The sequence below is a fragment of the Entelurus aequoreus genome, linkage group LG17 (genome assembly GCF_033978785.1).
Source record: "Entelurus aequoreus isolate RoL-2023_Sb linkage group LG17, RoL_Eaeq_v1.1, whole genome shotgun sequence".
Classification (NCBI taxonomy): domain Eukaryota; kingdom Metazoa; phylum Chordata; class Actinopteri; order Syngnathiformes; family Syngnathidae; genus Entelurus; species Entelurus aequoreus.
This window is the reverse complement of record NC_084747.1, coordinates 8985944-9058032: the sequence shown is the minus strand read 5'-3', so window position 1 is coordinate 9058032 and position 72089 is coordinate 8985944. Positions and strand designations below refer to the sequence as shown.

Below are 72089 nucleotides of genomic sequence, written 5' to 3'. Positions count from 1 at the left end.
GTTCAGTTCTCAGAGACACATCAATGTCAGGCTGACAATCGCTCTTCCGCTTTCTCCAAACACGAGAACAAAGCAGCTCCTACTGACTTGTGATTGGTCAGACCGTGCCCATCTTAATCACATGGCTCATTGCAATATAATAAATTGCGATGTAACACAATTGAATATCTTATATGCTCAGACAGTAATGTGTTTATATAAGTTTAGATTGTGTTATGGTGTTTGTATTGGGGAAAGACGTTAATGTGTCTTGTTTTCATGTTTGCATTTAAGATAGTTGACATTTAGCATGGTAGCTGTTAACTGGCGATTAGTGATGTTAAGTGCCTAAGATGGTAGTTATTGATTAGCAGTGTGATGAGGGCTTTCTGCTGGTGAGTGATTAGCACTACAGTTAGAGCCACCTATCGCTAGGTAGAAATGAGCAGTTTCACCAACATTTTTATGTGAAACCATATTACTAACTGTTGTTGTTTTACAGGATTCATGGAAGGTTATTGTCATAGCAGCACACGATACACATGAGATGGCACACAATTTAGTAGCACGTGAACAATAGGATTGGTCCTGGTGGAGATCTACACTCTTAGTGCTTTTCTTCTATATTCAGAGTAATCATTTGACTTTCTAAAGGTTTTTAACCAAAACAACTAAGTAGCTTGAAAATATTTCTGTGTTTCTTGTAGTATTTAAAATGTAGGATTTTTTTTCTTCGATGTTTGCCCTTTTTCTGGTTTGAACAACAGCCATGGAAAAAGTCTGTGCACGTGCTTGTATATATATATTTTTTATTTTCAAACAGTAGTTGTCCATTATTTGATGTTAGATACTTTTGCCAACCATTGTTTTAAAATAAGATTAAATTGCCTTTATTTTGAAAAAAAGAAATGATGTGGAGTAGGAAACGGAAGTTGCGGACTTTTAGCGCATGCGCAAATGTACTTGAAGCCAAGCAAAAAGAGAAGACCGCATGCTATGGTTGTTCGGAGATTCTTCGAATTCACGATCTTAAAGTTATATGATTCACAGCAAATATAGCAACAAATATCTCAATTCGCATTTTCCAAAGCCACGAAACGTGCATTGAGTTTGGAGCGATATCTGAAGTGAAGATTGAAGACGTGATAGAAGATGGACGACTACTGCTATGCTAAGATGGCGACGTCCGCTAAAAGAGAACATGAAAGAGAATCAGCGCCACCAACTTCCAGCAAATCACCAACGGAGATAAAGACGAAAGATGAAGGTGAGTGACTTGAAGTTTTGTCATTTGAAAACTATTTCAAGCCCTTAAAATTGAAATTAGCCGGCTTTGTTGAAGAATGTAAAGAAAGAGCCGCCATGATTGTTAGCTTGAAGAAGGCAGTGGAGTTCACATCAGAGGAGATGAAAGAATGCAAAAGTCAAATGAAGAAAGTGGAAGAGCAAAACAAGCGCTTCCCATGTTTGGCAAACGCCACATTTCAAATATTTAGCTCGCATTACTAAGCTAAGTTATTGATGGAGTCCATCAAGTTATTGGATGGATGTTAGAGTGGACATAACAGCCACTATCTCGAAGTCATCCTCCATCTTGTAAACACTGTAGCAGCTAGTAAAAGTTTAAAGGCCTACTGAAATGAATTTTATTTAAACGGGGATAGCAGATCTATTCTATGTGTCATACTTGATCATTTCGCGATATTGCCATATTTTTGCTGAAAGGATTTAGTATAGAACAACGACGATAAAGATTGCAACTTTTGGTATCTGATAAAAAAAGGCTTGCCCCTACCGGAAGTAGCGTGACGTAGTCAGTTGAACATATACGCAAAGTTCCCTATTGTTTACAATGATGGCCGCATGAAGTGAGAGAGATTCGGACCGACAAAGCGACGATTTCCCCATTAATTTGAGCGAGGATGAAAGATTTGTGGATGAGTAAAGTGCAAGTGAAGGACTAGTGGGGAGTTGAAGCTATTCAGATAGGGAAGATGCTGTGAGAGCCGGGGGTGACCTGATATTCAGCTGGGAATGACTACAACAGTAAATAAACACAAGACATATATATACTCTATTAGCCACAACACAACCAGGCTTATATTTAATATGCCACAAATTAATCCCGCATAAAAACACCTAGGTGTTTGTTATGCTAGCTACTAGCTACTAGCTCGAGCTAGTTATAGCTCGAGCGGTATATGGATGGGATCCCGTCCATAAAACCCGCGAATACAATTCAAGCACCTGCACAACACACACACTCACTCAGCCCAAAGGACCGTTCACCTAACCCAAGGTTCATAAAGCTTATATATTTAACCAAAGTTACGTACGTGAAACGCACGTACGGGCAAGCGATCAAATGTTTGGTAGCGTACTCACGGTATCGCGTCTGCGTCTGTTAACGAAGTCAAAGTCCTCCTGGTAAGAGTCTCTGCTGTCCGAGTTCTTCGATCTTGACTGCATCTTTCGGGAATGTAAACAATGAAACACAGACTGTGTTGTGTTGCTGACTTCCCTCGCAAAATACTCCGCTTCGCACCGACTTTCTTCTTTGCTTGCTCAGCTTCTTTCTCCATAATGCAATGAACAAATTGCAACAGATTCACCAACACAGATGTCCAGAATACTGTGGAATAATGAGATGAAAACAGAGCTATTTCGTATTGGCTTCAATGGGGAAGCCATACCTCTGTGTTCTACTGGCTACGTCACGCGCATACGTCATCCTCCAAAGGCGTTTTGAACCGGAAGTGTGGCGGGAAATTTAAAATTGCACTTTATAAGTTAACCCGGCCGTATTGGCATGTGTTGCAATGTTAAGATTTCATCATTGATATATAAACTATCAGACTGCGTGGTCGCTAGTAGTGGCTTTCAGTAGGCCTTTAAAATGATGTTGTTGCGCCAGAATTTGATTTTGAGCATTTTTTAATTGTATTTCCTAGTTCTTAGTAGGGCTGGACAATTAATCCCATTTTAATCTCAACTTAATTTAAGACATGACACGATCATAAACATGTTATTGTAAAAGAAAAAAGATGAACAGCCCGCGGAACGTGAATGCAAATTATTGAGCCTGTAACGGTTAAAGGGATGAGTGAGTGTATGATTGAAAAAAAGACCACGTCTACTAGAATGTGCTACTTTTTATTTGACACAGTGCTAGTATGTCTAATCTGTAATCACTGAACTCAACAAAAAAGTAAGACCACATGATTTTCGCTTTAATGTAACCCCCAGAATTGGCCACTAAAACAGAATCTGCTAGTAAACGCAGAATTTCACGGAAATGGACATAAATGTGAGTGAAATGTTGTCATTGTGAGGAGAAGGAACATTTGTTTGGGACAATAATGTGTCCGGTACCCCTCGTTCATCCCCGAAACACTCAACCACCCTGTCCTGAACTAAACAATGTGGAGACGGCCACTTGCAACAGCGACTAAACTATGAAGCTAAAGCTAACAAGAACAATCCACACACCACAAAACACTTCTTGTGTTGTTGTGAACGGCATCACGATGTAAGATCAATGTACAAACAGGAAGGCAGTCGCAACTTGAGAGGCTTTCCTTATTTTACAGCCTCGAGTTTTCTCAAAACTCACACTTTCCGCTTTGATTGATTGATTGGTTGATTGATTTTAGAAAATGTTCTTCATGACACAAAAAGCAAACAATCTATTGTGTAAAATAAGTGTGAGGGGTAAGAAACGGCATACAGAAAAATGTAAACAGAAAACCTGAATTAGATTAGTTTTTCATATTGCTATAGTCGTTTTAATTTATTGTTACTATGATTTTTATTTTCATTATTATTTATTTGTTACTAATGTATATCTGGTTGTTCTTTTAGATTATATTTAAAATTGAGTTTTGGTGATAATGTTTTTATGTTTTCAAATTAATAAAAAAAATGGTGTTATTTATCATGATTCCAAAATCACTCAAAATAATTGTGATTATTATGTTTTGCCATAATTGTCCAGCCCTAGACGAGGTATTGGAAAGGACTTCATGATAAACTATGTATCACGGTACTTGAGTCACGATACAATAGTCTATTGTAATATTGTGACATGGAGTTTTACTGACATTTTTACAAAGTCACTGAACATTTTCAAAAACTACTTAAAATTAATGTTGTATAAATGTATACTTGATGACAGTTATTATTTAATGGACAAACTGTGTCAAAAACAAAGTAAATAAAATGATCATTGCAGTTGTACAGAAAGTGGATCAAATTTCTTGCATTTAATATCTAAAAAAGTCCTCTTCTTCTTAACTACTGACTTCTTTCAGATAGATATGATCTTTTTTAGTTTTAGTCATTCACAAACAAGGATGGGGGGAGGGTCACCACTTTGACAACAAATATGTGAACAAATTGTCCAACAGTTTAGGAACAACATTGCTCAACCAGCTATTGCAGAGAATTTAGGGATTTCACCATCTCAGGTCTATAATATCATCAAAAGGTTCAGAGAATCTGGAGAAATCACCGCACGTAACATTGAATGCCCGTGACCTTGGATCCTTCAGGCGGTACTGCATCAAAAACTGACATCAGTGTGTAAAGGATATCACCACATGGGCTCAGGAACACTTCAGAAAACCATTGCCAGTAACTGCAGTTGGTCGCTACTTCTGTAAGTGCAAGTTAAAACTCTACTATGCACAGCAAAAGCCATTTATCAACAACACCCAGAAACACAGCAAAAGCCATTTATCAACAACACCCAGAAACGCCGCCGCCTTCGCTGGGCCCGAGCTCATCTAAGATGGACTGATGCAAAGTGGAAAAGTGTTCTGTGGTCTGACGAGTCCACATTTCAAATTGGTTTTGGAAACTGTGGACGTCGAACAAAGAGGAAAAGAACCATTTGGATTGTTCTTGGCGCAAAGTGTAAAAGGCAGCATGTGTGATGGTATGGGGGTGTATTAGTGGCCAAGACATGGGTAACTTACACATCTGTGAAGGCACCATTAATGCTGAAAGGTACATACAGCTTTTGGAGCAACATATGTTGCCATCCAAGCAACGTTATCATGGACGCCCCTGCTTATTTCAGCAAGACAATACCAAGCACGGTGGCAGAGGGCTTAGTGCATCTGCCTCACAATACGAAGGTCCTGAGTAGTCCTGGGCTCAATCCTGGGCTCAGGATCTTTCTGTGTGGAGTTTGCATGTTCTCCCTGTGACTGCGTGGGTTCCCTCCGGGTACTCCGGCTTCCTCCCACCTCCAAAGACATGCACCTGGGGATAGGCCCCTCCCACCTCCAAAGACATGCACCTGGGGATAGGCCCCTCCCACCTCCAAAGACATGCACCTGGGGATAGGCCCCTCCCACCTCCAAAGACATGCACCTGGGGATAGGTCGATTGGCAACACTAAATTGGCCCTATTGTGTGAATGTGAGTCTGTCTATCTGTGTGGCCCTGCGATGAGGTGGCGACTTGTCCAAGGTGTACCCCGTCTTCCGCCCAATTGTAGCTGAGATAGGCTCCAGCGCCCCCAGCGACCCCGAAGGGAATAAGCGGTAGAAAATGGATGGATGGAATGGAATGCCAAGCCACGTGTTACAACAGCGTGGCTTCATAGTAAAAGAGTGCAGGTACTAGACTGGCCTGCCTGTAGTCCAGACCTGTCTCCCATTGAAAATGTGTGACGCATTATGAAGCCTAAAATAGCACAAGGGAGACCCCCGGACTGTTGAACAACTTAAGCTGTACATCAAGAAAGAATGGGAAAGAATTCCACCTGAGAAGCTTCAAAAATGTGTCTCCTCAGTTCCCAAACCTTTACTGAGTGTTGTTCAAAGGAAAGGCCATGTAACACAGTGGTGAACATTTTTGCAATGTTTTGCAGACGTCCAGCAGCTGATCGGTAATCCAGAAGAAGTTTCCCCTCAGTTAGGGGGGAGCTCCACGTTGAAGCAGGAGACTCCACAACCACCCTGCATTAAAAAGGAAGAGGAGGAACTCTGCATCACTCAGGAGGGAGAGTGTCTTCTAGGACGAGAGGAAGCTGATTACACCAAGTTTCCACTGAGTATTCTCTCTGTGAAGACTGAAGATGATGAAGAGAAACCACAAGTAGACAACCTCTTAGCTCCACTATCAGATAGTGAGGCTGAAGACGAGGTTGAAGAACCTTTGAGCAGCGATACAGACTGTGAAGGTGATATGAGGACTCACACTGACAACAAACACTCTGAATGCTCTACAAAGAAGAGAGGTAAAACATGTTTGAGCTGCTCAGTTTGTGGTCAAAGTTTTACTACAAAGACCAATTTGACTCGACACATGAGAACACACACCGGTGAAAAACCTTTTAATTGTTCAGTGTGTGGCAAAAGCTTTTCTCAAAATAGCATTTTGACTCGACACACGAGAACACACACAGGTGAAAAACCCTTTAATTGTTCAGTTTGTGGCAAAAGCTTTTCTCAAAATGGCTCTTTGACTCAACACATGAGAACACACACAGGTGAAAAAACCTTTAATTGTTCAGTTTGTGGCAAAAGCTTTTCTCGAAGTGGCTCTTTGACTCGACACATGACAACACACACAGGTGAAAAACCATTTAATTGTTCAGTTTGTGGCAAAAGCGTTTCTTCCAAGAGCAGGTTGACTAAACACATGACAACACACACTGGTGAAAAACCCTTTAAGTGTTCAGTTTGTGGCAAAAGCTTTTCTATTAAGAGCATTTTGACTCAACACATGAGAACACACACAGGTGAAAAACCCTTTAAGTGTTCAGTTTGTGGCAAAAGCGTTTCTTTTAAGAGCAGTTTGACTAAACACATGAGAACACACACTTGTGAAAAACCCTTTAATTGTTCAGTTTGTGGCAACAGCTTTTGTCATAACAGCTCTTTGTGGCGACACATGAGAACACACGCTGGAGGAAAACCATTTAGTTGTTCTGTGTGCTGTAAAAGGTTCCCACATAAAGCAGATGCAGTAAAACACATAAGAACACACAAGGGAAAATAACCTATTAGCTGTTTAGTTTGTGGTATGTTGCTCATATGTGGTGACATCCACCCTACCCAGGACCTCCTCACTGCTTCTTTCACAAATATCTGAGGTATTCATACAAACTTGGATTATTTGGAGCATAATCTTATCCACTCATGACCCCATGTCTTCTCTGTATCTGAAACATTGCTGAACAGTAAGATAGATGATGCTTCAAGTGCTTGGTTACTCCTTCTTCAGTCCTGGGGCCTCATGTGTCAAGTTTGTGCACGCTCAAAAACCTGCACTACACCCTTTTTCACTGCAAAGTTGAGATGTATCAAAACTGACGTTGACGCATAAGTGATGCTGGGTAACTGTTTGCATAACAAACTGCCAACTTTTACTCCTCAGACTGGTTGATGTACAAATCAGAGACTTATGAACAATTAACCCCCAACACCCACAACCCAACCCCCACCTCCCTCGACATTCGGGCATAACAGGTTCAATCCGGCCCGCGAGATGAGTTTGCAAAGTGTAAAATTCAGCTGTATTTTTAATGAAAGAAACTGCTGTTCTAAATGTGTCCACTGGATGTCACATTAGCAATTCTGTCAGGCAAGCAAATAGCATAGCAAGTATACCAAGCAAGAGGTAGACGGTAAAGCGGGGCTGTGACTCCTCCCCCTCCACCCAACGTAAAACAGGAGTAAAATAAGCAATCAGTAACCCCACTTAAAATGCAGCATGAGACACTGCACACTGATATAGTTCTGTGAAAATGATTGTCTTCTGTGCAAATGTAAAGAAAGTGAACAGTGTGTGATTTACTGCAATACTGTCAGTCTTTTCACTTTTTATTTGTGCTTTGTTGAAATTGTTCACACATTGCACAGCTTTTATTTTTCTATCAATACACATTATGTCTGTCAGACAGGAAGTAACTCAACACTCTTGAATAGTTTCTACCTCAGTGTGTATGGTTTGTTGAGTTAGCACAGGATTAATATGTGGAAATGACAAATGAGTTAGTTGATAGAAAGAATAGTTTTTATTCATGCTTTATTTTGTTTTTTGTTCAAATCTAGATGGGTTGTGACTTAAAGTTTAATAGAAACACTGAGATTAAGTTTGAGTTCATTGCGTTCTTTAAGGTGTTTTTGAAAATGCACCATTTTTTTCCCTCAGAATTTTTAACTAACTTGAAGTGTTTTGTCAAGAGGATTGTTTGTGATGTGTACATTTTCCGAATGTGATCGTTCTATTTTGGGTTGAAGTAAAATAAAGAAAACAATCTGTTGTATTTTGAAGTTATCATGCCATGATTTTACCCGTCCCGCCCACGTGGAAATAGATTTTCCTCCATGTGGCCCCTGAGCTAAAATGAGTTTGACACCCCTGCTGTAATGTGACTCATGTGAGCAGGTTACTGTATAAACACATTTTGTTATAAGTTATAAAAATGTGTTCAGTTCTCAGAGACACATCAATGTCAGGCTGACAATCGCTCTTCCGCTTTCTCCAAACACGAGAACAAAGCAGCTCCTACTGACTTGTGATTGGTCAGACCGTGCCCATCTTAATCACATGGCTCATTTCAATATAATAAATTGTGATGTAACACAATTGAATATCTTATATGCTCAGACAGTAATGTGTTCATATAAGTTTAGATTGTGTTATGATGTTTGTAATGGGGAAAGACGTTAATGTGTCTTGTTTTCATGTTTGCATTTAAGATAGTTGACATTTAGCATGATAGCTGTTAACTGGCGATTAGTGATGTTAAGTGCCTAAGATGGTAGTTATTGATTAGCAGTGTGATGAGGGCTTTCTGCTGGTGAGTGATTAGCACTACAGTTAGAGCCACCTATCGCTAGGTAGAAATGAGCAGTTTCACCAACATTTTTATGTGAAACCATATTACTAACTGTCTGGTGTTTTACAGGATTCATGGAAGTTTATTGTCATAGCAGCACACGATACACATGAGATGGCACACAATTTAGTAGCACTTGAACAATAGGATTGGTCCTGGTGGAGATCTACACTCTTAGTGCTTTTCTTCTTTATTCAGAGTAATTCTTTGACTTTCTAAAGGTTTTTAACTAAAACAACTAAGTAGCTTGAAAAATATTTCTGATTCTTGTAGTATTTAAAATGTAGGATTTTTTTTCCTCGATGTTTGCCCTTTTTCTGGTTTGAACAACAGCCATGGAAAAAGTCTGTGCACGTGCTTGTATATATATATTTTTTATTTTCAAACAGTAGTTGTCCATTATTTGATGTTAGATACTTTTGCCAACCATTGTTTTAAAATAAGATTAAATTGCCTTTATTTTGAAAAAAAGAAATGATGTGGAGTAGGAAACGGAAGTTACGGACTTTTAGCGCATGCGCAAATGTACTTGAAGCCAAGCAAAAAGAGAAGACCGCATGCTATGGTTGTTCGGAGATTCTTCGAATTCACGATCTTAAAGTCATGTGATTCACAGCAAATATAGCAACAAATATCTCAATTCGCATTTTCCAAAGCCACGAAACGTGCATTGAGTTTGGAGCGATATCTGAAGTGAAGATTGAAGACGTGATAGAAGATGGACGACTACTGCTATGCTAAGATGGCGACGTCCGCTAAAAGAGAACATGAAAGAGAATCAGCGCCACCAACTTCCAGCAAATCACCAACGGAGATAAAGACGAAAGATGAAGGTGAGTGACTTGAAGTTTTGTCCTTTGAAAACTATTTCAAGCCCTTAAAATCGAAATTAGCCGGCTTTGTTGAAGAATGTAAAGAAAGAGCCGCCATGATTGTTAGCTTGAAGAAGGCAGTGGAGTTCACATCAGAGGAGATGAAAGAATGCAAAAGTCAAATGAAGAAAGTGGAAGAGCAAAACAAGCGCTTCCCATGTTTGGCAAACGCCACATTTCAAATATTTAGCTCGCATTACTAAGCTAAGTTATTGATGGAGTCCATCAAGTTATTGGATGGATGTTAGAGTGGACATAACAGCCACTATCTCGAAGTCATCCTCCATCTTGTAAACACTGTAGCAGCTAGTGGAAGATTAAAGGCCTACTGAAATTAATTTTTTTTATTTAAACGGGGATAGCAGATCTATTCTATGTGTCATACTTGATCATTTCGCGACATTGCCGTATTTTTGCTGAAAGGATTTAGTATAGAACAACGACGATAAAGATCGCAACTTTTGGTATCTGATAAAAAAAAGGCTTCCCCCTACCGGAAGTAGCGTGACGTAGTCAGTTGAACATATACGCAAAGTTCCCTATTGTTTACAATGATGGCCGCCAGAAGTGAGAGAGATTCGGACCGACAAAGCGACGATTTCCCCATTAATTTGAGCGAGGATAAAAGATTTGTGGATGAGTAAAGTGCAAGTGAAGGACTAGTGGGGAGTTGAAGCTATTCAGATAGGGAAGATGCTGTGAGAGCCGGGGGTGACCTGATATTCAGCTGGGAATGACTACAACAGTAAATAAACACAAGACATATATATACTCTATTAGCCACAACACAACCAGGCTTATATTTAATATGCCACAAATTAATCCCGCATAACAAACACCTAGGTGTTTGTTATGCTAGCTCCCAGCTACTAGCTCGAGCTAGTTATAGCAAGCGATCAAATGTTTGGAAGCGTACTCACGGTATCGCGTCTGCGTCTGTTAACGAAGTCAAAGTCCTCCTGGTAAGAGTCTCTGCTGTCCGAGTTCTTCGATCTTGACTGCATCTTTCGGGAATGTAAACAATGAAACACCGACTGTGTTGTGTTGCTGACTTCCCTCGCAAAATACTCCGCTTCGCACCGACTTTCTTCTTTGCTTGCTCAGCTTCTTTCTCCATAATGCAATGAACAAATTGCAACAGATTCACCAACACAGATGTCCAGAATACTGTGGAATAATGAGATGAAAACAGAGCTATTTCGTATTGGCTTCAATGGGGAAGCCATACCTCTGTTAAACTGGCTACGTCACGCGCATACGTCATCCTCCAAAGGCGTTTTGAACCGGAAGTGTGGCGGGAAATTTAAAATTGCACTTTATAAGTTAACCCGGCCGTATTGGCATGTGTTGCAATTCAAGATTTCATCATTGATATATAAACTATCAGACTGCGTGGTCGCTAGTAGTGGCTTTCAGTAGGCCTTTAAAATGATGTTGTTGCGCCAGGATTTGATTTTGAGCATTTTTTAATTGTATTTCCTAGTTCTTAGTAGGGCTGGACAATTAATCCCATTTTAATCTCAACTTCATTTAAGACATGACACGATCATAAACATGTTATTGTAAAAAAAGATGAACAGCCCGCGGAACGTGCATGTAAATTCTTGAGCCTGTAACGGTTAAAGGGATGAGTGAGTGTATGATTGAAAGAAAGACCATGTCTACTAGAATGTGCTACTTTTTATTTGACACAGTGCTAGTATGTCTAATCTGTAATCACTGAACTCAACAAAAAAGTAAGACCACATGATTTTCACTTTAATGTAACCCCCAGAATTGGCCACTACAACAGAATCTGCTAGTAAACGCAGAATTTCACGGAAATGGACATAAATGTGAGTGAAATGTTGTCATTGTGAGGAGAAGGAACATTTGTTTGGGACAATAATGTGTCCGGTACCCCTCGTTCATCCCCGAAACACTCAACCACCCTGTTTCTCAGTTCGGACATGAAATATCTTGTCTTTGCAGTCTATTCAATTGAATATAAGTTGAAAAGGATTTGCGAATCATTGTATTCTCTTTTTATTTACCATTTACACAACGTGACAACTTAACTGCTTTTGGGTTTTGTACATGTGCACAGCAGGGGAGCTGGTTAACTTATGAGAGTAGTATGTGTGTTTGTGAGAATGTCAACGTGTTGTCTGAGTGACGTGAGCGGGCGAGTAAAGAGAGAGCAGCAGGACAGGTGTAACAACTACATTATACCTGTCACTATTTAAACTCCTTGTGCAGATCTGAATGCTTATTATTTAAATGTTGACCCAAGTCTGAAGCAAATGTGGTAATACTAATCACCACATTTGGCGAGGCGTGTTTTAAAGCAGCTGTTGTGAGAGTAGTGTATGTGTGTGTGCACCTTTAAGAGTGGCAGTATGTGGGGTGAGTAAGTGAGTGGGCGAGTAAGGAGAGGTAGTGGTAGCATGTGCAGGAGTGTTAATAGCATGGTGGATGTCCGCTTGTGCCCTGTGGAAATAATAAATAAAGTGAGCAAGTTGTAACTAATCGACGGCCTCGTCCTTCCGACCAAAGAGCGGAGCTTTATGGACCCAGTGTTACCCCCGACACAACATGGGCCCTGGAGGGAACGTCTCCCCTGCGCTCCTTGACCACGGTCTGGGAGCCCACAAACAGGAAAGGTGTAAAGCAACCCTTGCAGAGCGGCGGCTCCCTGTTTAAAGTGTCACCTTTATAGTTAGTTTAGAAGCCCAAATACCTCCATATTGCACTCCACGCACCCTCTTTATTAACCAGTAGAATTGTCCTTTGTTGCCTTTCTTCCTCTCCACCATGTTATTGCTTGTATGCACTTTGTGTGTGCGTTTTGACACACTCAACATCATGCGCCTCGGCTCTGTAGTCACCGCCTCACAGCAGCATTCAGGTGAAAGAACGGTACCGGTACTTTTCAAAGGTGCTATAGTACCGATTTCAATTGATTAGTACCACGATACTTTATTAGTAGCAGTATACTGTACAACCCTACTACACACACATTCAGTACATAGAAGAAAGTGTGTTTTTGTGTCTTGCAGACGTCCAGCAGCTGATCAGTAATCCAGAAGAAGTTTCCCCTCAGTTAGGGGGGAGCTCCACTTTGAAGCAGGAGACTCCACAACCACCCTGCATTAAAAAGGAAGAGGAGGAACTCTGCATCACTCAGGAGGGAGAGTGTCTTCTAGGACGAGAGGAAGCTGATTACACCAAGTTTCCACTGAGTATTCTCTCTGTGAAGACTGAAGATGATGAAGAGAAACCACAAGTAGACAACCTCTTAGCTCCACTATCAGATAGTGAGGCTGAAGACGAGGTTGAAGAACCTTTGAGCAGAGATAAAGACTGTGAAGGTGATATGAGGACTCACACTGACAACAAACACTCTGAATGTTCTACAAAGAAGAGAGGTAAAACATGTTTGAGCTGCTCAGTTTGTGCTGAAAGTTTTACTAAAAAGAGCCGTTTGACTCAACACATGAGAACACACACAGGTGAAAAACCCTTTAATTGTTCAGTTTGTGGCAAAAGCTTTTCTCAAAATAGCTCTTTGACTCAACACATGAGAACACACACAGGTGAAAAAAACTTCAATTGTTCAGTTTGTGGCAAAAGCTTTTCTCAAAGTGGCTCTTTGACTGGACACATGACAACACACACAGGTGAAAAACCATTTAATTGTTCAGTTTGTGGCAAAAGCGTTTCTTTTAAGAGCAGTTTGACTCAACACATGAGAACACACACTGGTGAAAAACCCTTTAATTGTTCAGTTTGTGGCAGAAGCTTTTCTCATAATAGCTCTTTGTGTCGACACATGAGAACACACGCTGGAGAAAAACCATTTAGTTGTTCAGTGTGCTGTAAAAGGTTCACACATAATGCAGACGCAGTAAAACACATAAGAACACACAAGGGAAAATAATCTATTAGCTGTTTAGTTTGTGGTATGTTGCTCATATGTGGTGACATCCACCCTACCCAGGACCTCCTCACTGCTTCTTTCACAAATATCTGAGGTATTCATACAAACTTGGATTATTTGGAGCATAATCTTATCCACTCATGACCCCATGTCTTCTCTGTATCTGAAACATTGCTGAACAGTAAGATAGATGATGCTTCAAGTGCTTGGTTACTCCTTCTTCAGTCCTGGGGCCTCATGTGTCAAGTTTGTGCACGCTCAAAAACCTGCACTACACCCTTTTTCACTGCAAAGTTGAGATGTATCCAAACTGACGTTGACGCATAAGTGATGCCGGGTAACTGTTTGCATAACAAACTGCCAACTTTTACTCCTCAGACTGGTTGATGTGCAAATCAGAGACTTATGAACAATTAACCCCCAACACCCACAACCCAACCCCCACCTCCCTCGACATTCGGGCATAACAGGTTCAATCCGGCCCGCGAGATGAGTTTGCAAAGTGTAAAATTCAGCTGTATTTTTAATGAAAGAAACTGCTGTTCTAAATGTGTCCACTGGATGTCACAATAGCAATTCTGTTAGGCAAGCAAATAGCATAGCAAGTATACCAAGCAAGAGGTAGACGGTAAAGCGGGGCTGTGACTCCTCCCCCTCCACCCAACGTAAAACAGGAGTAAAATAAGCAATCAGTAACCCCACTTAAAATGCAGCATGAGACACTGCACACTGATATAGTTCTGTGAAAATGATTGTCTTCTGTGCAAATGTAAAGAAAGTGAACAGTGTGTGATTTACTGCAATACTGTCAGTCTTTTCACTTTTTATTTGTGCTTTGTTGAAATTGTTCACACATTGCACAGCTTTTATTTTTCTATCAATACACATTATGTCTAGAAGACAGGAAGTAACTCAACACTCTTGAATAGTTTCTACCTCAGTTTGTATGGTTTGTTGAGTTAGCACAGGATTAATATGTGGAAATGACAAATGAGGTAGTTGATACATAGAATAGTTTTTATTCATGCTTTATTTTGTTTTTTGTTCAATCCTAGATGGGTTGTGACTTAAAGTTTAATAGAAACACTGAGATTAAGTTTAAGTTCATTGCGTTCTTTAAGGTGTTTTTGAAAATGCACTATTTTTTCCCCTTGAAGTGTTTTGTCAAGAGGATTGTTTGTGATGTGTACATTTTCCGAATGTGATCGTTCTATTTTGGGTTGAAGTAAAATAAAGAAAACAATCTGTCGTATTTTGAAGTTATCATGCCATGATTTTACCCGTCCCGCCCACGTGGAAATAGATTTTCCTCCATGTGGCCCCTGAGCTAAAATGAGTTTGACACCCCTGCTGTAATGTGACTCATGTGAGCAGGTTACTGTATAAACACATTTTGTTATAAGTTATAAAAATGTGTTCAGTTCTCAGAGACACATCAATGTCAGGCTGACAATCGCTCTTCCGCTTTCTCCAAACACGAGAACAAAGCAGCTCCTACTGACTTGTGATTGGTCAGACCGTGCCCATCTTAATCACATGGCTCATTTCAATATAATAAATTGCGATGTAACACAATTGAATATCTTATATGCTCAGACAGTAATGTGTTTATATAAGTTTAGATTGTGTTATGATGTTTGTAATGGGGAAAGACGTTAATGTGTCTTGTTTTCATGTTTGCATTTAAGATAGTTGACATTTAGCATGATAGCTGTTAACTGGCGATTAGTGATGTTAAGTGCCTAAGATGGTAGTTATTGATTAGCAGTGTGATGAGGGCTTTCTGCTGGTGAGTGATTAGCACTACAGTTAGAGCCACCTATCGCTAGGTAGAAATGAGCAGTTGCACCAACATTTTTATGTGAAACCATATTACTAAAAGCTAAGTAGCGCTCTATCTGTGTGCTTTTAATTGTTCTACGGCTTTCTTTATCACTTCTCAAACATTTTTAGTGGTACTATTTAACTTGCAAATCACCCGATCTCTGTCCCACCACCCTTTCCTCAGCTAGCTAGCTGCTAAGCTAGCGCGGAGAAAGGCAGCGCCGGTCAGTAAGAAGCTACTCCTACAGACCGCGACCACTTCCCTGAGGACAGCAGGAACTTCACTCGGTGACAGAAAACACTGTGAGTAATGGCTTCCTGCGCGTCTTGCACCATACTCACGGAGAGGTTGGCTCTGCTAGAGGGCCGTGTCCGCCAGTTAGAGCAGAGTAATGTCGTAACTTTAGATGTTGCGGACACATCTGCTAGCGTTAGCTGTAGCGAGCTAACTAGCCCAGCTTGTAGCAGTCCTAAGCGGCCTACAAGCTACGGTGTACCGGTTGAGACGCATAATAGATTTAGTTCTTTAGCTAGTCCTACACCCCAGTCTACCGGGCACCACACCTTAGTTATAGGGGACTCCATCACCCGAAACATAAAGCTTAGCAAACCAGCCACAATAAAGTGTATCCCCGGGGCCAGAGCACCTGACATTGAAGCTAATCTTAGGGAGCTAACTCGCAACAGGCCTAGTAAACACGTACGACAGGCTAATCGCACCACTAATTATGCGAATATAGTTGTACACGTTGGCTCCAATGACACTAGAATGAGACAGTCAGAGATTACAAAGAGAAACATAGCCAGGACTTGTGATCTCGCCAGAAAGATGTCCAGGCATCGAGTAATTGTCTCTGGCCCCCTGCCTGCGAGAGGCAATGATGAGAGATATAGCAGATTAGTCTCGCTTAACAAGTGGTTGGCTAGCTACTGTAGGCAGCAGGGACTAACGTTTATTGATAACTGGCCCTCTTTCTGGGGCAAACCAGGCTTGCTGATGAGAGACGGCCTTCACCCTAACCAGGAAGGCGCCATCATCCTGTCTAGAAACATAGACTACTATTTAAGTCTCACTTGACTGACTACACTAGAGCAAGCCCGGTCACAGGCAATTACAATGTCTGTTAGTCCGGGTGAGGAGTCAGTTAAGCTAGAACTAGCCAGCGCCAGGCTGGATAATCCATGTACGCATAGCAATTCTCTTAGAATAATACACAATTCACATAATGTTTTTTCTGTTGTGTCTGTGTCAGGGGTGGACATGCATTCTACTGAGGTGGCAAATTATGATATGTCCAGTCTATTGCAGCACCAAGCAAACAATCGGAAAATTCCCGTCATATCAATTCCTAGATATGGTCGAAACTATTTAAAGTGCACTACGCATAATAAACGCAACATTGTTAATATTGCCACTACGGATAATCTTAACAAAAACTCGTCAAAACAGCCCAATACCTATAATATGGGCTTTTTAAACATAAGATCATTGTCTCCCAAGGCGTTATTGGTTAATGAGGTCATTAGAGACAACAATCTTAACGTCATTGGTCTTAGCGAAACCTGGCTCAAACCGGACAAATTTTTTGCGCTCAATGAGGCATCTCCTCCTAACTATACGAATGCGCATGTTGCCCGCCCTCTTAAAAGGGGAGGGGGTGTCGCACTAATATACAATGAAAATTTCAACCTTACCCCTAACCTAAATAATAAATATAAATCGTTTGAGGTGCTTACTATGAGGTCTGTCACACCGCTACCTCTCGACCTGGCTGTTATCTACCGCCCCCCTGGGCCCTATTCGGACTTTATCAGTGAATTCTCAGAGTTCGTTGCTGATCTAGTGACGCACGCCGACAATATAATCATAATGGGGGACTTTAATATCCATATGAATACCCCATCGGACCCTCAGTGCGTGGCGCTCCAAACCATAATTGATAGCTGTGGTCTTACACAAATAATACATGAACCCACGCATCGCAACGGTAATACAATAGATCTAGTGCTTGTCAGGGGTGTCACCACCTCCAAAGTTATGATACTTCCATATACTAAAGTAATGTCCGATCATTACCTTATAAAATTTGAAGTTTTGACTCTTTGTCAACAAGCTAATAATAATAATAACTGCTATAGCGGCCGCAACATTAATGCTGCCACAACGATGACTCTTGCTGACCTACTGCCTTCGGTAATAGCACCATTCCCAAATTATGTCGGCTCTATTGATAAACTCACTAACAACTTTGACGATGCCTTGCGCGAAATTATTGATAGTATAGCACCGCTAAAGCAAAAAAGGGCCCCTAAAAGGCGCACCCCATGGTTTACAGAAGAAATTAGAGCTCATAAATTATCATGTAGAAAACTGGAACGCAAATGGCGCGCGACTAAACTTGAGGTTTTCCATCAAGCATGGAGTGATAGTTTAATAACTTATAAACGCATGCTTATCTTAGCTAAAGCTAAATACTACTCAAATCTCATCCGCCTCAACAAAAACGATCCTAAATTTCTGTTTAGTACAGTAGCATCGCTAACCCAACAAGGGACTCCTCCCAGTAGCTCCACCCACTCGGCAGATGATTTTATGAATTTCTTTAATAAGAAAATTGAACTCATTAGAAAGGAGATTAAAGACAACGCATCCCAGCTACAACTGGGCTCTATTAACACAAATACGACTGTATATACGACGGACACTGCCCTCCAAAATAGTCTCTCTATTTTTGATGAAATAACATTAGAGGAATTATTACAGCGTGTAAGTGGGATAAAACAAACAACATGTTTACTTGACCCACTTCCTCGGAAACTTATCAAGGAACTGTTTGTATTATTAGGTCCATCAGTGTTAAATATTATAAACTTATCACTTTCCTCCGGCACTGTTCCCCTAGCATTCAAAAAAGCGGTTATTCATCCTCTGCTCAAAAGACCTAACCTCGATCCTGACCTCATGGTAAACTACCGACCGGTCTCCCACCTTCCGTTTATTTCCAAAATTCTCGAAAAAACTGTTGCACAGCAGCTAAATGAACACTTAGTGACTAACAATCTCTGTGAACCTTTTCAATCCGGTTTCAGGGCAAATCACTCTACGGAGACAGCTCTCGCAAAAATGACTAATGATCTATTGCTAACAATGGATTCTGATGCGTCATCTATGTTGCTGCTTCTTGATCTTAGCGCCGCTTTCGATACCGTCGATCATAATATTTTATTAGAGCGTATCAAAACACGTATTGGGATGTCAGACTTAGCCTTGTCTTGGTTTAACTCTTATCTTACTGACAGGATGCAGTGTGTCTCCCATAACAATGTGACCTCGGACTATGTCAAGGTAACGTGCGGAGTTCCCCAGGGTTCGGTTCGTGGCCCTGCACTCTTTAGTATTTACATGCTGCCGCTGGGTGACATCATACGCAAGTACGGTGTTAGCTTTCACTGTTATGCTGATGACACTCAACTCTACATGCCCCTAAAGCTGACCAACACGCCGGACTGTAGTCAGCTGGAGGCGTGTCTTAATGAAATTAAACAATGGATGTCCGCTAACTTTTTGCAACTCAACGCTAAGAAAACGGAAATGCTGATTATCGGTCCTGCTCAACACCAACATCTATTTAATAATACCACCTTAACATTTGACAACCAAACAATTAAACAAGGAGACTCGGTAAAGAATCTGGGTATTATCTTCGACCCAACTCTCTCGTTTGAGTCACACATTAAGAGTGTTACTAAAACGGCCTTCTTTCATCTCCGTAATATCGCTAAAATTCGTTCCATCTTGTCCACTAGCGACGCTGAGATCATTATTCATGCGTTCGTTACATCTCGTCTCGATTACTGTAACGTTTTATTTTCGGGCCTCCCTATGTCTAGCATTAAAAGATTACAGTTGGTACAAAATGCGGCTGCAAGGCTTTTGACAAAAACAAGAAAGTTTGATCATATTACGCCTATACTGGCTCACTTGCACTGGCTTCCTGTGCACTTAAGATGCGACTTTAAGGTTTTACTACTTACGTATAAAATACTACACGGTTTAGCTCCAGCCTATCTCGCCGATTGTATTGTACCATATGTCCCGACAAGAAATCTGCGTTCAAAGAACTCCGGCTTATTAGTGATTCCCAGAGCCAAAAAAAAGTCTGCGGGCTATAGAGCGTTTTCTATTCGGGCTCCAGTACTCTGGAATGCCCTCCCGGTAACAGTTAGAGATGCTACCTCAGTAGAAGCATTTAAGTCCCATCTTAAAACTCATTTGTATAATCTAGCCTTTAAATAGACCCCCCCTTTTTTAGACCAGTTGATCTGCCGTTTCTTTTCTTCTCTCCTCTTCTCCCCTGTCCCTTGCGAGGGGGAGTTGCATAGGTCCGGTGGCCATGGATGAAGTGCTGGCTGTCCAGAGTCGGGACCCCGGGTGGACCACTAGCCTGTGCATCGGTTGGGGACATCTCTGCGCTGCTGACCCGTCTCCGCTCGGGATGGTTTCCTGTTGGCCCCGCTGTGGACTGGACTCCCGCTGATGTGTTGGATCCACTGTGGACTGGACTTTCACAATGTTATGTCAGACCCACTCGACATCCGTTGCTTTCGGTCTCCCCTAGAGGGGGGGGGGGGGTTACCCACATATGCGGTCCTCTCCAAGGTTTCTCATAGTCATTCACCGACGTCCCACTGGGGTGAGTTCTTCCTTGCCCGTATGTGGGCTCTGTACCGAGGATGTCGTTGTGGCTTGTACAGCCCTTTGAGACACTTGTGATTTAGGGCTATATAAATAAACATTGATTGATTGATTGATACTAACTGTCTGGTGTTTTACAGGATTCATGGAAGTTTATTGTCATAGCAACACATGAGATGGCACACAATTTAGTAGCAAGTGAACAATAGGATTGGTCCTGGTGGAGATCTACACTCTTAGTGCTTTTCTTCTTTATTCAGAGTAAATATTTGACTTTCTAAAGGTTTTTAACTAAAACAACTAAGTAGCTTGAAAAATATTTCTGTGTTTCTTGTAGTATTTAAAATGTAGGATTTTTTTTCCTCGATGTTTGCCCTTTTTCTGGTTTGAACAACAGCCATGGAAAAAGTCTGTGCACGTGCTTGTATATATATATTTTTTTAATTTTCAAACAGTAGTTGTCCATTATTTGATGTTAGATACTTTTACTAACCATTGTTTTAAAATAAGATTAAATTGCCTTTATTTTGAAAAAAAAAATGATGTGGAGTAGGAAACGGAAGTTGCGGACTTTTAGCGCATGCGCAAATGTACTTGAAGCCAAGCAAAAAGAAGACCGCATGCAATGGTTGTTCGGAGATTCTTCGAAATCACGATCTTAAAGTCATATGATTCACAGCAAATATAGCAACAAATATCTCAATTCGCATTTTCCAAAGCCACGAAACGTGCATTGAGTTTGGAGCGATATCTGAAGTGAAGATTGAAGACGTGATAGAAGATGGACGACTACTGCTATGCTAAGATGGCGACGTCCGCTAAAAGAGAACATGAAAGAGAATCAGCGCCACCAACTTCCAGCAAATCACCAACGGAGATAAAGACGAAAGATGAAGGTGAGTGACTTGAAGTTTTGTCATTTGAAAACTATTTCAAGCCCTTAAAATCGAAATTAGCCGGCTTTGTTGAAGAATGTAAAGAAAGAGCCGCCATGATTGTTAGCTTGAAGAAGGCAGTGGAGTTCACATCAGAGGAGATGAAAGAATGCAAAAGTCAAATGAAGAAAGTGGAAGAGCAAAACAAGCGCTTCCCATGTTTGGCAAACGCCACATTTCAAATATTTAGCTCGCATTACTAAGCTAAGTTATTGATGGAGTCCATCAAGTTATTGGATGGATGTTAGAGTGGACATAACAGCCACTATCTCGAAGTCATCCTCCATCTTGTAAACACTGTAGCAGCTAGTGAAAGTTTAAAGGCCTACTGAAATGAAATTGTTTTATTTAAACGGGGATAGCAGATCTATTCTATGTGTCATACTTGATCATTTCGCGATATTGCCGTATTTTTGCTGAAAGGATTTAGTATAGAACAACGACGATAAAGATCGCAACTTTTGGTATCTGATAAAAAAAAGGCTTCCCCCTACCGGAAGTAGCGTGACGTAGTCAGTTGAACATATACGCAAAGTTCCCTATTGTTTACAATGATGGCCGCCAGAAGTGAGAGAGATTCGGACCGACAAAGCGACGATTTCCCCATTAATTTGAGCGAGGATAAAAGATTTGTGGATGAGTAAAGTGCAAGTGAAGGACTAGTGGGGAGTTGAAGCTATTCAGATAGGGAAGATGCTGTGAGAGCCGGGGGTGACCTGATATTCAGCTGGGAATGATTACAACAGTAAATAAACACAAGACATATATATACTCTATTAGCCACAACACAACCAGGCTTATATTTAATATGCCACAAATTAATCCCGCATAAAAACACCTAGGTGTTTGTTATGCTAGCTCCTAGCTACTACATACTACTATATGGACGGGATCCCGTCCATAAAACCCGCGAATACAATTCAAACAGCTGCACAACACACACACTCACTCAGCCCAAAGGACCGTTCACCTAACCCAAGGTTCATAAAGCTTATATATTTAACCAAAGTTACGTACGTGTCACGCACGTACGGGCAAGCGATCAAATGTTTGGAAGCGTACTCACGGTATCGCGTCTGCGTCTGTTAACGAAGTCAAAGTCCTCCTGGTAAGAGTCTCTGCTGTCCGAGTTCTTCGATCTTGACTGCATCTTTCGGGAATGTAAACAATGAAACACCGACTGTGTTGTGTTGCTGACTTCCCTCGCAAAATACTCCGCTTCGCACCGACTTTCTTCTTTGCTTGCTCAGCTTCTTTCTCCATAATGCAATGAACAAATTGCAACAGATTCACCAACACAGATGTCCAGAATACTGTGGAATAATGAGATGAAAACAGAGCTATTTCGTATTGGCTTCAATGGGGAAGCCATACCTCTGTTAAACTGGCTACGTCATGCGCATACGTCATCCTCCAAAGGCGTTTTGAACCGGAAGTGTGGCGGGAAATTTAAAATTGCACTTTATAAGTTAACCCGGCCGTATTGGCATGTGTTGCAATGTTAAGATTTCATCATTGATATATAAACTATCAGACTGCGTGGTCGCTAGTAGTGGCTTTCAGTAGGCCTTTAAAATGATGTTGTTGCGCCAGGATTTGATTTTGAGCATTTTTTAATTGTATTTCCTAGTTCTTAGTAGGGCTGGACAATTAATCCCATTTTAATCTCAACTTCATTTAAGACATGACACGATCATAAACATGTTATTGTAAAAAAAGTTGAACAGCCCGCGGAACGTGCATGTAAATTCTTGAGCCTGTAACGGTTAAAGGGATGAGTGAGTGTATGATTGGAAAAAAAGACCATGTCTACTAGAATGTGCTACTTTTTATTTGACACAGTGCTAGTATGTCTAATCTGTAATCACTGAACTCAACAAAAAAGTAAGACCACATGATTTTCGCTTTAATGTAACCCCCAGAATTGGCCACTAAAACAGAATCTGCTAGTAAACGCAGAATTTCACGGAAATGGACATAAATGTGAGTGAAATGTTGTCATTGTGAGGAGAAGGAACATTTGTTTGGGACAATAATGTGTCCGGTACCCCTCGTTCATCCCCGAAACACTCAACCACCCTGTTGTCCTGAACTAAACAATGTGGAGACGGCCACTTGCAACAGCGACTAAACTATGAAGCTAAAGCTAGCAAGAACAATCCACACACCACAAAACACTTCTTGTGTTGTTGTGAACGGCATCACGATGTAAGATCAATGTACAAACAGGAAGGCAGTCGCAACTTGAGAGGCTTTCCTTATTTTACAGCCTCGAGTTTTCTCAAAACTCACACTTTCCGCTTTGATTGATTGATTGGTTGATTGATTTTAGAAAATGTTCTTCATGACACAAAAAGCAAACAATCTATTGTGTAACATAAGTGTGAGAGGTAAGAAACGGCATACAGAAAAATGTAAACAGAAAACCTGAATTAGATTAGTTTTTCATATTGCTATAGTCGTTTTAATTTATTGTTACTATGATTGTTATTTTACGCGTTATTTATTTGTTACTAATGTATATCTGGTTGTTCTTTTAGATTATATTTAAAATTGAGTTTTGGTGATAATGTTTTTATGTTTTCAAATTAATAAAAAAATGGTGTTATTTATCATGATTCCAAAATCACTCGAAATAATTGTGATTATTATGTTTTGCCATAATTGTCCAGCTCTAGACGAGGTATTGGAAAGGACTTCACAATAAACTATGTATCACGGTACTTGAGTCACGATACAATAGTCTATTGTAATATTGTGACATGGAGTTTTACTGACATTTTTACAAAGTCACTGAACATTTTCAAAAACTACTCAAAATTAATGTTGTATAAATGTATACTAGATGACAGTTATTATTTATTGGACAAACTGTGTCAAAAACAAAGTAAATAAAATGATCATTGCAGTTGTACGGAAAGTGGATCAAATTTCTTGCATTTAATATCTAAAAAAGTCCTCTTCTTCTTAACTACTGACTTCTTTCAGATAGATATGATCTTTTTTAGTTTTAGTCATTCACAAACAAGGATGGGTGGAGGGTCACCACTTTGACAACAAATATGTGAGCAAATTGTTGAACAGTTTAGGAACAACATTGCTCAACCAGCTATTTCAGAGAATTTAGGGATTTCACCATCTCAGGTCTATAATATCATCAAAAGGTTCAGAGAATCTGGAGAAATCACCGCACGTAACATTGAATGCCCGTGACCTTGGACCCTTCAGGCGGTACTGCATCAAAAAATGACATCAGTGTGTAAAGGATATCACCACATGGGCTCAGGAACACTTCAGAAAACCATTGCCAGTAACTGCAGTTGGTCGCTACATCTGTAAGTGCAAGTTAAAACTCTACTATGCACAGCAAAAGCCATTTATCAACAACACCCAGGAACACAGCAAAAGCCATTTATCAACAACACCCAGAAACGCCGCCGCCTTCGCTGGGCCCGAGCTCATCTAAGATGGACTGATGCAAAGTGGAAAAGTGTTCTGTGGTCTGACGAGTCCACATTTCAAATTGGTTTTGGAATCTGTGGACGTCGAACAAAGAGGAAAAGAACCATTTGGATTGTTCTTGGCGCAAAGTGTAAAAGGCAGCATGTGTGATGGTATGGGGGTGTATTAGTGGCCAAGACATGGGTAACTTACACATCTGTGAAGGCACCATTAATGCTGAAAGGTACATACAGCTTTTGGAGCAACATATGTTGCCATCCAAGCAACGTTATCATGGACGCCCCTGCTTATTTCAGCAAGACAATGCCAAGCACGGTGGCAGAGGGCTTAGTGCATCTGCCTCACAATACGAAGGTCCTGAGTGGTCCTGGGTTCAATCCTGGGCTCAGGATCTTTCTGTGTGGAGTTTGCATGTTCTCCCCGTGACTGCGTGGGTTCCCTCCGGGTACTCCGGCTTCCTCCCACCTCCAAAGATATGCACCTGGGGATAGGCCCCTCCCACCTCCAAAGACATGCACCTGGGGATAGGCCCCTCCCACCTCCAAAGACATGCACCTGGGGATAGGTCGATTGGCAACACTAAATTGGCCCTAGTGTGTGAATGTGAGTCTGTCTATCTGTGTGGCCCTGCGATGAGGTGGCGACTTGTCCAGGGTGTACCCCGTCTTCCGCCCAATTGTAGCTGAGATAGGCTCCAGCGCCCCCAAAGGGAATAAGCGGTAGAAAATGGATGGATGGAATGGAATGCCAAGCCACGTGTTACAACAGCGTGGCTTCATAGTAAAAGAGTGCGGGTACTAGACTGGCCTGCCTGTAGTCCAGACCTGTCTCCCATTGAAAATGTGTGGCGCATTATGAAGCCTAAAATAGCACAAGGGAGACCCCCGGACTGTTGAACAACTTAAGCTGTACATCAAGCAAGAATGGGAAAGAATTCCACCTGAGAAGCTTCAAAAATGTGTCTCCTCAGTTCCCAAACCTTTACTGAGTGTTGTTAAAAGGAAAGGCCATGTAACACAGTGGTGAACATTTTTGCAATGTTTTGCAGACGTCCAGCAGCTGATCGGTAATCCAGAAGAAGTTTCCCCTCAGTTAGGGGGGAGCTCCACTTTGAAGCAGGAGACTCCACAACCACCCTGCATTAAAAAGGAAGAGGAGGAACTCTGCATCACTCAGGAGGGAGAGTGTCTTCTAGGACGAGAGGAAGCTGATTACACCAAGTTTCCACTGAGTATTCTCTCTGTGAAGACTGAAGATGATGAAGAGAAACCACAAGTAGACAACCTCTTAGCTCTATCAGATAGTGAGGCTGAAGACGAGGTTGAAGAACCTTTGAGCAGAGATAAAGACTGTGAAGGTGATATGAGGACTCACACTGACAACAAACACTCTGAATGCTCTACAAAGAAGAGAGGTAAAACATGTTTGAGCTGCTCAGTTTGTGCTGAAAGTTTTACTAAAAAGAGCAGTTTGACTAAACACATGAGAACACACACAGGTGAAAAAACATTCATTTGTTCAGTTTGTGGCAAAAGCTTTTCTCGAAATAGCAATTTGACTCAACACATGAGAACACACACAGGTGAAAAAACATTTAAGTGTTCAGTTTGTGGCAAAAGCTTTTCTATTAAGAGCATTTTGACTCAACACATGACAACACACACAGGTGAAAAACCCTTTAATTGTTCAGTTTGTGGCAACAGTTTTTCTCAAAATAGCCATTTGACTCAACACATGAGAACACACACAGGTGAAAAAACATTTAAGTGTTCAGTTTGTGGCAAAAGCTTTTCTCTAAATGGCAATTTGACTAAACACATGAGAACACACACAGGTGAAAAACCATTTAGTTGTTCAGTTTGTGGCAAAAGCTATTCTCGAAATTATGGTTTGACTGAACACATGAGAACACACACAGGTGAAAAACCATTTAGTTGTTCAGTTTGTGGCAAAAGCTTTTTTAAAAATGGCTCTTTGACTAAACACATGAGAACACACACGGGAGAAAAAACATTTAATTGTTCAGTTTGTGGCAAAAGCTTTTCTCGAAATAGCAATTTGACTCTACACATGAGAACACACACAGGAGAAAAAACATTTAATTGTTCAGTTTGTGGCAAAAGCTATTCTCAAAATTATGGTTTGACTGGCCACATGAGAACACACACAGGTGAAAAACCATTTAGTTGTTCAGTTTGTGGCAACAGCTTTTCTCAAAATGGCTCTTTGACTAAACACATGAGAACACACACAGGAGAAAAAACATTCAACTGTTCAGTTTGTGGCAAAAGCTTTCCTCATAACAGCTCTTTGTGGCGACACATGAGAACACACGCTGGAGAAAAACCATTTAGTTGTTCAGTGTGCTGTAAAAGGTTCCCACATAAAGCAGACGCAGTAAAACACATAAGAACACACAAGGGGAAATAACCAATTAGCTGTTTAGTTTGTGGTATGTTGCTCATATGTGGTGACATCCACCCTACCCAGGACCTCCTCACTGCTTCTTTCACAAATATCTGAGGTATTCATACAAACTTGGATTATTTGGAGCATAATCTTATCTACTCATGACCCCATGTCTTCTCTGTATCTGAAACCTTGCTGAACAGTAAGATAGATGATGCTTCAAGTGCTTGGTTACTCCTTCTTCAGTCCTGGGGCCTCATGTGTCAAGTTTGTGCACGCTCAAAAACCTGCACTACACCCTTTTTCACTGCAAAGTTGAGATGTATCAAAACTGACGTTGACGCATAAGTGATGCCGGGTAACTGTTTGCATAACAAACTGCCAACTTTTACTCCTCAGACTGGTTGATGTGCAAATCAGAGACTTATGAACAATTACTTGAAGTGTTTTGTCAAGAGGATTATTTGTGATGTGTACATTTTCCGAATGTGATTGTTCTATTTTGGGTTGAAGTAAAATAAAGAAAACAATCTGTCGTATTTTGAAGTTATCATGCCATGACTTTACCCGTCCCGCCCACGTGGAAATAGATTTTCCTCCATGCGGCCCCTGAGCTAAAATGAGTTTGACACCCCTGCTGTAATGTGACTCATGTGAGCAGGTTACTGTATAAACACATTTTGTTATAAGTTATAAAAATGTGTTCAGTTCTCAGAGACACATCAAAACAAGGGAGGAAGCTGAAAGGAACAGACGTGTACATAAATGAACATTTAACAAAGAAAAACGCAGACATAGCCAGAAAAGCACGTAGCTTAAGAAGACAAGGAAAAATACAACAAACATGGACAGCAAACTGCAAAATATTTATCAAACTAAATGGAACACCAGAGGAAGCAAGAGTAATAGTCATAAGGAAAATAGCAGAGCTGGATAAATATCAATAACGATAAAAAAAATTAAACACAACCATGACACAAACAAACAATAATCAATCAAACAGAGAAATTATAACCTTTTCCAGCATTGAGTATAACAGGACAGAATTGGACAGTGCTATAGATCCAGACACACATTTTTTTTCTCACATGGACAACAATTGTTTATATTATACAGAAGTACAGTACAACACCAACATTAATTCCAATAACAAACTGTCAATTATTTATATGAACTGCAGAAGCTTGTATGCCAATTTTAACAATATGAAATCATTTTTGGAACAATTTAAAGAACCTTTCAAAATGATCGCTGTATCAGAGACATGGATGGATCCAAAAACAGGAATGGATTTAGGACTAGAAGGATATGAACTCCATTATATTAATAGAGTAAATAAGAATGGAGGCAGAGTTGCTGTATATGTGATGAAGGACTTCCATTACAAGGTGGTAAAAGACATGTCACTGGCTATTGACAATGTTTTAGAGTGTATAACCATTGAGATATGTCATGAAAGAAATAGAAATGTATTGATCAGTTGTATATATAGGGCACCCAACTCAAGTATTGAAGGATTTGAAGACTGGATTAAGGGAACTTTCAATGGAATCAGTCCAAAAGTACTTTTTTTATGTGGAGACTTCAACATTGATCTCTTGAACCCCAACAAGCAAAAGTCCATTAATGATTTCACAGATACAATGTATAGTATGACTTTGTATCCCCAAATCACAAGGCCAACCAGAATTGCAAGTCACAGTGCTACACTTATTGACAATATCTGCACTAATGTCTTTGATAATAATACAACAAGTGGACTGTTAACAACCGACATCAGCGACCATCTGCCAGTCTTTACTATTTATGATGGGAACTACAGGAAGAAGAACATTGACAAAAAGACATTTCAAAGACTATGCACAGAGGAAGGAAGGATTTCCTTCAAGAAGGATCTGAGGAAACAAATTTGGGACAATGTATATAATGAAGATGATGTAGATCAGGGGTGTCAAACGTACGGCCCGAGGGCCGCATCAGGCCCGCGAACAGGTTTTATCCGGCCCGCGGGATGAGTTTGCCAAGTATAAAAATTAACCGGAAATTTTTGAATGAAAGAAACAGCTGTTCTAAATGTGTCCACTGGATGTCGCAATAACAATTATTTGTATCTTTGTAGATGACGCTACATATGTACAAAATAAAGCACATGTTAGTGCACCAGTCGAGGTAAATGATCAAACTACATAAATAACATCCTGTAATTTGATTTTGATTAGGGATGTCCGATAATGGCTTTTTGCCGATATCCGATATGCCGATATTGTCCAACTCTTTAATTACCGATACCGATATCAACCGATATATACAGTCGTGGAATTAACACATTGTTATGCCTAATTTTGGACAACCAGGTATGGTGAAGATAAGGTACTTTTTTAAAAAATGAATCGAATAAAATAAGATAACTAAATTAAAAACATTTTGAATAAAAAAGAAAGTAAAACAATATAAAAACAGTTACATAGAAACTAGTAATGAATGAAAATGAGTAAAATTAACTGTTAAAGGTTAGTACTATTAGTGGACCAGCAGCACGCACAATCATGTGTGCTTACGGACTGTATCCCTTGCAGACTTTATTGATATATATTGATATATAATGTAGGAAGCAGAATATTAATAACAGAAAGAAACAACCCTTTTGTGTGAATGAGTGTAAATGGGGTGGGTTGGTGCACTAATTGTAAGTGTATCTTGTGTTTTTTATGTGGATTTAATTAAAAAATTTAAAAAAATGATACTGATAATAAAAAAAACGATACCGATAATTTCCGATATTACATTTTAACGCATTTATCGGCCGATAATATCGGCAGACCGATATTATCGGACATGTCTAATTTTGATATAATTTTTTTATCTTGATTAACACCAATGAGTTGACTGATGAACATTATCATATCATTTATTCAGAAAATATAAATAACGACAAATAAACTATTAATCGTAACATGTAAGTGTAAAAAACAAACAAAAAAACAACATTAGGATTTTTTACAATTTTAGAATATGCTTGTTCTATTTTTAAACAAAGAAAACAATCTGAAGTTGTCTTTATTTTTAAGTTATCGTGCCGTGATTCTACCAGTCCGGCCCACTTGGGAGTAGATTTTTCTCCATTTGGCCCCGCATCTAAAATGAGTTTGACACCCCTGATGTAGATGATGCATATGGGAATTTTGTCAACACCTTTCTAACACTCTATGATAAACATTGCCCATGGAAAGAACATAGTAAGAAGAAAAAGAAAAACAACCAACCATGGATGACAAAAGGACTGAAAAATGCTTGTCACAAAAAAACACATTGTGTCGAATATTTATAACACAGAGATCTATAGAGGCAGAAAATAAGTATAAGAAATATACAAACAAGCTAATTGGTATACTAGGAACATGTAAGAAGGAATAATACAGTCAATTATTAAACAAGAACAAAAACAACATGAGAGCAACTTGGGGCATCCTAAATAGCATCATTAAAAATGGTGCTAAGAAAGATTACCCCCAGTACTTTCTACATGGAAATACAAAAAATGACAATATGAACCAAATAGCTGAACGTTTCAATTATTATTTTGTTAATATCGGAAACAATCTGGATCAAAGAATTCCAAATGCAGACGATGGGTCAGTTGAGGACTTGAGTGAGCTCATAGACAGAAATCCCAATTCCATGTTTCTTAAAAGCGTAACAAAAGAAGAAATAATCAAAATTGTGAAAATTGTAAATCCAAGACCTCAACCGACTGTCATGGAATAGATATGGTAACCATAAAAAAGGTTATAGAAGACATTTCAGAACCTCTGACATATATCACCAACGTATCATTTTTAACCGGCAAATTCCCTGACATAATGAAAATTGCAAAAGTCGTACCAATTTATAAGAATGGAGACGTACACCAGTTTACTAACTACACACCAGTTTCATTACTTCCACAATTCTCCAAAATCATGGAAAAATTATTCAATAGTCGATTAGATTTATTTATTAACAAAAGTGGGACGCTCGTGGAGAACCGATATGGATTTTGAGCAAATATCTCAACTACCTACTCAGTGGCCTAGTGGTTAGAGTGTCCGCCCTGAGATGGGTAAGTTGTGAGTTCAAACCCCGGCCGAGTCATACCAAAGACTACAAAAATGGGAGCCATTACCTCCCTGCTTGGCACTCAGCATCAAAGGTTGGAATTGGGGGTTAAATCCCCAAAAATGATTCCCGGGCGCCGCACCGCTGCTGCCCACTGCTCCCCTCACTTCCCAGGGGGTGATCAAGGGGATGGGTCAAATGCAGAGGACACATTTCACCACACCTAGTGTGTGTGTGACTATCATTGGTACTTTAACTTAACTTTAACATCAATAGCATTAATCAAAATAACAGAGGAAATGAGCAATGCTATAGATGGTAAAGAATGTGCGGCAGCAGTATTCATGGACTTAACAAAAGCATTTGACACAATTAATAATATTTTAATACAAAAAGTAGAACGATATGGCATCAGAGGTTTGGTCTTGAACTGGGTAAGAAGCTATCAACCAACCTGACTAAATCCTTTTTAAAAAATTACATTAACGACAAAATAGAGGAAAACACAAATAAGCCACGTGAGCTCTGGAAATTCTCAACAACCAGCTTCCTGGTTGCAGCCAGAAACTTAAAACCAGACTCACCAACATCAGCATCAAGGAGGGCGACTCCCTCATTACAGACAAAATGGAGGTAGCTAGCAGACTTAACGCCTTTTTCACCAGCATAGCTGCAACTCTTGTCAACAAGCTGTCCCACCACTCTGGTCGCTTTGGTGTAGAACACATTCAAGCCTTCTACAGAAAGCTAGGAGTATCCAACGATGATTTCAAATTAGAAATGGTCACAGCTGATGAGGCGTTTAAAAAATTGAGCGTGCTCCACCCAAACAAGGCCACCGGCCTTGATAATATTCCCTCCAGATTCCTCAGGGACTCTGCCTCCATCATTACCCCGATCATCACGCACATAATAAACCTATCAATTACACAAGGCCAAGTACCAAAACATTTTAAGATAGCAAGAGTAACTCCCCTCTTTAAAAAAGGAAGCAAATAGGAACCTGGCAACTACCGACCTGTTTCTATTCTCAGTTCCATTTCGAAAGTAATGGAGAAAATAGTTTATGAACAGGTCGATAGTTACCTTGCCACTAATAAACTCATGTACAAATTCCAATCCGGCTTCAGAACTAACCACTCCACTGACACATGCCTTCTCTATCTGAGCGACCACATCAAACATGAGGTGGACGCGGGCAAATACTGCGGCATGGTCATGCTGGACCTTCAGAAGGCCTTTGACACCGTTAACCACGCTATACTGTTGGATAAGCTCAGAGCAATCAGATTTAACAAAACCTCATGGAGCTGGATGCAATCTTACTTGGAAGGGAGGGAGCAGGTGGTAGAGGTGAACGGCACCGTGTCCCCCCACCCCCTCTCGGTGAGCTGTGGAGTCCCCCAAGGCAGTATATTGGGACCTTTACTGTTCCTAATTTACATAAACGACTTGTCATCGGCATGCGACTGTGAATTGTTTTTGTTTGCGGATGACTCTGCCCTGCTGGTATCCGACAAGGACAAGTCACAGGTGGAGAAAATCCTCAGTGCTGAGCTCTGTAGAACTTGCACCTGGCTCGCTGACAACAAGCTATCCATCCACTTGGGTAAAACGGAATCCATCCTATTTGGGTCCCACATCAACCTTAAGAAAGTCAGTGACTTCACTAGGAAAGATGAGGTCACCTACCTAGGTTCCATTCTAGAGACTAATCTTTCCTGTGATAAAATGGCAACCAAGGTAATCAAAAAGGTTAACCAACGAACGAGATTTCTCTACAGAATCTCCTCTCTGGTCAACAAAAGCACCATGAGGATTCTGGCGGGAACTCTCGTTCAACCCTTTTTCGATTACGCATGCACCTCCTGGTACCCTAGCACCTCCAAAACCCTCAAATCTAAACTCCAAACATCCCAGAACAAGCTAGTCAGATTACTTCTAGACCTCCACCCCAGATCACACCTCACTCCTACCCACTTCTCCAAAGTGGGCTGGCTCAAGGTGGAGGACAGAGTTAAACAACTTGCACTGAGCCTAGTCTATAAAATCCGCTACACCTCCCTGATACCGAAGTACATGTCAAACTACTTCCTTAACGTAAATGACCGCCATAACCACAACACCAGGGGGAGCTCCACTAACCACGTTAAACCCAGATTCCGAACTAACAAAGGTCTTAACTCATTCTCTTTCTATGCCACATCAATGTGGAATGCGCTCCCAACAGGTTTAAAAGAAAGGGCATCTCTATCCTCCTTCAAAACCGCAATAAAAGTTCACCTCCAGGCAACTACAACCCTAAACTAACACCCTCCCCGGATTGCTAATAATCAAATGTAAACAATCAAATGCAGATACTTTTTCTTATGCCTTCTGATCTCTCTCTCTCTCTCTAACTCTCTCTCTCTCTCTCTCTCTCTCTCTCTCTCTCTCTCTCTCTCTCACTTTCTCTATGTCCACTACTTGCTGTCCATATCCTACCCCTCCCCCTCCACACCCCTGATTGTAAATAATGTAAATAATTCAATGTGATTATCTTGTGTGATGACTGTATTATGATGATAGTATATATGATAGTATATATCTGTATCATGAATCAATTTAAGTGGACCCTGACTTAAACAAGTTGAAAAACTTATTGGGGTGTTACCATTTAGTGGTCAATTGTACGGAATATGTACTTCACTGTGCAACCTACTAATAAAAGTCTCAATCAATCAATCTAACCAACAGGAAGCAATATGTGAAGATGGGTGAAAATATGTGAACACGGCTAGCTATATCCTGTGGTGTACCGCAGGGATCAATACTGGGACCAAGATTGTTTAATCATTATATAAACGACATTTGTAAAGTTACAAAGGACTTCAAGTTAGTTTTATTTGCAGACGACACAACTGCTTTCTGTTCAGGAGAGAACACACAGAAGATAATACAAATAATAACAGAAGAAATTAACAAATTAAAAAGATGGTTTGACAAAAACAGACTATCTTTGAATCTCAGTAAAACTAAAATAATGCAATTTGGTAACAGCAGAAAAGAGCATCATACACGAATACAAATAGATGGAGTAGACATCGAAAGGGTAAAAGAAACCAGATTTTTGGGAGTATTAATAGATGATCAAATGAACTGGAAATCTCATATACAAAACATACAACATAAGGTGGCAAAAAACATTTCAATAATGAATAAAACAAAATACGTCCTGGGCCAAAAATCACTTCATATTCTCTCCTGCTCACTAGTGTTACCATATCTGAGTTATTGTGCAGAAATATGGGGAAATAACTACAAATGTGCGCTACATTCACTAACCGTGTTACAAAAAAGATCAGTTAGAATAATACATAATGTTGGATATAGAGAACATACAAACACTTTATTTATTGAGTCAAAAATATTAAAGTTCGATGATTTGGTAAAATTGCAAACAGCTAAAATGATGTACAAAGCAAACTATAACCTGCTACCAAAGAATGTACAACAATTCTTCTCCACTAAAGAGGAGAAATATAACCTTAGAGGAAAAAATAATTTAAAACATTTGTATGCACGTACAACACTTAGAACGTTTAGCATATCAGTATGTGGAATTAAATGATGGAATGGATGAAGTAAAGAAGTTAAAAATTTTACTTATATGATCCAGTTTAAGAGGTTGTTCAAAATAATAGTGCTTACAAAGTAAGTCAATACTTCCAACCTTATTGAAAATAAGATATTCCTCATCTCAGTATGTTAATAATGACTGAATTAATTAATTACATATTACAAAACTGTTGTATATACTAATTCATAGATGTTATTTTATTATATAAAAAGGTCAGTAAATGATTCTATATAATTGTAAACGCTTTGAAGTGGGAAAGGGGTAGGATTAAATAAGCTTTGCTTCTTCCTACTCCTTTTCGGGCATGATGTAAAATGAAATGATATGAAATTGTGTGATGTATTATACTGTAAGTGTGTTCATGTTCCAAATAAACTAAAAAAAAGAAAGAAAGAATGTCAGGCTGACAATCGCTCTTCCGCTTTCTCCAAACACGAGAACAAAGCAGCTCCTACTGACTTGTGATTGGTCAGACCGTGCCCATCTTAATCACATGGCTAATTTCAATATAATAAATTGTGATGTAACACAATTGAATATCTTATATGCTCAGACAGTAATGTGTTTATATAAGTTTAGATTGTGTTATGATGTTTGTAATGGGGAAAGACGTTAATGTGTCTTGTTTTCATGTTTGCATTTAAGATAGTTGACATTTAGCATGATAGCTGTTAACTGGTGATTAGTGATGTTAAGTGTCTAAGATGGTAGTTATTGATTAGCAGTGTGATGAGGGCTTTCTGCTGGTGAGTGATTAGCACTACAGTTAGAGCCACCTATCGCTAGGTAGAAATGAGCAGTTTCACCAACATTTTTATGTGAAACCATATTACTAACTGTCTGGTGTTTTACAGGATTCATGGAAGTTTATTGTCATACCAGCACACGATCAGTGGCGTGCAGTCACTAGAGGCAGGGGAGGCACGGCCTCACCTGCCATCATGGAAAGAAAAAAAATGTAAAAAGAAAGAAAAAAATAATTAAATTGTTATATGTATCCAGTGATTATACTAAAGTTGTTTTCCATTTTACTTCACCAGTTTTAGATTACTTATTTTATTATTTTCACATTTGCCGTTCAAATACTGAGAAGAGACGGTGCGGGGATCAGCAGCCAGTTGAGGCACGTCACAGAGATGAGCCTCAACATGCATACTTGCCAACCTTGAGACCTCCAATATCGGGAGGTGGGGTGGGGGGGTGGGGGCTTGGTCGGGGGTGGATAGGGGGCGTGGTTGGGGCGGGGCGTGGTTAAGAGGAGAGTATATTTACAGCTAGAATTCGCCAACTCAAGTATTTCATATATATATATATATATATATATATATATATATATATATATATATATATATATATATATATATATATATATATATATATATATATATATATATATATGTAACTGCTGTGTACCCGTCCCGCCAAGAACCCACACACAGGCTGAATTGGATGATGTGGTTCTTTACCTGTAGCTGCAATGAGTGATCAGAACGCACATACAAACAATATGTGGTTAGCACCTCTGCTGCTTTCGATGTCATTAGCAGAGAACAGGAAGTCTGCCAATAAGCTTCCGGTTTGCGGTCATATCCACAGACTTACAGGTACCAGCAGATGGCGCAATTGGACCTCTCATTGCATAACAAACCAATATACATATTTTAGCAGGAATTTCACTCAAATAATCAAAGTATTTCTTATACCCGTTACATATATATATATATATATATATATATATATATATATATATATATATATATATATATATATATATTTATTATTATTTTATTATATATATAAATAAAAGAAATACTTGAATTTTAGTGTTCATTTATTTACACCCACACAACACTCATCTACTCATTGTTGTACTTGAAAGTACAATGCTTTGTTAAGGGTTGAATTGTCCATCCTCTTTCTATTCTCTGTCACTATTTTTCTAACATGCATGCTGAACACCCTCTCTGATGATGCATTGCTGTGTGGCACAAAAGTGCTTTCATCAAATGTACGAGAGTGTGGAATCTTCCATCTCTCCCTAGCATGGCCCAAAACCGGTCAATCCTTGCTTCCTGGGGAAGATCTTCCCTGGCAAGCAATTGGTACTCCGGTACTTGTACCCGGAGGCTGGTCAGGTCCAATCGCAGCTGCGGCAGACTTTTTTTTGGGGGGGCGTGGCCTCCAGCTACGGCTGAAGACCTTGGAGATTGTCGGGAGAAAATCTCTGTCGGGAGGTTGTCGGGAGAGGCGCTGAATATCGGGATTCTCCCGCTAAAAACGGGAGGGTTGGCAAGTATGCTCAACATGGATTGTGCGCAATGACTCGGCTAACTGCTGGCCTGCTGTGCAGTGAGACCGTATTGCTATATGAATTATATTATACATTTCCATAGTTTAGTTAGCTGAGGTATATAATGTACAGTGTATTTTGTCAACAACTGTATGTGTGTAATGTATTTCTTGTGCTGAGCGATCAAACTGCTGCCAAGACACACTGTGTGAGGCTCGCAGTAACCCCGCCTCCTTGTGCCGGTTAACACTCCCGCCGCAGAATACACCCCTGACGGGAGTGCCACACCAACCAAAGACCACACCCAAACCCTCCACGTGCAAGACCGAATCCACCCAAAAAAAGTCACTTAACAAGAAGCCAAAAAGTGCAAAAACAACAATGCTCGCACCGGAGGAGCCGCGAACGACCGCAGGGACACAACATTAGGTACACCTGCAGACTGCAGCACGGATTTCATATTTCATTCATGCACAACTCCTCCAACACGAACACCACTGTTCCCGCACTTATAAGTAAAGGTAAGACCATAATAACGTTTTTTTAATTAAATGTGCTTTTTTGTGTGCTACAGTTTGTATGTGTAAAGTTAAGTTAAAGTACCAATGATCATACTTGCCAACCCTCCCGTTTTTAGCGGGAGAATCCAGATATTCAGCGCCTCTCCCGACAACCTCCCAACAGAGATTTTCTCCCGACAAACTCCCGGTATTCAGCCGGAGCTGGAGGCCACGCCCCCCAAAAAAAAGTCTGCCGCAGCCTCCGGGTACAAGTACTGGAGTACCAATTGCTTGCCAGGGAAGATCTTCCCCAGGAAGCAAGGATTGACCGGTTTTGGGCCATGCTAGGGAGAGATGGAAGATTCCACACTCTCGTGCATTTGATGAAAGCACTTTTGTGCCACACAGCAATGCATCATCAGAGAGGGTGTTCAGCATGCATGTTAGAAAAATAGTGACAGAGAATAGAAAGAGGATGGACAATTCAACCCTTAACAAAGCATTGTACTTTCAAGTACAACAATGAGTAGATGAGTGTTGTGTGTGTGTGTGTATATATGTGTAAATAAATGAACACTAAAATTCAAGTATTTCTTTTATTTATATATATAATAAAATAAAATAAAATAAAAATAAAAAATATATATATTTATATATATATATATATATATATATATATATATATATATATATATATATATATATATATATATATATATATATCTAGAATTCACTGAAAGTCAAGTATGTATATATATATATATATATATATATATATATATATATATATATATATATATATATATATATATGAAATACTTGAGTTGGTGAATTCTAGCTGTAAATATACTCTCCTCTTAACCACGCCCATAACCACGCCCCCGCCCCAACCACCCCCCCGCCCCCCGATATTGGAGGTCTCAAGGTTGGCAAGTATGCCAATGATTGTCACACACACACTAGATGTGGTGAAATCTGTCCTCTGCATTTGACCCATCACCTTGATCACCCCCTGGGAGGTGAGGGGAGCAGTGGGCAGCAGCGGCGCCGTGCCCGGGAATAATTTTTGGTGATTTAACCCCCAATTCCAACCCTTGATGCTGAGTGCCAAGCAGGGAAGAATGCTGGTATGAGCTTTTAAACATAACCCGTTAACTGCTGCCAATCAAATGGTGAATAAGATACTCTTTAGGGTTCATATGTTTGTAAATCTGACTGTGATGAAGTCAGTGCCTCACCAGCCATGAACCTCACCGCACGTCACTGCACACGATACACATGAGATGGCACACAATTTAGTAGCACTTGAACAATAGGATTGGTCCTGGTGGAGATCTACACTCTTAGTGCTTTTCTTCTTTATTCAGAGTAATCATTTGACTTTCTAAAGGTTTTTAACCAAAACAACTAAGTAGCTTGAAAAATATTTCTGTGTTTCTTGTAGTATTTAAAATGTAGGATTTTTTTTCCTCGATGTTTGCCCTTTTTCTGGTTTGAACAACAGCCATGGAAAAAGTCTGTGCACGTGCTTGTATATATATATATATATTTTTTTTATTTTCAAAGAGTAGTTGTCCATTATTTGATGTTAGATACTTTTACTAACCATTGTTTTAAAACAAGATTAAAATGCCTTTATTTTGAAAAAAAACAAAAAACTTGCTGGCTTATAGCGCATGCACAAATGTACTTGAAGCCAAGCAAAAAGATGAAGACCGCATGCTGTGGTTGTTCGGAGAATTTTCTAATTCACGATCTTAAAGTCCTATACAGGTATATGACTTCAAGATTGTGAAGGACTTCATATTCATATGCCTTCACCAGCACCTGCATTAAACATGCAGAGTTACACAAGGTAGGGACTGATCTCTGAAATATTAGTGAATAGATAGGCCCCTTGGGTATTATCAGTCATGGTTAACTGATGACTCTCTCACAATGCCCACCTCACTAGGAACGGCAGTCCCTCCTCGACTCCCTCCACCCCCCGCACCAGCAGCCCTCAACATGTGGCAGACAGAGGAGCCTGGATCCAGCCTGGCCTACAGGCCAACATGGCGAGGGGGAAGAATGGCCGACAACATTTCCTGCTCTGGTGAGCAATAACTGACAAATACCGGATGGTCATTCTGTGCCACAGATTTTGGAAAAAATTCAAAATCACAACCAATCACATATTTTTTTCAAACTTTGTCAATAACTTTTGTCATTAACTAAGGTCAATAGCTAATGTTAGGATTATGAGTAATGAGGATAAACACTGAAACATGATATATTTTATACTGCTGTTTGTCAACAGCGGCTGAGGTAATCCAGATCCTTAGCCTGCTGGAAACGATTAAACACACCCAAGACCAGCTGGTGGCGAAGGTCAACTTCCTAACCAGCAGGTTGACCAGTACCAGAAGTTAGTTGAAATGCCGGCCAATATCCAGTTTCCACTGGAACAGTTGGAGGCAGTGGAGGCATTTTTGAAGGCACCATCAAATGGCCCAGCACGACATACTTGCCAACCTTGAGACCTCCGATTTTGGGAGGTGGGGCGGGGGTGTGGTTAAGAGGGGAGGAGTATATTTACAGCTAGAATTCACTAAGTCAATATTTCATACATATATATATATATATATATATATATATATATATATATATATATATATATATATATATATATATATATATATATATATATATATATATATATATATATATATATATACACACACTACCGTTCAAAAGTTTGGGGTCACCCAAACAATTTTGTGTTTGAGCCTTCATTTCTAGGAACAAGAATAGACTGTCGAGTTTCAGATGAAAGTTCTCTTTTTCTGGCCATTTTGAGCGTTTAATCGACCCCACAAATGTGATGCTCCAGAAACTCAATCTGCTCAAAGGAAGGTCAGTTTTGTAGCTTCTGTAACGAGCTAAAGTGTTTTCAGATGTGTGAACATGATTGCACAAGGGTTTTCTAATCATCAATTAGCCTTCTGAGCCAATGAGCAAACACATTGTACCATTAGAACACTAGAGTGATAGTTGCTGGAAATGGGCCTCTATACACCTATGTAGATATTGCACCAAAAAGCAGACATTTGCAGCTAGAATAGTCATTTACCACATTAGCAATGTATAGAGTGTATTTCTTTCAAGTTAAGACTAGTTTAAAGTTATCTTCATTGAAAAGTACAGTGCTTTTCCTTCAAAAATAAGGACATTTCAATGTGACCCCAAACTTTTAAACGGTAGTGTATACATATATATATATATATATATATATATATATATATATATATATATATATATATATATATATATATATATATATATATATAAGAAATACTTGACTTTCAGTGAATTCTAGCTATATATATATATATATATATATATATATATATATATATATATATATATATATATATATATATATATATATATATATATATATATTTTATTATATGTATATACTGTATAAAGTATATATAAATAAAATAAATACTTGAATTTCAGTGTTCATTTATTTACACATTACAACATTACATTACAACATTGCAGTTTACGGCAGACGAAAACGTGACGTGTGTTGTTGTGTGTTGTTACCGCGCTGGGAAGACGTTAATGAAGCTGCCTAACAATAAACCCACATAAGAAACCAAGAACTCGCCCTCAATCATTCTACAGTTATAACGTGATTGGGCAGGCACGCTGTTTATATTGTGGGAAAGCGGACGTGAAAACAGGCTGTCCTCACTCAGCTCCGCCTGAATTTCTGGAGATTTTCTGGAGAAAATTTGTCCCGGGAGGTTTTTGGGAGAGGCGCTGAATTTCGGGAGTCTCCCGGAAAATCCGGAAGGGTTGGCAAGTATGACAGCTCGACAAAGAGTGGTGAGGTTTCTTTCTTAATATGAATGGTGCCATTAGGTTTATTGATTGTCCATGATTATGCAAATATTCTATTGAATCAGCCCTGACAACCAGGGCTGTCCTGAACCGCCTTGTCCCGGTGGTAAGATTATGTCAGTGAGCCACAATCTGCCTGGTTTGACATGGTGTGTAAAGGTAGCATAGGTCCATGAGCCAATAGAGAACAGGTTCTGTTTTTTTACATTTCTGGACGCTTTCAACAGGAACAAAAACCTTTTAAATGCAACTTAAGCTTAAAAATGTTTACCTCTTTGTTTAAATAAATGTCTTTGCCTTTTAGACTTCTTCTTTAGCCACCATTAGAGGCCAGGATGTGAAACGGGTGATCTGGAACATCCTGGGCAGGATCTTCACAGATGAGGTTTCACATCAGATCAATTGGAAGGGTGTCAACAACAAAAAGGCCTTTCAGCAGGATGGCAACAAAGACCTTGCTTTCCAGTAAGTATATCATTCAAAGTAATATTACATACTGTACGTTCAAAGTCAATAGTGGGGGCAGCCTTAAAAATCGTAGCAACCATCATACCTGTAGCTGCTCCCAAATGTATTCTTTTGGTCAGATTAACGTAACGCTTCAACCGATGTTTGTCGACTTCCTTTATTGCGTTTCTTTGCATGTTCAACACCCTCAAACACCGTAAAAAAACTGAAATAAAGTAAAACAAAATCACATGAGCATCTGCCATTATATGACAAACATGAAACAAATCATTACAACCAAACATACCGTGTGAGCCTTCCAACCAGGAATTTAGGAGTTGCTGTTACATTTCGCTACTATTCGCTGCTCTAGCACACCTGCAGCTTAGCCCCAGAGGCTTGTATGACCACCTTTAACGCTAATTAGGCTGATCACATGACAAACTTCAATTAAATGCAGCGCAACAGTGGAACCGGTAGGGGTCAGTATCTCTGCCACCTTTCTTCACCAATCTCAAGTGAAATTAAAGGCCTACTGAAAGCCACTACTACCGACCACGCAGTCTAATAGTTTATATATCAATGATGAAATCTTAACATTGCAACACATGCCAATACGGCCGGGTTAACTTATAAAGAGCAATTTTAAATTTCCCGCTAAACTTCCGGTTGAAAACGTCTATGTATGATGACGTATGCGCGTGACGTAGCCAGTGAAACAGAGGTATGGCTCCCCCATTGAAGCCAATACAAAATAGCTCTGTTTTCATCTCATTATTCCACAGTATTCTGGACATCTGTGTTGGTGAATCTGTTGCAATTTGTTCATTGCATTATGGAGAAAGAAGCTGAGCAACCAATAATTTGTTAAAAGGACTAGTTGGTACAATCCCTGGGGACTCTGCATGGCAGGGGCGTCCTCCTCCCTGAGCCAGGCTTGCACCTGACCGCATACCTAAGTGAGGCTAGGTGACACTGCTGGGAGGCTTTTCCACCATTGGGACACATCTTCAGTTGTGTGCCCCAGCGTCACGGGGTGTTTCGGCCCGGCTTACCACAAGACACCCTCTGCTGAGGAAGGGCCCACCCCAGGGTGATCAAATCCCTGGGTGTGTGTGTCCCATTAGGTGTTAGCCTTAGCAGCCCAGCTGGTGTCACTCCTCCTCAACCACAACCAATGGCTCGTCCTCTCTGCTGTGTTGGCCAGCTCTTTAATGGCCTGTCTGTGAGCCTGCCCCCTGACTCCAACCTCCCTAAGGAGCTTAAAGGCGGTGCCTTTAAAAGAAGAAAGTTGTCGGTGCGAAGCGTAGTATTTTGCGAGGGAAGTCAGCAACACAACACAGCCGGTGTTTCATTGTTTACATTCCCGAAAGATGCAGTCAAGATCGAAGAACTCGGACAACAGAGACTCTCACCAGGAGGACTTTGACTTCGATACACAGACGCCTGTAGAGAACTGGGACAACACAGACTCTTACCAGGGTTACTTTGATTTGGATACACAGACGCAGACGTGCTACCGTGAGTACGCAGCTGCGCTTCCAAACATTTGATCGCTTGCCCGTACGTGCGTGTCACGTACGTAACTTTGGTTAAATATAGGGATGTCCGATAAATGCGTTAAAATGTAATATCGGAAATTATCGGTATCGTTTTTTTTATTATCTGTATCGTTTTTTTTGTTTTTTTTTTAATTAAATCAACATAAAAAACACAAGATACACTTACAATTAGTGCACCAACCCAAAAAACCTCCCTCCCCCCATTTATTTCTGTTATCAATATTCTGGTTCCTACATTATATATCAATATATATCAATACAGTCTGCAAGGGATACAGTCCGTAAGCACACATGATTGTGCGTGCTGCTGGTCCACTAATAGTACTAACCTTTAACAGTTAATTTTACTTATTTTCATTAATTACTAGTTTCTATGTAACTGTTTTTATATTGTTTTACTTTCTTTTTTATTCAAGAAAATGTTAATTTAGTTATCTTATTTTATTTTATTTTTTTAAAAAGTACCTTATCTTCACCATATCTTCTCCACAGGTTGTCCAAATTAGGCATAATAATGTGTTAATTCCACGACTGTATATATCGGTTGATATCGGTATCGGTTGATATCGGTATTGGTAATTAAAGAGTTGGACAATATCGGAATATCGGATATCGGCAAAAAGCCATTATCGGACATCCCTAGTTAAATATATAAGCTTTATGAACCTTGGGTTAGGTGAACGGTCTTTTGGGCTGAGTGATTGTGTGTGTTGATCAGGTGTTTGAATTGTATTGGCGGGTTATATGGACGGGAGCTAGGAGCTAGCAAAACAAACACCTAGGTGTTTGTTATGCGGGATTAATTTGTGGCATATTAAATATAAGCCTGGTTGTGTTGTGGCTAATAGAGTATATATATGTCTTGTGTTTATTTACTGTTTTAGTCATTCCCAGCTGAATATCAGGTCACCCCCGCCTCTCACAGCATCTTCCCTATCTGAATAGCTTCAACTCCCCACTAGTCCTTCACTTGCACTTTCCTCATCCACAAATCTTTCATCCTCGCTCAAATTAATGGGGAAATCGTCGCTTTCTCGGTCCGAATCGCTCTCACTTCTGGCCGACATCACTCTAAACAATAGAGAACTTTGCAGAAATGTTCAACTGACTACGTCACGCTACTTCCGGTAGGGGGAAGCCTTTTTTTTATCAGATACCAAAAGTTGCAATCTTTATCATCGTTGTTCTATACTAAATCCTTTCAGCAAAAATATGGCAATATCGCGAAATGATCAAGTATGACACATAGAATAGATCTGCTATCCCTGTTTCAATAAAAAAAAATTCATTTCATTAGGCCTTTAAAGAAAAGAAAGAAAAAGGCGCATGCATGTCTTCAGCGACAGCGACAATACCAATATGACCGTGTAGCCTTTTTTAGACTGCAGGCTACTATACTAGACTTGCCTACTACAACATACTTTTAAAGGCCTACTGAAATGAAATGTTTTTATTTAAACGGGGATAGCAGATCCATTCTATGTGTCATACTTGATCATTTCACAATATTGCCATTATTTTGCTGAAAGGATTTAGTATAGAACAACGACGATAAAGTTTGCAACTATTGGTCTCTGATAAAAAAAAAGCCTTGCCCCTACCGGAAGTAGCGTGACGTAGTCGAATGTTCGCTTCCTCATATTTTCCTATTGTTTTCAACGCAGCTAGAGCGATTCGGACCGAGAAAGCGACGATTACCCCATTAATTTGAGCGAGGATGAAAGATTCGTGGATGAGGAACGTTAGAGTGACGGACTAGAATGCAGTGCAAACATATCTTTTTTCGTTCTGACCGTAACTTAGGTACAAGCTGGCTCATTGGATTCCACACTTTCTCCTTTTTCTATTGTGGATCACGGATTTGTATTTTACACCACCTCGGATACTATATCCTCTTGAAAATGAGAGTCGAGAACGCGAAATGGACATTCACAGTGACTTTTATCTCCACGACAATACATCGGTGAAGCACTTTAGCTACGAACTAACATGATAGCATCATGCTTAACTGCATATAGAAACAAAAGAAATAAACCCCTGACTGGAAGGATAGATAGAAAATCAACAATACTATTAAACCATGGACATGTAACTACACGGTTAATGCTTTCCAGGCTGGCGAAGGTTAACAATGCTGTTGCTAACGACGCCATTGAAGCTAACTTAGCATCCGGACATCACAGAGCTATGCTAAAAACATTAGCTATCCACCTACGCCAGCCAGCCCTCATCTGCTCATCAACACCCGTGCTCACCTGCGTTCCAGCGATCGACGGTGCGACGAAGGACTTCACCCGATCACAGATGCGGTCGGCGAGACGGAGGAAGTTAAGGTGAGTTCGGCGGCTAGCGCGTCTGCTATCCATCTCGGTCTTCCTGGTTGTGTTGCTGTAGTCCGCTGCTAATACACCGATCCCACCTACAACTTTTTTCTTTGCAGTCTCCATTGTTCATTAAACAAATTGCAAAAGATTCACCAACACAGATGTCCACAATACTGTGGAATTATGAAATGAAAACAGAGCTTTTTTGTATTGGATTCAATGGGTCCGAATACTTCCGTATCAACCGTTAACGTCACGCGCATACGTCATCATACATAGACGTTTTCAAGCGGAAGTTTAGCAGGAAATTTAAAATGGCACTTTATAAGTTAACCCGGCCGTATTGGCATGTGTTGCAATGTTAAGATTTCATCATTGATATATAAACTATCAGACTGCGTGGTCGCTAGTAGTGGCTTTCAGTAGGCCTTTAAGTTCGTACAAATATAATAAGAAAACAATGTCAACTTCCCAAAGTTGGGTTATGGATATTTATTTACGCGCCACCAACTTCCAGCAAATCACCAACGGAGATAAAGACGAAAGATGAAGGTGAGTGACTTGAAGTTTTGTCATTTGAAAGCTATTTGAATTTCAAGCCCTTAAAGTCGAAATTAGCCGACCTTGTTGAAGAATGTAAAGAAAGAGCCGCCATGATTGTTAGCTTGAAGAAGGCAGTGGAGTTCACATCAGAGGAGAATGAAAGAATGCAAAAGTCAAATGAAGAAAGTGGAAGAGCAAAACAATCGCTTGTGTAAAGAAAATAATGATGTGAAAGAAGAGATGTTGGGGAAGAGTAAGAGATGTGCAGAGAAGACTGGACCACATGTCTACATCAACGTGCAGAGGATTGGAGGTCATAAAGAACAAGAATAATTTCATTACTGTCAACTTTTGATTGGGAAGTTCTCCACAAGTGTCACAGCTCATAAAGTCGAAGAAAGTTACCAAAGCAAGTTTAAATCATTTGCATTTAACATCTAAAAAAATATTTGTATTTTTGAGGTTGAGAGAGAATGGACAACTTGTTTTCTACTAAATGATTGGTCAAAAGCCCTTCACGTGACTACAAGGCGACACTGCACTTCCTCATTGGACATTTATTTTCATTGAAGAGTGTTTTGCCTTTTTAACATGCTCCACTCGCCAAAATAAATAGTTATTTAGCTATAATCTGGTGCAGAACATATCTGTGTGGAGGGGGGCGTGGAAGGGAGTGTGTATGGCATGGCTTCGAAGCCCAGCTGGCAGGTGAGTAGATTGCCCAGCTGGGGCGGGTTATCTAATCACCTGTCTCCTTTATTGGCAGCGTCCGAGGCCATGAGGGGGAAGCGCTGATGAGAGCACACAAAACCCCACGCGAGCGAGAAGGAGGCCGCTGGCGACACAGCCCTGAACAATAAAACATAAAAATAAAGACTTGTACTTCGGGCTCACTGAGATTTTGTCGGTCCCAGGAGAACCCACCCTGCAAGGAGTCGTTCAAAATCTGTTTTTAAGCTTAAAGGCCTACTGAAAGCTACTACTACCGACCACGCAGTCTGATAGTTTATATATCAATGATGAAATCTTAACATTGCAACACATGCCAATACGGCCGGGTTAACTTATAAAGTGACATTTAAAATTTCCCGGGAAATATCCGGCTGAAACATTGCGGTATGATGACGTATGCGCGTGACGAAGTCAGAGTAACGGAAGTTATGGTACCCCGCAGAATCCTATACAAAAAGCTCTGTTTTCATTTCATAATTCCACAGTATTCTGGACATCTTTTGCAATTTGTTTAATGAACAATGAAGGCTGCAAAGAAGACAGTTGTAGGTGGGATCGGTGTATTAGCAGCGGACTACAGCAACACAACCAGGAGGACTTTGTTGGAGAGCAGACGCGCTAGCCGCCGACCTCACCTTGACTTCCTACGTCTCCGGGCCGCCAAACGCATCGGGTGAAGTCCTTCGTCCTTCTGCCGATCGCTGGAACGCAGGTGAGCACGGGTGTTGATGAGCAGATGAGGGCTGGCTGGCGTAGGTGGAGAGCTAATGTTTTTAGCATAGCTCTGTGCGGTCCGGTTGCTAAGTTGCTAAGTTAGCTTCAATGGTAAAAGTAGGCCTTTAATGTCTCTGTGTATTCAAATAAATACTCAACTAAAAAAAAATGATGTTAGTAGCATTTGTATCGCATCGCAGAAAATGATGGAAAATACAAATTAGCCGGGAAAGCTCGAGTGACAATGGATGACAACATTTTCTTGTGCGAGGTAAGCAAGCAGACATACACGTGGGACACGTGGTGCATCTCACTCTCACTGGAATGTTTCAATTTTGCCTGTCAAAACTTTGCTTCAAAATTGCACCTGATGGGACACTCAAAATATAAATGATAAAAAAGAACATTCTGGAAAAACATACTGGAGGAATTTGGATAAAAGTGGGGGACAAAAATAGAATGTGTGAATGATTTTGAGGCCCAGTTCTTTAAGTTTTTATCATTTTTTTTCAATTTTTTTATTTATTTATCTCCTTCATTTATGTGCATCTTTGATCGTTAGACAATTAAACTTCAGAAACTACACACACATTTACACACCAATGCCTGAGAAGGAGCAGGATGAAGAAAAATCTTATATTTTCCTGCCCCCTTCAACATAATACATAGTCTTATTCAATACATACAAACCAAACAAATATATCCAAATATAATGAAAACAAACAAAAAACACACGAAAAAAACACAACAAGTGCAAAACTTCATGATGTACAAACCGAACAAAAAAAGTAATATACACCTCACGGGATGATACAAAACAAATACAAAACCAGACAAAAAATAAATAAAATAATAAATATAAAGCAAAATGTAAACACTTATGGCTGTTCATATATGATCTTATTGTTCTGTCTTTATATATTTTTTTCAATTGGAATATATTTCTACAATCTTTTATCTCATTGTAAAGAGAATTCCATAGTTGAACCCCCACCACTGATATACACATTTGTTTTAAAGTTGTCCTTGAATACTGATGTTGGAAATGACCTTTTCTTCTATGCTCTTCATTCTCACAAGGGATGACAAACATTTTTTGTAAATTTGCTGGTAATGTTTTACTTTTAGCCTTAAACATGACACATCATGTTTGTAACTTTACTAGCTCCTGTAGTTTCAATAAAGCAGAATTAATAAATAGTATGTTAGTGTGTTGTAGATCATCTGCTTTATGAATAATCCTTATAGCTCTTTTCTGTAGTTGATACAATGCCTTTATGTTACTCTTATATGTGTTCCCCCACACTTTATGTTACTCTTATATGTGTTCCCCCACACTTTATGTTACTCTTATATGTGTTCCCCCACACTTTATGTTACTCTTATATGTGTTCCCCCACACTTTGTTACTCTTATATGTGTTCCCCCACACTTCCACACAGTAGCTGATATATGGCAATATAAGTGCACAATACAATATACGCATTGCCCTATAATCGAACACATATTTGACCTTGTTTAATATAAAAATACTCTTAGACATCTTTTTCCGTACATGTGTAATATGAGATTTCCATGTCAGACCGTCATCCAGTATCACTCCTAAAAATCTAAGTTCAGAAACCCTGTTATGGGGCTAGGGCCGACATCCGGGCAACTGAGCTACATACGGGTTCTTCGAGCCATAGCAACCAGACTGGCGTTGAAAACAAACCGTTGCCATTACTCTTTAACCTGTCGACCTTCGCTGGTTAAACCCGTCATTCTGCCTCCAAAATGCCGAAAAACGGTGTTGTTTTTGGTTGTGCTAACCACAACTGGAAACAGGGAAAACAAAGGTTGTATTTTGTTTTGCCAAAGCGTGATAAAAGCCCACAGAGACGAGACAAATGGCTCGCAGCTTTACACCGGGAAAACGAGGACGGTTCTCACTGGAGTCCCCCAAAGTCCCGGGTCGTGTGTTCGGATCACTTCGTTTCTGGTAAATATAAGGAACAAAAATCCACCTTCTTAACCACAACTTGGCTATACCGTCCGTGCTAATGTTGTACTTGTTGAATTTGTACCTTATAACGTTCGACAGCTGAAGTTGTTGTTGTACAAAAATAACATGCGGTATATACTATATAGTCTATAACCTGTATAGGCTATTTTCGAAAACCGGTTTCGTTTAAATTTGAATCGGCTTCCTATAGATATGAAATAATATACCTGGTGCGCTTGTGAGGTAGACATATAGATTTCCAAATTCCACGTCCGACCATTGTGTCGCATTATCAGTCCACGCATCTGCTGGAAGGCGGTAAGGGCAGTCGTTTAATCCAACTACAGAACATTTTAACTCGTATCTTAACCTAGCCTCACTGGAAAGACTATTTACATAATCATACGCCATTTAGAACAGTTTAAAATGCCGTGAAACCTCGTTAAATGCCTTTTCTGTCAATGCTGTGTTCGCTGTGAGCTGGTTTGTTTTCAACGAATTCAATATGGCGACCGGCTGCTAGGGGATTGGTAGGCGGAAGTGACGTAGGTGCGCCCTCGCCCATTAAGTTTATTCCTATGGGTGAGGGCGGACCTACGTCACTTCCGCCTACCAATCCCCTAGCAACCGGGAATTCGTTGAAAACAAAGCAGCTCACAGCGAACACAGCATTGACAGAAAAAGCATTTAACGAGCGTTGTGGCTTGGAAGTCGGCGTTAAATCCTTCATTTACGCATTTTTACTTATTCGCATATCGTGTGAAAAAACGAAAATGTATTATTTGCGTCAGACTCGTCTCAGTGGACTTTAAAGCTTCTCAGGCTTAGCTTAGCTTGCTAGTTAGCTTAGCCTGCGCGCTACTAAGAAAGAGACGCGGAAGTTAACAACAACAAGATCAAGTGTTAGTGTATAAAATATTGAGAGATTTGAGGGCTACATGTATTGAATGGCAACATGACAATTATAGGGTTTATTGGTTTTTAAAAACCTATTTGTTTTTCGAAAATAGCTAGCTAGGCTATAGACTATATAGTATATTACTTACTTAACTTAATCCTCTTCTTCCCGGATGGGAAATAAGGCTTCGACGACTCGACACCATTCATCTCGCTGCTGTGCTCGTCTCTGTGCCTCGCCCCATGTAAGCTTCATCTCTTTCAGCTCCCCTTCAACTGTTCTTCGCCAGGTGTTCTTTGGCCGCCATGGCTTACGTTTTCCCGGTGGTGTCCATCTTAACGCTGCCTTTGGTATCCTCTCGTTGTCCGGTTTTCGAAAATAGCTAGCTAGACTATAGACTATATAGTATATACCGCATGTTATTTTTGTACAACAACAACTTCAGCTGTCGAACGTTATAAGGTACAAATTCAACAAGTACAACATTAGCACGGACGGTATAGCCAAGTTGTCGTTAAGAAGGTGGATTTTTGTTCCTTATATTTACCAGAAATGGAGTGATCTGAACACACGACCCGGGACTTTGGGGGACTCCAGTGAGAACCGTCCTCGTTTTCCCGGTGTAAAGCTGCGAGCCATTTGTCTCGTCTCTGTGGGCTTTTATCACGCTTTGGCAGAACAAAATACAACCTTTGTTTTCCCTGTTTCCAGTTGTGGTTAGCACAACCAAAAACAACACCGTTTTTCGGCATTTTGGAGGCAGAATGACGGGTTTAACCAGCGTAGGTCGACAGGTTAAAGAGTAATGGCAACGGTTTGTTTTCAACGCCAGTCTGGTTGCTATGGCTCGAAGAACCCGTATGTAGCTCAGTTGCCCGGATGTCGGCCCTCACCCATAATGTCAAATCTATCATGCTCGGTCAAAAATATTTCAAAATTAATATTAAGGAAGTAATTTCTCCAGCCTGCAACCCTTTGGTGGACAAGTTTTCCCTCTACGCGACGTTAAAGAAAAGTACAGTATATTATATTTAGAATAAAAACTGCCGTAAAGTAGCGGCTGATTTTTCGCGCATGCGCAAAGATCAAGACCAAGATGGCGGACTGAGCGACTATGACTGTTACTTTCGTAACAAATACCTCAAATGTTTGTCTTTTCGATGTTCCGTCCAACGGAAGTTGAGTTTGGAGCGATGGAAGTGTTACCGGAAGTGAAGATTGAAGACGTGATAGAAGATGGACGACTACTGCTATGCTAAGATGGAGACGTCATGTAAAAAAGAAAGTGAAAGAGAATCTTCCAGCAAATCACCAACGGAGATAAAGACGAAAAGTGCAGATACATGTGAGTGAGTTGAAGTTTCCAACAACGTGATTTAAAATCCCCGAAAAGAGCCTCGTTGATAAATTAGCTGACCTTGTTGAAGAATGTAAAGCCATGATTGTTAGCTTGAAGAAGGCAGTGGAGTTCACATCAGAGGAGATGAAAGAATGCAAAAGTCAAATGAAAAAAGTGGAAGAGCAAAACAAGCGCTTCCCATGTTCTGTCCTTTCTAATCCATTTTCTACCGCTTGTTACTATAAGTGTCTCCTAGTCGCTCAGACAAATCATATTGTCTAAAGATGAATTTTTCCATCGATAACGTGACCCAATGCGGCCCCCGAGTCAAAAGGTTTGGGGACCCCTGATTTACACTTTAATCAGCTCTAATAATAAAACTAAATATTATATCATCATACATTTCAAAACAATGTTTTTGTTCATCCAGCCATCCATTTTCTACTGCTTTTCTTCCCTTTTGGGGTCGCGGGGGGGAGGGGGGGTGCTGGAGCCTATCTCAATAAAGATAAATACTTAAATAACTGCTTGACTTATAATTTCAATCCAACATGCAAACATTTTACAGTAAGATTTTTTTTTTACAGTAAAATCCACCTTCATACCGTTATTCAATATAGAGTAATACACTACAAAAACACAACAACCGTAGATGTTACAGTATAAAAAACTAGCATGGAAAAAATAGTGGTACCGTTTTTTCATTCCATTTAATTTAATTCCATTGATTGATTGATTTATTTTATATGCTTTAAAAAAAAAAAAGAAGCAAATATTACGGTAAAATTGTGGCGACTGAGCTGCCAGTTTTTAACAGATTTTGTTTTGTACAGCGTATGTAAAAAAAGACATAACAATCTAATACATAGACAATTATACACATTTTATATTTTCATACTGTATTTTATTCACTGTTAAAAGCGGCCCTCTGAGGGCAACCATAACTGCGATGTGGCCCTCAATGAAAACCAGTTCGACGCGCCAGCTCTAGAGTCTAGAGAAAAGCGCCATGTAACTAAAATTCCCTTCACACGGCTTAGTTAATGCAGATTTGGAAGTGTCCCGTGCGTTGTCATGCGGTTGCAATGTTATCTCCGTCATCTTCTGGAATGTTCCAGCTCTTCAAAGGAGTTTCACTTCATCGTTGGGAATGGTTAACCTGCAAAGCTCCAGCAACAACATCAGTGTCAACGATTGATATTAGTCTTAGATTGTCCTTGAAAACTCTCCCGCCCAAATCATGGACCCAGATGCAGATGAAAATGTTGTGTTTCCATACTGTTGTGGTTCTTCAATTGCCCCCTTGGATGTGTGTCCTTCTTCTTTAAGGTGTAAGGGTCTATGCGGTCATTTTTGGATGTTTTCTGGCATGAACATTTTGTTCTAAACCAGGGGTGCCCACACGTCTCTGTCAGGTTCAAGCACCGAACTATCTATTAAACAGGACAAGAAGCAAGGAATCAAACAGAGACAGGATTCAATTGAGCTCATGCGGAGAGCGCGTGGAACTGCACCCTCGTACAGTGTCACCCCACGCGCTGAGGGAAAAAGTTCCCGCGCCTCCCCATTTATTTGGGCATTCTCCGATTACATAGCTGAAGCTTCTTCTAAGGGGAGGGATCACATTATGCAGCAGCCTGGCACTGATTCATAAACAGTTAAAAGAAAATGTGCTTGGAGCAGTGTCAGGTTTGCCCCTTCTCTGCTCGTCCGCCTTATCTTCTTGGAGACTTCGGGTCCTGATACGGCCCCTCCCGTGGCGGTCCAGATCTGAAAAACAGGCACTTCTGCGGCGAGGCGTATTCCATGGCACACAGTGGAGATTTACAAGCTGTCCGCTTTTGCGTGATAAGAACAAGGACAGCTTTTTGAGCACAAGTGGATAGTAACCAGGGCCAGCTGAACTGCAAGCAAACAAGTTGTGTGATAACTTATGTACAATTATTCTGACAGTCTCTCTTGTTCAGTGGCCATGTTGGAATGTTTGCCCTCAACCTGAAACCCGGAAGTGCCTCAATAGTTCACGTGATTGCAACCCAGTAATTGTTTATTGACTTACTTAAGTCAAGGAGAGAATTCTGCGTTTTTCCCTTAAGTGCATGGGAGAAAAGGGCCATAAAAGAAACACTACACACACATACAGTACGTAGAATAAAGTAGTGAGTTCATGAGAAACCTTTCATGGATCATGTCGGAGTTAAAGTGTGATTGTGTGGTTTCTGTCCTGCAGACGTCCAGCAGCTGATCGGTCATCCAGAAGAACTTCCCTTTCAGCCCACTTTGAAGCAGGAGGATCCGCAGCCCCCTCACATTAAAGATGAAGAAGAGGATACAGAGTCCCCCCACTTTAAAGAGGAAGAGGAGGAACTCTGCATCACTCCGGAGGGGGAGTGTCTTCAAGGGCCGCAGCAAGCTGGTTTCCCTGGGTTCCCACTGACTGTTGTCTCTGTGAAGACTGAAGATGATGAAGAGAAACCACAAGTAGACAACCTCTTAGCGCCACTATCAGATAGTGAGGCTGAAGACGAGGTTGAAGAACCTTTGAGAAGCGATACAGACTGTGATGGTGATATGAGGACTCACGCTGACAACAAACACTCTAAATGCTCTAAAAAGAAGAGAGGTAAAAATTGTTTCAGCTGCTCAGTTTGTGCTAAAAGCTTTTCTAAAAAGTCCAATTTCAGTCGACACAGGAGAACGCACACAGGCGAGAAACCATTTATTTGTCCCGTTTGTGGTAAAAGCTTTTCTCAAAAGAGCCATTTGTCTGAACACACCAAAACACACACAGGGGAAAAAATATTTAATTGTTCATTTTGCGACAGAGGTTTCTCGCAAAACAGCAATTTGACCAAACACATGAGAACGCACACGGGAGAAAAACCTTTCAATTGTTCAGATTGCGGTAAAAGCTTTTCCAAAAAGAGCAATTTGACTGAACACATGAAAATACACAAGGAAGAAAAACCTTTCTATTGTTTGTATTGTGGCAAAAGCTTTTCGAAGAAGGGAAATTTGACCGAACACATGAAAATACACACAGGAGAAAAAACATTCCATTGTTCAGTTTGCGATAGAAACTTTTCTCAAAAAAAGGTTTTGACCGAACACATGAGGACGCACACAGGAGAGAAACCATTCAATTGTTCAGTTTGCGATAAAAGCTTTTCACAGAAAAGCACTTTGACCAAACATAGCAGAACACACACACAGAATGAAACACCTTAAATGTGTGGCCTGCAGGGGGCAGCGGTGTTCGTGCCTGCAGAGTTAGAGCCAGAACAAGTTAGAACAAGTGACTGAGGAAGCGTTGCAGTGGTTTGCTTTTTGCTTTTGCCTCGCTCGCGTCTGTATGCCACACAACTGTTTTTCTGGATGCAAATAAAAGTCTGACTTGTTCATAGTCATCCTGCCTGCTTCCTGTCCAGACAGCTTCACAATAAAATTGCTGTTCGACACCCTAAACTGCTGCATCAACAAGTCAATGACACGGCAGGAAACTATATATATGTCACATATTATTGGCTTGCTTACGGTGTTATACACATTCTTTGCAATCATTTGCAACTCTTCTATTTTCTTCAAATCTTATCTTAAGCAGTCTCCAAAGCCGCCACAAGATGACAGCAGTGTGACGTCATTATTGCATTATTTTTGAAAACAATGAAAGGATTTTAAGTGCGCCTTATAGTCCGAAAAATACGGTACTTATTTTTTGTAGACTTCTTCAGCTTTTGGGAGAAATGGGAAGTTTCATATAACTTATTCAGATTTGTTTTTCTTTTGATCCTAAGAGCAGGATTATAAAATGGAGTTTATATTACATATATCTCCTTATCCGTGGCTCACTAGTGCAACAACAAGGCCGGAAATGTGTCCTGTGAAAAACCGTTCGACCGGAACTCTCTAATAACTAAAGTTCCTTCGGTGAATAATGTCAATTCACTACACCGGTATGTTTTAGTGCTTCCATGGCGAGTTTACTGGCAGGTATAAGTAAGAACTTTACACTACTTTATATTAGAAATGGCAACAGTAGAGGATGAATGTCCCATAACAAGAAGATAGAGAAAAAGAAGAAGCTTATCGACTACGTCGTTGGCACGGACTACAAAGGCGGACGTGCGCAATTTTTCAGGACTTATGCAGATCCGAAATACACATCAGCAGTTACCAGAAGGTAAGAAAAGTTGCTTTTGCATAAAATTGCGAAACAAAACGCCAGATAATATGTCTTACCTTATACACACACCATAATAATACTCCTCTGTTAAAGCACAGTACAATCCATCAAGCGGTGTGGCTTCATAGCTTACCAAAGTCCTACTAAAACATTTTGATAAGATTTTTGAGCGCCGTGTGTAATGTTCTATATTTTCAATTGAACATGTAAAATGTTGGTGTTGTTTACTTGAGTCATATTGCAGTCTACACGTATCTCTTGTGTGACTGTCGTCATATTGCAGTCCACACGTATCTCTCATGTGTGACTGCCATCTACTGGTCACACTTATCATTTCACCATGTACCAAATAAAATAGCTTTGAGGTCGGTAAGCACAACCAAAATGAAAGGATTTTAAGTGCGCTTTATAGTCTGAAAAATACGGTACTTATTTTTTTATAGACTTCTTCAGCTTTTGGGAGAAATGGGAAATTTCATATAACTTATTCAGATTTGTTTTTCTTTTGATCCTAAGAGCAGGATTATAAAAAGGAGTTCATATTTTAGCTGTAAAAAAAAAGCTCAGGAAGGTCACTACTTCTATAGTCAGGGTTCTGAAAAGATGATATTTCTTATTTTGAGACATAACTGTCGTTCTTTTTAGAAACTATTTTCATCTGTTGGCAAGTTATATTAGCAGTGAAGTTTTAAAATAACCTTATTTCATGTATGAATTATTTCCCGATAAAATAAGAACATTATTGATCGGTTTAGGACCCGTTGTTGTCTATATGCAAAATATGATACTTACTAAAGTAAATGGGGACATCTACGTGCATTTTGCTCACAGCTAAACTCTTATCTCTTATAAGAAATTATTCAAATGTTATACGTAGACGTCACACAAAGAATCGTTACATTTTTGCCTAAAAAAATAAAGGAAGAGTAGGGATTGGAACTGACTGACTTTGGCGCATGCGCAAACGGGTGGAGTAAGTTTGTTTTCTAAACTTTATTTAAACAATATGATACACACATTTTAATAATCCAAACATAAAACTAAATGGGTCTTCTATATATTAGGGAAAAAAATACCTAAGTTTTATAGTTTTATATTTTACATGATTTTTAAAAAAAACTGCGGAAGCGGGTGACTTTTGGTGCATGCGCAAACGGGTGGAGTAAGTTTGTTTTCTAAACTTTATTTAAACAATACGATACATACATTTTAATCATCCAAACATCAAATTAAACTGTCTTCTATATATTATTTAAAAAATACCTAGGTTTTATATATTTATTTTTTACATGATTAAAAAAAAACAATGCAGAAAGCGGAAGTGGGTGATTTTTCCGCACATGCGCAAAGAGATCGAGCAGCTCAAAGACTTCGGAGTCGACCAAGATGGCGGACTGAGCGTTCTAACAGCACATTTAGTAACACGTATATCACATGTTCGTCTTTTCTGAAACCCACAGAACGTAAGTTGAGTTTGGAGCGATGGAGTGTTACCTGAAGTGAAGATTGAAGACGTGATAGAAGATGGACGACTACTGCTATGCTAAGATGGCGACGTCCGGTAAAAGAGAAAGTGAAAGAGAATCAGCGCCACCAACTTCCAGCAAATCACCAACGGAGAAAACTGCAGATAATGGGGAGTGAGTTGAAGTCCCCTAATTTGAAAGCTACCATCCGCCCTGTTGATGAGAAATTAGCCGACTTTATTGAAGAATGTCAACAAAGACTCTACCACATGTCTACATCAACGTGCAGAGGATTGGAGGTAATAAAGAACAAGAATAATATGATTACTCTCAACTTTGGATTGGGAAGTTCTCCACAAGTGTCACAGCTCGTAAAGTCAAAGAAAGTTACCAAAGCAAGACGTAATAATCTTCATTTGACTTAAGCTGTTTTTTTTGTAATCTAAAATGTTATTTAAATTGTTAAACGTTCAGGACTTAATAGGTAAAACTTAACAATTGTGTCGTGTTCATATTGTTGTTACTCAGCCAGCGTTTGTGGGTCTGATGGACATTTTGTGGCTTTTAATGCCTCACAATCTAACACTTTTATGTTAAAATACTGAACAGATGTTTACCTTATCCCAATAAACATCTGTTCAGTATTTTAACATAAAAGTGTTTGATTGTGAAGCATTAAAAGCCACAAGGGGTCCATCAGACCCACAAACGCTGGCTGAGTAACAACAATATGAACGTTGCACGGAAAATTTCTCTGGCAGTTTGTGCATCCCACAGGGATTCTTCTTTTGTGTTTCTGCACCTGCGCTTCCCACACAAGGTTGCAACATTGTTTGTCAACACTGTCTGCTCTCATTTTCTCGCACATTTGACCCTCTGATTTTCTGTGTACCTACACTCTGTCCTCCTCCTGTCTAGGCCTGCTGTGTGTGTGTGTGTGTGTGTGTGTGTGTGTGTGTGTGTGTGTGTGTGTGTGTGTGTGTGTGTGTGTGTGTGTGTGTGTGTGTGTGTGTGTGTGTGTGTGTGTGTGTGTGTGTGTGTGTGTGTTTTTGTGCAGGCCATATTTGACAGGTAACACCCACATTTAAGGGTTGCTCCACACAAAGTGTGCATCTTTGAGAGTGCAGCTTTTTCACTTTAGCACGTGGGAGAATAGGGTCCTAAATACAGTGATGGGCAAGCTACTTGGAAAATGTATAGGCTATTTATATCATTCACATGTGAATAATGCTGTATAATAGACTGTATGTATATTATTCACATGTGAATAATGCTGTATAATAGACTGTATTTATATTATTCACATGTGAATAATATACATACAGTCTATTATACAGCATTATTCACATGTGAATAATGCTGTATAATAGACTGTATGTATATTATTCACATGTGAATAATGCTGTATAATAGACTGTATTTATATTATTCACATGTGAATAATGCTGTATAATAGACTGTATTTATATTATTCACATGTAAATAATGCTGTATAATAGACTGTATTTATATTATTCACATGTAAATAATGCTGTATAATAGACTGTATTTATGTTATTCACATGTGAATAATGCTGTATAATAGACTGTATTTATATTATTCACATGTGAATAATGCTGTATAATAGACTGTATTTATATTATTCACATGTGAATAATGCCGTATAATAGACTGTATTTATATTATTCACATGTGAATAATGCTGTATAATAGACTGTATTTATATTATTCACATGTGAATAAAGCTGTATAATAGACTGTATTTATGTTATTCACGTGTGAATTATGCCGTATAATCGACTGTATTTATATTATTCACATGTGAATAATGCTGTATAATAGACTGTATTTATATTATTCACATGTGAAGGTATGTGGGCTTGTATTAAGCCTCAGGGAGTTGAACGCCCCTGCCTTACATAGTTCCGGGTCACCCTTGGGCAAGGTGTAGCACCCGAATGCCCCCCCCATCAGGGTTACGATACCCCCCATGAACTATACTAAAAGAGGATGCGTTACCCGGCCCGGAGGAAGCCCGGGGCCCTCCTCCGGAGCTAGGCCCGGAGGTAGGGCTCGTCAGCGAGCGCCTGGTGGCCGGGCTTGCCACGGAGCCCGGCCGGGCACAGCCCGAAGAAGCTACGTGGACACACCATCTTCTCTGCCACGTGGGCCCACCACCCGCGGTCGGAACCAGTGGGGTCGGGTGCGCTGCCAAGTGGATGGCGGTGAAAGTGGAGGCTCCGGACGGACCAATTCGGGGCAGCAGAGGCTGACTTTCGGGACGTGGAACGTCTCTACGCTGGTGGGGAAGGAGCCTGAGCTGGTGCGAGAGGTGGAGCGCTACCGGTTGGATCTGGTGGGGCTTACCTCTACGCATAGCAAGGGCTCTGAAACCACACTCCTGGACAAGGGATGGACCTTGTTCACTTCTGGAGTTGCTCAGGGTGTGAGGGCACAGGCGGGTGTGGGGATACTCACGAGTCCCCGGCTGAGTGCCTGTACGTTGGAGTTCACCCCAGTGGACAAGAGGGTCGCCTCCCTTCGCCTTAGGGTTGGAGGGGGGAAAACTCTGACTGTTGTTTGTGCATACGCACCAAACAGGAGTTCAGAGTATTCAGCCTTCTTGGATACCTTGCATGGGGTCCTGTATGGGGCGCCGGTAGGGGATTCCATAGTCTTGCTGGGGGACTTCAACGCGCACGTGGGCAATGACAGTGATACTTGGACTGGCGTGATTGGGAGGAACGGTCTCCCTGATCTGAACCTGAGTGGTGGATTGTTACTGGACTTCTGTGCTAGTCACGGACTTGCGATAACAAACACCATGTTCAAGCATAAGGATGCTCATAGGTGTACCTGGTACCAGAGCACCCTAGGCCAAAGATCAATGATCGATTTTGTAATCGTATCAGCTGATCTGAGGCCGTATGTTTTGGACACTCGGGTGAAGAGAGGGGCTGAACTGTCAACTGATCACCATCTGGTGGTGAGTTGGGTTAGATGGCGGGGGAAACCTCTGGACAGACCTGGCAAACCCAAGCGTGTAGTGCGGGTGAACTGGGAACGTTTGGAGGAGTCCTCTGTCCGGAAGGACTTCAACTCCCACCTCCGGCGGGACTTCTCTGCCATCCCTGTGGAGGTTGGGGACATTGAACAGGAATGGGCAATGTTCAAAGCCTCTATTGCTAAAGCTGCAGATGCGAGCTGTGGCCAGAAGGTCTTAGGTGCCTCAAGGGGCGGTAACCCTCGAACACCCTGGTGGACAGTGGTGGTCAGGGAAGCCGTCCGACTGAAGAAGGAGTCCTACCGGGGTATGTTATCCCAGGGGACTCCGGAGGCAGTTGCAAGGTACCGACGGGCCCGAAGGGCAGCGGCCGTGGCTGTGGACGAGGCTAAGCAGAGGGTGTGGGAGCAGTTCGGGGAATCCATGGAGAAGGACTATCGGGCGGCACCAAAGCTGTTCTGGAAGACCATACGGCACCTCAGGAGGGGGAAGCAGGGAACCATCCAAGCTGTGTACGGCAAGGATGGGACTTTGCTGACTTCAAGTGAGGAAGTCGTGGGGCGTTGGAAAGAGCACTTTGAGGAACTCCTGAACCCAACTACATCAGACACACCCTCCCTGATAGGAGCAGGGCCTGAGGATGATGGGGGATCGACGTCGATCTCTCGGAGTGAAGTCACTGAGGTAGTTAGACAACTCCACGGTGGCAAAGCTCCGGGGGTTGACGAGATCCGTCCAGAAATGCTGAAGGCTCTGGGTGTTGATGGGCTGTCTTGGTTGATACGCCTTTTCAACATTGCGTGGAAGTCTGGGACAGTGCCGAGGGAGTGGCAGACTGGGGTGGTGGTTCCCCTTTTCAAAAAGGGGGACCAGAGGGTGTGTGCTAATTACAGGGGTATCACACTACTCAGCCTCCCTGGGAAAGTTTACGCCAAGGTACTGGAAAGGAGGGTCCGGCCGATAGTCGAACCTCAGATTCAAGAGGAGCAATGTGGATTCCGTCCTGGTCGTGGAACAACTGACCAACTCTTTACGCTTGCGGGAATCCTGGAGAGGGCCTGGGAGTATGCCTATCCAGTCTACATGTGTTTTGTGGATTTGGAGAAGGCATATGACCGCGTCCCTCGGGAGATCTTGTGGGAGGTGCTGAGGGAGTACGGAGTGAGGGGAACCCTGCTGAGGGCCATCCAATCTCTGTACAACCAAAGCGAGAGTTGTGTCCGGGTGCTTGGATGTAAGTCGGATCCGTTTCCAGTGGGGGTTGGTCTCCGCCAGGGCTGCGCTCTGTCACCTATCCTGTTTGTGATTTTCATGGACAGGATTTCTAGGCGGAGTCGTGGCCATGGCGGAGAGGGTATACGTCTCGGGGGGCTAAAGGTTGCATCACTGCTGTTTGCAGATGATGTGGTCCTGATGGCACCTTCGGTTCGTGACCTTCAGCTCTCACTGGATCGGTTCGCAGCCGAGTGTTCAGCGGCTGGAATGAGGATCAGCATCTCCAAATCTGAGGCCATGGTTCTCAGCAGGAAACCGATGGTTTGTACAGTCCGGGTAGGGGACAGGACTCTGTCCCAGGTGGAGGAGTTTAAGTATCTCGGGGTCTTGTTCACGAGTGAGGGAAAGATGGAGAAGGAAATCAGCCGGAGAATCGGAGCAGCTGGGGCAGTATTGCAGTCTCTCTGCCGCACTGTTGTGACGAAACGGGAGCTGAGCCAGAAGGCAAAGCTCTCGGTCTACCGAGCTATCTACATTCCTACTCTCACCTATGGTCATGAAGTGTGGGTAATGACCGAAAGAATAAGATCGCGGCTACAAGCGGCCGAAATGAGTTTCCTCAGAAGGGTGGCTGGCATCTCCCTTAGAGATAGGGTGAGAAGTGCAGTCACCCGAGAGAGACTCGGAGTAGAGCCGCTGCTCCTTCGCTTGGAAAGGAGCCAGCTTAGGTGGTTCGGGCATCTCGTGCGGATGCCTCACGAGCGTCTCCCTAGGGAGGTCCTCGTTGCACGTCCCACTGGGAGGAGGCCCCGCGGCAGGCCAAGGACCAGATGGGGGGATTACATCTCCTCTCTGGCCTGGGAACGCTTCGGAATTCCCCAGGAGGAAGTCGCAAATGTTGCTCTGGAGAGGGAAGTCTGGGGGTCTTTGCTGGAGCTGCTGTCCCCGCGACCCGATTCCGGATAAGCGGTTGAAGATGGATGGATGGACATGTGAATAATTCCGTATAATAGACTGTATTTATATTATTCACATGTGAATAATGCCGTATAATATACTGTATTTATATTATTCACATGTGAATAATGCTGTATAATAGACTGTATTTATGTTATTCACATGTGAATAATTCCGTATAATAGACTGTATTTATATTATTCACATGTGAATAATGCTGTACAATAGACTGCATTTATATTATTCACATGTGAATAATGCTGTATAATAGACTGTATTTATAATATTCACATGTGAATAATGCTGTATTATAGACTGTATTTATATTATTCACATGTGAATAATGCCATATAATAGACTGTATTTATGTTATTCACGTGTGAATTATGCCGTATAATCGACTGTATTTATATTATTCACATGTGAATAATGCTGTATAATAGACTGTATTTATATTATTCACATGTGAATAATGCCGTATAATAGACTGTATTTATATTATTCACATGTGAATAATGCCGTATAATATACTGTATTTCTATTATTCACATGTGAATAATGCTGTATAATAGACTGTATTTATGTTATTCACATGTGAATAATGCCGTATAATAGACTGTATTTATATTATTCACATGTGAATAATGCTGTACAATAGACTGCATTTATATTATTCACATGTGAATAATGCTGTATAATAGACTGTATTTATAATATTCACATGTGAATAATGCTGTATTATAGACTGTATTTATATTATTCACATGTGAATAATGCCATATAATAGATTGTATTTATGTTATTCACGTGTGAATTATGCCGTATAATCGACTGTATTTATATTATTCACATGTGAATAATGCTGTATAATAGACTGTATTTATATTATTGACATGTGAATAATTCCGTATAATAGACTGTATTTATATTATTCACATGTGAATAATGCTGTATAATAGACTGTATTTATATTATTCACATGTGAATAATGCTGTATAATAGACTGTATTTATATTATTGACATGTGAATAATTCCGTATAATAGACTGTATTTATATTATTCACATGTGAATAATGCTGTATAATAGACTGTATTTATCTTATTCACATGTGAAGTGTCTAATTTGTTGTGAGTTCATGCACTGTGTTGGTTTTGTTCTTTGAACAAGGTGATGTTCATGCACGGTTCATTTTGTGCACTAGTAAAAAAAAACATATAACTTTGTCTTGAATTTGAAAAAAATACAAATAAAACATTTTATTTGTTACTAAAGAAGGGTTCGGTGAATGTGCATATGAAACTGGTGGGATTCGGTACCTCCAACAAGGTTAAGAACCACTGGCCTAGAGTAAAAAAAACCCCAGCATCTATCTATATCTTGACAAAAAAACAAACAATGACTTGTGTGTAGTTTGGGAACAGTTGGTAATAGTTATGGGCAGTAACACTTTTCTTCAAGTCAGCTCACTTTATTGTGTGTTCCTACATTTGTGTTAGATGAAGAGAGCAGTTATGACTTTGGTTAGCAGAGTAAACAAGTACAAACTAAGGTTTTGCTCATTTTCTGTAAACTTTCATTTGTCTAAATATGGCCAAGGACACGCATTATTGTGGGTTTCCTGCACGTCATCTTCATCCCTAAAGGAAACATCTAATCTGTGGGAGAAAATCCCTCTGACATTTTCAAGTATGTTTTTTTTTTTTTGAGTGGTAAGCCTGAAGTGTCCCTCTTTCTCCGACTCCCTCGTCGTCATGTGACATGAGCGCTAGTCTGTTATGATTTTACTAAAGTAGCTTGCTTTGGTATCATTTCTATCGATGGGCCCACATGTATAATATCAATGTTGATGTAACCGAGAGTGTACAAATGGACCCAATTACTATTAACTATCTGTCATTTAGCTGGGGACACCCTACAACTACTTCTAGGGGTCCCCGCACCCCCACTGTATCTCTTTATTTAGTTTGCCTTTTCTTTGGCCCAACCCTATAATGTTATTAATTGATTTAGTTTGCCTTTTCTTTGGCCCACCCCTATAAGGTAATTAAATTAATTGTCTTATCTACAGTTAAAAACAGCATTTATCTATATCTTGACAAAAACTCCAACCATTACTGTCAGAATAATTGTATCTAAGTTATCACAAAACTTTGTGTTTCAATGAGTTCCCGGCGAGCAGACAAAAGCTGTCTTTGATCTTGCCAATCAAAAGGCTTGTAAAACTCCACTGTGTAGGATGGGAAGTGACATGAAGGTGGCGGTTTCTTTGATCTATTGTAATCCACAGGAAGATTTTGTCTTGACCCGAGATCTACAAAGCGAAGAGGGAGCAGGACCTGACTCCCCCTCCAGGCACCTTTTCTTTGAACTGTTTTGTAACCAAAGGCGACGGCTGTTTACGACCCCCCTTCCTTTAGAAACAGCTGTTGCCATGTAATCAGGGAAAGTCCAAATAAAAGAGGAGGCGTACAATCTTTCGTCAGAGCGTGGTGGAAGACTGTACAAGAGTACAGCCCAGACGTTTCTCCTCAATGAGCTAAATTGAATTCTGTCTCTGTTTAATTCCTTGCTTCTTGTCTGTTTAATAGATGTCATCAGTGTTTAAACCTGACAATTACAGTTGGTAGTGCGTGTCTGTTATGATTTTGCTTCCTACTTTCGATGACCCGTCTTATTTTGCCTCTGATTAGCCAGTCTGTAATGTTTCAGCCTCCGTATGTATGGATGTTCTCATTCATCCGGGTCATTGTATTTTCTCCATATTTTTTGGGGCTTGGACTCGCAGTCCATTTTCTCTCTTTGTAGCGTGTAGCTTTGAAATAAGCTACCTCGCGACATGGATCTTAAAAGTAGCTAAGCTACAGGAAAAGCTACTTGTTAAAAAAGTAGCTAAGCTACCGTCAAGCTACTGGAAAATGTAGTTAAGCTGCATAGCTTAGCTACATGTAGCTTGTTACTGCCCATCACTGCCTAAATGAATGGCCATGAAACACTACACACACATACAGTACTTAGAAGAAAGTGTGTAGCGATTTGGAGGAGAAACATCTCATAGATCATGTCTGAACTAAAGTGTGTTTGTGTTGTTTGTGTCCTGCAGACGTCCAGCAGCTGATTGGTCATCCAGAAGAAATTTCCCTTCAACTGCTGGGGGGGAGCTCTACTTTAAAACAAGAGGATCCCCACCCCCCATATATTAAAGAGGAGGAGGAGGATTCACAGCCCCCCCACATTAAAGAGGAAGAGGAGGAACGCTGGATCACTCAGGAGGGAGAGTGTCTTCTAGGGATGCAGGAAGCTGATCACACCAACTTCCCTCTGACTGTTGTCTCTGTGAAGACTGAAGATGATGAAGAGAAACCACAACCAGGCAACCTCTTAGCTCCACTATCAGATAGTGAGTCTGAAGACGGGGTTGAAGTAACTTTGAGCAGCGATACAGACTGTGAAGGTGATATGAACACTCCCAAAGACAAAAAACACTCGAAATGCTCTAAAAAGATAAGAGTTAAAAAAAGTTTTAGCTGCTCAGTTTGTCCTAAAATCTTTTCTAACAAGGGCAATTTTACTCAACACATGAAAACGCACAGTGGAGAAAAAACATTTGATTGTTCAGTTTGTGGTAAAAGATTTTGCCATCAGAAAGTTTTGACTGAACACATAAGAATACACACAGGAGAAAAACCCTTTAAATGTTCGGTTTGCGATAAACCTTTTTCCCGAAAAAGAGTTTTGAGCCAACACATGAGAACACACACGGGGGAGAGACCATTTAACTGCTCAGTTTGCGACAAAAACTTTGCTCAAAAAAGAGCTTTGATCCAACACATGAGAACGCACACAGGAGAAAAACCATTTAAGTGTTCAGTTTGTGATAAAAGCTTTTCACAGAAAAGCACTTTGAGCAAACACAGCAGAACACACACAGGATATATGAACACATAATTAGAGTTAGAACAAGTCATTGAGAAAGTGTTTGAGTACTTTCTTTTTTCGCTGCCGTCTGTATGCCACACAACTGTTTTTGTAGATGCAAATAAAAGTCTGACTTGTTGTCAGTCATCCTGCCTTCTTCCTGTCCAGACAACTTCACAATAAAAATGGCTGCCGACACTCTGAACTGGAGCATGAACAATCGGTGAAAAGACGGCCGGAAGCTGTACATACGTCACATGTTACTGGCTTGTTTATGTTGTCGCACGCATTCTTTGCAATATGTTCATTGTGTCTTTTTTGCAACTCTTGTAATTTCTTCAACTCCTATCTTAAGCAGTCTGCAATGCCGCCACAAGATGGCAGCAGTGTTACTGCTTGAAGAGTTGTCACGTGTTCAGTCAGACACTTCTTTTTATAGGGACTTCTATAGCTTTTGGAGGAGATCGGAAGTTTCAGATAACTTGGTTGGATTTGTTTTCTTTTGATCTAAAGAGAATGATAATGAAGTGAGTTTAGATTTAAACTCTAAGGGGGGAAAAAAGTACAATACTAGTAAATATGTACCTGTTGTCAGGTTTAAGCACCAAACTATCTATTAAGCAGAACAAGAAGCAAGGAATCAGGCAGAGACAGAGTTCTATTTTGCTCATGAGGAGAACGCATGGAGCTGCACACTCCGTTACAGTCTCACCCTACGCTCCGAGGAACAGCCCACGCGCTCCTCTTTTTATTCAGTTTAGGAGTTCCCTAGTTACATGCTGAGGCTGCTTCTAAAGGGAGGGGTCACACATTATGCGAGCAGCTCAGTACGCACAATACGTGATTATTCAGAACGGAATGTGCTGGGGGGCGTTGAGATTGTTCCCTGTCTCTGCTTTGTCTGTTTATATGCCTTATCTTCGTTGAGGTGCTGGTTCGTCCTTGGCTGTTAGCAAGCTGAAAGACAGAAAACATCTGCGGCAAGGCCACTCCTCACATGCAGTGGAAGATAACAAGTTGTGTGCCCTTGCACGAGAAGAAAAAGTACAGCTTGAGCACAATAGATAATAACTAGAGCAACGGCCTTTAAGCGTAAGAGTTGTGTGGTAACTTATATACGTTTATTCTAACACCTGTTTTTAGACTTTGAAAGTTTATAACGTTTCCATTTAGGTAAAGCTATATATTTTAAGGGATAACTGTTGTTCTTTGTAAACATTGTTTTACTTGTTTGCCATTTTTATTAGCAGTGCAATCTTAGAATAACTTACTGTTATCTATGAAACATTTTAAGTAGGTTGTCTTTTACAAGTATGCCAAATGTCGTATATGATGTAGTGAATGGGGACTCAAAGCTAATCTCTGTATCTCCTCCAATATTAAATCATTCATATTTCATATAACAAACATAAAAGCATCAGTTATATTTTTGCCAAAAAGTAGAAGAGTAGGGGACAGTGACTGACTTTTGGCGCATGCGCAAACAAGTAGAGTATTTTTTCCCCAACAATCATTATTTCTACAATATGATAGTTTTTTGGGTTTTTTTTACAATCTGAACATAAAACTAACATAAACCATTAATCAAAATATTGAAATAAAAGTAAGAAAACAGGAAACATGAGAGAAACACTTGAATAATGAAACCAAAAGCTAATTAAGGCATCATACTACACATTAATTATTCATTTTATTTGATAGTAATTTTTTTAAATGTCAGTTAGAATGTGCGACGTTTTCATGACCATTTTCTTTTTCTTTGTCATTGTTAGTGAGTTATATCCATTTTTTTTTTAATTTCAGAATAAAACAAAAATGTTGGTTTGCATGACTGCTGTTGGATTTGCGAATATGCAATTTATCCTAGTCGACGTTAAATTTTACAGCATTCTCTGAGTCTTTATCAAACCTGTATTGTACAAACAAAACATGTTCTTCTTTGTGATCAAAATGTTTATTATAGATATTAAACAGAACAACAGAAAGTTAAGTCCATCGTATTTGGGAGATGGACCATTAAAAAAACCCAAATGGTTAATTGACTATTTTTCAAGCCTTTTGGGGAAACATGTAAGGAACTCGCATGGCTGCTGTTTGTGTGACCCCAAGATGCAAGAACCAGGAGGACGATGAGCAGGTAAGATGATTTTAATTATCATCAACAGAGAACATGTAGCAGTCTTGCATACAACAGTTCCAAACATAAAGAGTTTATCATCGAGCCCTGAGGAGTGCTCGAGACCAAGCATAAATAGGATACATGTTGATTGGCAACAGGTGTGGACCGACCCGCTGCCAATCAACGGCAGGTGAGGAAAAAACAGTGCTCAGCGGAACAAACAGGAAATATAACAAAATAAGAGCACTGACAGGAAGTAAATACAAAAACAAGGAAACAAACAGAAATGAAGTGACAGATCGTCACAAAACATCCTGAATGAATTTGGATAGAAGTAGAATTTGTGAATGATTTTGTCGTTCTTTCATTTCATTTGGGATGAAATGTGAAGTATATTTATATAGCGCTTTTTCTCTAGTGACTCAAAGCACTTTACATAGTGAAACCCAATATCTAAGTTACATTTAAACCGTGATGGGTTAGTTACTGCAAACCAGTAACTAGTTACAGTTACTAGTTACTTTATTTCAAAAGTGACTCAGTTACTTGCACCAAAAAGTAATGTGTTACTATGAAAAGTAACTATTTAAGTTACTTCTTTTTTATTTTATTTTTTTAAGGCTCCCGTTAATACCCTTTTAGCCTTCATTTCAGTACTGTTATTGCACTGGAGAATAAAACAATGTGTTGATTCAAGATGGCGGCGCATGGGTATGCGGCGGCTATGCTAACGCTCTTGGGAGTGTAGAGCGATTTGGCAAAAAACACCCGTAATTTCTGTCAATTTCATGGCTGGCTCAAAGCGTGAACACTCTGTGATCACATACGACCGACAGACAATTCTGGATGTGGATGGATCGGGTCGTTATAGACTGAAAGATGCATGTACGGTGGACCTCCTCGCTAGCATGGGAATACTTCGTGGGCTATATCGAGCGGCCTTTGTAGCAGCGGAGTCAAGTGCTAGCGGTGACCGCCAATGGAGACGACACAAGCGGTGCGAGCGGAAGCAGAAGCGGGGATGCCGAGCTGGGCTAACAACAAAGAGAAAAGCTAACCAAAGAAGCGTGGAGTCTCCGGGTAAGAAGCCATTTAAACTAGAACTAGCCGGCGTCAGGCTGGATAATCCCTGCACACATAGCAATTCTCTTAGAATAAAACACAACTCACATAATGTTTTTTCTTTTGTGACCGTGTCAGAGGCAGACATACATTGTACTGAGGTAGCTAACTATGATGCGTTCAGTTTATCGCAACATCAAGCAAACAATCTGAATATCCCCGTCGTATCAATTCCTAGATATGGTCGAAACTATTTAAAGTGCAATACGCATAATAAACGCAACACTATTAATATTGCTACTTCGGATCATTTCAACAAACAATCCTCAAAACAGCCCACTACCTTTAATATGGGCTTTTTAAACATAAGATCATTATCTTCCAAAACGTTATTAGTTAATGAAGTCATTAGAGATAACAAACTTGACGTCGTTGGTCTCGCCGAGACCTGGCTCAAACCAGACGATTTTTTTGCGCTAAATGAGGCATCTCCTCCTAACTATACCAATACACATGTTGCCCGACCTCTTAAAAGGGGAGGGGGTGTCGCACTAATATACAATGAAAACTATAATCTTACACCTAACCTAAATAATAAATATAACTCGTTTGAGGTGCTCACTTTGAGGTTTGTCACACCGCTGCCTCTCCACCTGGCTGTTATCTACCGCCCCCCTGGGCCCTATTCGGACTTCATCAGTGAATTCTCAGAGTTTGTTGCTGATCTAGTGACGCACGCCGACAATATAATCATAATGGGGGACTTTAATATCCATATGAATACCCCATCGGACCCTCCATGCGTGGCGCTCCAGACTATAATTGATAGCTGTGGTCTTACACAAATAATAAATGAACCCACGCATCGCAACGGTAATACGATAGATCTAGTGCTTGTCAGGGGTGTCACCACCTCTAAAGTTACGATACTCCCGTACACTAAAGTAATGTCCGATCATTACCTTATAAAATTCGAAGTTCTGACTCATTGTCAACAAACTAATAATAATAATAATAACTACTATAGCAGCCGCAACATTAATGCTGCCACAACGACGACTCTTACTGACCTACTGCCTTCGGTAATGGCACCATTCCCAAATTATGTGGGCTCTATTGATAACCTCACTAACAACTTTAATGACGCCCTGCGCGACACCATTGATATTGTAGCACCGCTAAAGCTAAAAAGGGCCCCTAAAAGGCGTACCCCATGGTTTACAGAAGAAACTAAAGCCCAGAAATGATCATGTAGAAAGCTGGAACGCAAATGGCGCGCGACTAAACTTGAGGTTTTCCATCAAGCATGGTGTGATAGTTTAATAACTTATAAACGCATGCTTACCTCAGCTAAAGCTAAATATTACTCAAATCTCATCCACCTCAACAAAAATGATCCTAAATTTCTGTTTAGTACAGTAGCATCGCTAACCCAACAAGGGACTCCTCCCAGTAGCTCCACCCACTCAGCAGATGACTTTATGAATTTCTTTAATAAGAAAATTGAACTCATTAGAAAGGAGATTAAAGACAATGCATCTCAGCTACAACTGGGTTCTATTAACACAAATACGACTGTATATACGACGGATACCGCCCTCCAAAATAGTTTCTCTCTCTTTGATGAAATAACATTAGGGGAATTGTCAAAATGTGTAAATGGGACAAAACAAACAACATGTTTACTTGACCCAATTCCTGGGAAACTTATCAAGGAGCTTTTTGTATTACTAGGTCCATCAGTGTTAAATATTATAAACCTATCACTTTCCTCTGGCACTGTTCCCCTAGCATTCAAAAAAGCGGTTATTCATCCTCTACTCAAAAGACCTAACCTCGATCCTGATCTCCTGGTAAACTACCGGCCGGTGTCCCACCTTCCGTTTATCTCGAAAATCCTCGAAAAAATTGTAGCACAGCAGCTAAATGAACACTTAGTGTCTAACAATCTCTGTGAACCTTTTCAATCCGGTTTCAGGGCAAATCACTCTACGGAGACAGCCCTAGCAAAAATGACTAATGATCTATTGCTAACGATGGATTCTGATGCGTCATCTATGTTGCTGCTTCTTGATCTTAGCGCCGCTTTCGATACTGTTGATCATAATATTTTATTAGAGCGTATCAAAACGCGTATTGGGATGACAGACTTAGCCTTGTCTTGGTTTAACTCTTATCTTACTGACAGGATGCAGTGCGTCTCCCATAACAATGTGACCTCGGACTATGTTAAGGTAACGTGCGGAGTTCCCCAGGGTTCGGTTCTTGGCC

At 40.4% G+C, this 72089-nt stretch overlaps 5 protein-coding genes across 7 annotated transcripts; all 5 read left to right on the top strand.

The window, feature by feature from the left end:
- Nucleotides 1–5801: 5801 nt before the first annotated feature.
- Nucleotides 5802–7299, top strand: LOC133632289 (gastrula zinc finger protein XlCGF71.1-like). The gene has a single exon (XM_062024642.1). The coding sequence runs from the start codon at nucleotides 6175–6177 to the stop codon at nucleotides 6988–6990; it is 816 nt and encodes a 271-aa protein (XP_061880626.1). The 5' UTR covers nucleotides 5802–6174; the 3' UTR covers nucleotides 6991–7299.
- Nucleotides 7300–11531: 4232 nt separating this feature from the next.
- Nucleotides 11532–13523, top strand: LOC133632091 (zinc finger protein 37 homolog). Its single transcript, XM_062024327.1, has 4 exons — nucleotides 11532–11543; nucleotides 12572–12606; nucleotides 12748–13367; nucleotides 13504–13523. Exons 1-4 carry the CDS (start codon nucleotides 11532–11534, stop codon nucleotides 13521–13523), a joined length of 687 nt encoding a protein of 228 aa, XP_061880311.1.
- A 12013-nt stretch (nucleotides 13524–25536) lies between these two features.
- Nucleotides 25537–27333, top strand: LOC133632277 (gastrula zinc finger protein XlCGF17.1-like). Its single transcript, XM_062024626.1, has one exon. The coding sequence runs from the start codon at nucleotides 25907–25909 to the stop codon at nucleotides 26972–26974; it is 1068 nt and encodes a 355-aa protein (XP_061880610.1). The 5' UTR covers nucleotides 25537–25906; the 3' UTR covers nucleotides 26975–27333.
- Nucleotides 27334–39163: 11830 nt separating this feature from the next.
- LOC133632269 (gastrula zinc finger protein XlCGF8.2DB-like) lies at nucleotides 39164–55302 on the top strand. 2 transcript variants are annotated; one of them, XM_062024613.1, is made up of 4 exons: nucleotides 39164–39312; nucleotides 39412–39552; nucleotides 41656–41816; nucleotides 54125–55302. In XM_062024613.1, the coding sequence occupies exons 3-4, from the start codon at nucleotides 41732–41734 to the stop codon at nucleotides 55120–55122; spliced, it is 1083 nt and encodes a 360-aa protein (XP_061880597.1). In that variant the 5' UTR covers nucleotides 39164–39312; nucleotides 39412–39552; nucleotides 41656–41731; the 3' UTR covers nucleotides 55123–55302. The 2 variants fall into 2 exon arrangements, with proteins under 2 accessions (XP_061880597.1, XP_061880596.1); XM_062024612.1 differs by lacking the exons at nucleotides 39164–39312; nucleotides 39412–39552; nucleotides 41656–41816 and adding an exon at nucleotides 51641–51900.
- Nucleotides 55303–57429: 2127 nt separating this feature from the next.
- Nucleotides 57430–67233, top strand: LOC133632285 (zinc finger protein 287-like). 2 transcript variants are annotated; one of them, XM_062024637.1, is made up of 2 exons: nucleotides 57430–57717; nucleotides 65823–67233. In XM_062024637.1, the coding sequence occupies exons 1-2, from the start codon at nucleotides 57618–57620 to the stop codon at nucleotides 66665–66667; spliced, it is 945 nt and encodes a 314-aa protein (XP_061880621.1). In that variant the 5' UTR covers nucleotides 57430–57617; the 3' UTR covers nucleotides 66668–67233. The 2 variants fall into 2 exon arrangements, with proteins under 2 accessions (XP_061880621.1, XP_061880622.1); XM_062024638.1 differs by having other exon boundaries at nucleotides 57430–57842; nucleotides 65823–67232.
- The last annotated feature ends 4856 nt before the right edge of the window (nucleotides 67234–72089 follow it).

Coding starts and splice junctions, on each gene's coding strand:
- LOC133632091 (XM_062024327.1), top strand. Junction 12,607..12,747: donor AGCATTCAGGTGAAAGAACG/GTACCGGTACTT, acceptor GTGTCTTGCAGA/CGTCCAGCAGCTGATCAGTA. Junction 13,368..13,503: donor ACACATGACAACACACACAG/GTGAAAAACCAT, acceptor TTCTCATAATAG/CTCTTTGTGTCGACACATGA.
- LOC133632277 (XM_062024626.1), top strand. CDS start 25,907: ATGAGGACTCACACTGACAACAAACACTCTGAATGCTCTACAAAGAAG.
- LOC133632289 (XM_062024642.1), top strand. CDS start 6,175: ATGAGGACTCACACTGACAACAAACACTCTGAATGCTCTACAAAGAAG.
- LOC133632285 (XM_062024637.1), top strand. CDS start 57,618: ATGCTAAGATGGCGACGTCCGGTAAAAGAGAAAGTGAAAGAGAATCAG. Junction 57,718..65,822: donor AAAACTGCAGATAATGGGGA/GTGAGTTGAAGT, acceptor TGTGTCCTGCAG/ACGTCCAGCAGCTGATTGGT.
- LOC133632269 (XM_062024612.1), top strand. CDS start 51,792: ATGGACGACTACTGCTATGCTAAGATGGAGACGTCATGTAAAAAAGAA. Junction 51,901..54,124: donor GACGAAAAGTGCAGATACAT/GTGAGTGAGTTG, acceptor TCTGTCCTGCAG/ACGTCCAGCAGCTGATCGGT.